Source organism: Papaver somniferum, chromosome 7, assembly GCF_003573695.1.
Source record: "Papaver somniferum cultivar HN1 chromosome 7, ASM357369v1, whole genome shotgun sequence".
NCBI classification, from domain to species: domain Eukaryota; kingdom Viridiplantae; phylum Streptophyta; class Magnoliopsida; order Ranunculales; family Papaveraceae; genus Papaver; species Papaver somniferum.
In genome coordinates this window covers 74,831,687-74,903,775 of record NC_039364.1, presented here as the reverse complement: position 1 = coordinate 74,903,775, position 72,089 = coordinate 74,831,687, and the positions used below count along the sequence as shown (strand labels likewise).

At 37.6% G+C, this 72,089-nt stretch overlaps 1 protein-coding gene and 1 long non-coding RNA gene across 6 annotated transcripts in view; both read left to right on the top strand.

Annotated features, from left to right (window-relative positions):
* The window catches only part of LOC113297655, a 5,404-nt gene extending 5,200 nt beyond the window's left edge, over nt 1-204 (top strand). For all 5 annotated transcript variants that reach the window (XR_003333575.1, XR_003333574.1, XR_003333577.1 and 2 more), the window contains one exon: nt 1-204. This exon is cut by the window's left edge and continues 542 nt beyond it. This is a non-coding gene — a long non-coding RNA (uncharacterized LOC113297655).
* Nucleotides 205-25,211: 25,007 nt separating this feature from the next.
* Nucleotides 25,212-52,825, top strand: LOC113294774 (granule-bound starch synthase 1, chloroplastic/amyloplastic-like). Its single transcript, XM_026543151.1, has 12 exons — nt 25,212-25,306; nt 29,496-29,512; nt 29,650-29,740; nt 39,716-39,795; nt 39,899-39,999; nt 40,087-40,196; nt 40,310-40,553; nt 40,638-40,814; nt 40,899-41,090; nt 41,324-41,410; nt 52,330-52,458; nt 52,694-52,825. The coding sequence occupies exons 1-12, from the start codon at nt 25,212-25,214 to the stop codon at nt 52,808-52,810; spliced, it is 1,440 nt and encodes a 479-aa protein (XP_026398936.1). The 3' UTR covers nt 52,811-52,825.
* The last annotated feature ends 19,264 nt before the right edge of the window (nt 52,826-72,089 follow it).

The following is a 72,089-nucleotide window of genomic DNA, read 5'->3' as shown; positions in this document are numbered from 1 at the left end:
TGAAGTCTGTCTATAAGAAGGGGTTAAACAACATTTATGATGTTGGCCTCCTGATTGTTGGTATCATCCTGATCGTTTTTGTCCTTTTTCTCCATCAAGGAAGTCAGGCTCAATGGTTTGTCGACGGGCAAACACCATTTCATGCAAAACTGACGTGTACTTTATAACGAGGAAAACATAAATTGAATCCACGTATTCATTCACAAAGTGAAAATTTTGTTTTCTTTTATGAAGTTATTAACAAAAGTGAAAACATAAATTGACTCTACATATGAAGTTATTAACAAAAGCAGAATCTCGACCTTATAAAAGCTTTACCCCAGTGTAGGATCTAATTAGGCAAGAGACCCAAGACCATGACACTAGAAACGTCAAACTGCAAAGAAAAAAAAAAGACTAAACTTGATTGTGTTTATGTGAAGATGTTAATCACTTTATGGTCTCCTTTGTTTTTGTTCATGTTTAACTTAATTTCCTTATTAAAAAAACAACTGACCTTAAATAATTTCAGGGGCAGTCCCCGCTAATTTGATCGGACCAACGGTACAGTGGGCCACACGCGCCGACTAACTTATACGCTCAACCTTGAGATTTCTACCAAATCACAACTAATACGCTCAACCTTTAGATTTCAACCAATACACAACTATTTTAATACAGAGATTATACTGGACCCTAGATTTTCTAATCCACGGCAGGGGACGTAAGCCTACGACTAATTTGATAGGTCAACAAAACTCCCGGAGCGCAGTCCCCAACTAAGCACTAAGTCGTTCCTAACGATCCCGACTATTATGACCAGGCTAACTAAACACGATATTAGGACCTGGCTATTTAAATATTAGTTCGGTTAGTCTTGAATAACTTACATGTTAGGCTAAAATACTGTGGGAGGATATGGAGTGGCCGACCAAACAATATAAAAAAAATCGAAAGAGGTTGAGCCCGGTCGTAGACGGCTAACTATCCATTGGCAACTACCCCTAATGACTCGACTACATAAACACAAGGGTCTGCTCTTAATAACCAAATAAACACTATATTATTATGACCAAACTAACCAAATATTACAACTATTTTTACGGCCTCGGCTACTACTTGACTAACGAAATACACTTTTATTATCCGAAGAACTAAACATTCTATTATTATCTGTCGAACTAAACATTAGGTCTGTTCCTGATGGTCGGAATGTAGGCCACGCCTATTATGGCCCGACTAACGAAACATCGGGGTCTCAAGTCCCGATTAAATTACAGGCTCAATCTCCCTCGCCGTAAGCTGAACAAGTATGATATCGTAAAAGAATCTTTCATAATAGCAGCAGTTAGACCGAGCTCATTGTATCCCTTTAATCCGTGATGTGCACTCCCGTGGGCGCCACACTTATTATATGCTTTAAAAGTTGACTTTTTCCACCACCACAATTGCTCATCAAACAAATATGGTCGCAATTGCGTTGCAATAAAAATAAAAGTCCAACGAATAGTAGCATGATATGCCAGACGATTAATCCAAGAATTCGTCGGTCCTTCGAGTAAGGATCAACCAAACAATGAGATTGTGAATATTATTTGAGTTAAGATCAAGGAAAACCTTAGCTTCGCCCGACTAATTATCCTAATATAATTATATTTCCTATTATAATTTAATTTACGCTATATGTTAACATAATTTAACAAATTAGGGCTAATTTTACAAAAAGTGAACGCCCTAAGTAACTTTTAGGTTTGATGTTTGACACTTCTAATCTAATCAGTTTTGTTAATGGCTAAAATTTTGTGGAAGAATACTGATCAGCCGACCAAACAACAACAAAAAAAAATGAAAAAGGTTGAGATGCCACGGCTAATTTGACCGAAACCAACAAAACACTAGGAATTGCTTAAGTGATCTACAACCCCGGCTAATTTGACACGACAAACAAAACACTACGCCTGCATGTTCTGGCTAACTTGTAGGCTCGATGCCGTGATTTCAACCTAACCACAACTAATTTTAATGTGGCGACCACGATTGACAATAGATTTTTTAATCCACGGCCAAACCACCGGGTTCGACTAATTTGACGCGACCAACAAAACTATAACCCAACTTTTTTTAAAGTAAATTGATTCAACTTTTGGTATTAGTATATCAATCATTATAAGCAAATAATATTTACTAAACATTTGGTATCGGTATACCAATCGTTTTAAGCAAATAATATTTACTAAACAAATTTCATATTAAAAAATGGTTAAAAATTAACGAAGTAACAAAAAGAGATTAGACAAGGGTGTTCCTTTATATACCCCCTAAAAACACTAACGATATCCCTAACAGTTAGTTAAGTTAGTTATAATCTGGTTAATGTAAAAATATTTTAATTGTTTGAAATATTTTTTTTTAACGATACCACTTAATTTTCCAAAATTCGTGAAGACAAGAAAAAGAATTTCCCATGCCCAGCCCATAGATGGAGCTCTATTTGGCAATCAAACTTCTGTCCCGGCTCTCTTTATGTCAAGATGGAATCTGCTTATTAAGTGGTGATTTTTCTGTTGGACCAGACAACAACATTAAGCATTAAGTGGTGATTGTATCCAAAACTAACTCTTTTCATCGATGATGGTATTGGCAAAAACATTAATCTTAAAACAACATTCAGTATATGGAGAAGTCAAATGTATTAGCTCCTACCAAACAATAAATTACCCTCTTATTCTGCTCATTGCTCACAACGCCATAGTAATTGATAAATCTATACAAATACAAAAAATCTCTTTACGGCATATTCCTTTGTATTTCTCCTCTCTCTTAGGAGGTTTTCCAAACAGGTGAAGAACAGGCTAATGGTTTTCGTTTGTTGAAACCCTTATTCTTCTTTTATAACTCAAGTTTCACATGCAATTACGAATTCCATGAACAAAACCATGTTCCTTATTCAATTTAAACTCTAATTCATTTCTTAATCTCTCATCATTCATTCACAATCAAGGAAGCAAGTTCACATTCATGGAAGAAAAACCCCATCCTCTTTACGGACTTCTCGGCATCAAATCTCAGAATTTCTCTCTATATAAACTTGAATCCAGAAATAATCCAACTCATAAGCCATCACAAAATCTTAAAATATCTCTTCAATCTTCTCTTAAAATATCACAGGTGAGCATAAAAGTTTTTTTTGATGATTTGTTATGTGAAAAGAAATCAAAGTTCTAGATATTAAGGGGGTTTTAATGAAGTTAGATTTGGTGTGGTTGATGACGATGTATCTCTCGAAAATACTCCAAGAACCCTAACAGAGAGTTGAGAAGATTGTGAATAGAACGTGTTTCTGTTTCAGTATCAGCCTTTATAAATCGTGCAATATATCGTTGATTTATTGGGGGTACAAATATTTTTTTTTGATGGGGTATGAAGATTAGCTCAGGGGGTAGGCAGATAATGGGGTACCATTAGTATTTTTAGGGGGTATATAAAGGAACACCTTTAGACAAAGTGGGATAATTAAGTCGTTACAGCTCTAGCTTGAAGTAATACTCTGTAGTTGTTTCTTTTTAATTTACATGTTCTATCGGAGTCTTTGATTTTCGTGCTATAACGAAAATTAAGCAAAAAAATACCTTAATTGTTTAAACACTTGCAAAAACTTAGTCTTGGGTTGCAATTGATTATTTTTTTATATTTTTGTTCAATTAAACTTAGTTTGTTACTGTTAAGGAAATGGGAAAAAAAATCAATGGATATCCATGGCTCTCCTAAGTCTGACTTACTAGGTCTAGGTGTTTTTTCCAAACATACTTATCAATTTGGTTTCTTGGCGTGATCTATCTTTGCATATTTTTTAGATATCTACGTGTTTATCAAAAAATTTGTAAGCAAAACATATATCCGCAGGTAAACGAGTGATTTCCAGTATCATGCAGTTTTTGAAAAATTTAGTTATGTTATTTACATTCCATTTTTGGCGTTTTGGTATCACTTTATAATTAACTGTATCTATGATTTGGGTTATTCACGATTGATTTTTCGCATGGTTGATTTTCCCCGACATAGCAATAAAATGCATTTTTAATTGTCCAATGTACTGCAATTTTGTGTAGATGAAAATTTCAATGTGGTTTTGAAATGTGGTTCTATTTTAACTTGGGTGTTGCCTAATCATTCATCAAATGTAATTCTCTTTATTAACAAAGCATAATGTTATTATTCATCAGTGAAACAGGTCCTAAACTACCTAGGCAGGCTAAGCAATACCGTTGACTAGGCGTAACCTGTGTGAGTAAATTTTAGGACATGAAGCACAATGATGCGTGCATGTATGTATTGATGATGTGTGTATGTGTTCAAATAAACTTAATACAAGACAGAAATGTTAAAACTGAAAACCAGTGTGAGGCTCTGACATTAATAATACTGGGCATCAAAGTGTATAAACGTGAATCTAAAATAAAATGGTTTATTTTATGGAAATTGAGAATCCCTAGGTTTCACAAATTCATTATCATAGTGTCTAAACATACACAAAAAAAAAAACGCACCAAGTTTCACTATTGCCCCCAGCTCAGCACATTTTCAACAAAGAATAAATCATATTAACAATTAATTACCAAATTGTAGATCCTATCATCATCGTAGGTGTTGGTGATTCCATCGTTATTATATATACAAACATGCCACGCTACCACCAAATGAAATAGCAGGTGACAGACCTTCGCAAAGCTAATTAGGTAGCTAACGCTTCGTAAATCGTTTTAGATGTTGGACGATTTTTATTTTCTACAATGAAAATTTACGTGATGATTTTTCTGCATGCAAGTTAATAGTTCATTTTCAATTCTATATATTATTTGTTTTTGGTAAATGATCAATCTGATACAGTCATCATCCATTCACATCAACTATCAAAATATTGTCATTTGGAAAAACGCCATATTTTAGTTGTTAGAGGACTTAATCCCTAATGCGGTAAGGTAAATGCATCTTGATATATATATATATATATATATATATATTTGTAGTTATAGAAGTTAATTTTTTTCGGTGCGTCTGATAGAGGATAATGATACAGATGTGTTTCACATAAGTTTGAATTTCCCCGGGAAGTCCAATATTAAAGATGTAAATTGTTGATTAACAAACACATAAATTCGAGAATGTTGGAGAATTATGTGGAAATAATTTTTTTAAAAGTTATCGAATTCAAGATGCTTAGAAACTTATACTCCACAAAGGTTGAAGCAACAAAGGTTAGTACTGAGATGTTGTTTGAGGCAGAAACTATAGCAGTACTACTGATGGGAATTTCAAAACAGATCATAACAAATATTAACTTCATCAATTGAAACATGACGGAGCAGTTGAGAACCTTGGAAATGAGTTGTTCAAAACTAGATAACACGGTCCGATCAAAATTGAGCTCTCACTTTGAAGGTTAAATGAAAGATTCTAAAATTGAGCTAAGAATCGCGACGGCTTCCTTCAAAAAAATTAATAAAATCTCCTTTATTAAGTGATGAAATCACAGTAAGTTGAGGATCCATGGAAAAGTATATCTGAATGGGATAATGCTGTAGAAAATGTAGAAGTTACGCATAAGCTATCGAAGATTTAATTTGAAATTAATGAAGAGTTTGGTTTATTTTCTCAATATATAATATGGAAAAAAAAAACATGCTAGAGAAACAACTGAACAAATATTGCAATTAATTACAACATGCAAGAGATTGCATTAAAGCAAGTCACAAGAAGCATCTTAAGTTAAATTCTAAAATCAGAAAATATTTAGGATCTGAAGTCGAATGCTCTGCATCCTTAAAGTAGGCTTGAAATATCGAAGTTATTATGTTATTGGAAACTAATATGAAATTTATGAAAATCATGCAATTTTGGCGGATAAGATAGAATGACTATAAATATCCTAGAATCCAAATGTTGATTATAAGATGAGAGAACATAAGTTATTAGTACAGAAATAAAACTAATTATTGAATAGATATATATTATTGGCAAGGTTAATGTCAAGGGAAAAATGAAGGTTATGACCAACTGTTAGGTTTTGGGGCATAAATATGAATACTTATAAGCCACTTCCATAAATAAATGCACACTGAATAGCCACAAAACAAATTATACAGAAAACAGACTTGGTATTAACTCGGTTTCATCAAGAAATATCGAGGAAATAGATATTTAATATGCTCCGACTATATCCAAATATATGAAATGGCTTAGACAATGGAATTATCATTCAGTTAACATTAACCTATTTTGAGTTTCTAATATTTTTCTTAAGTTTATATTGATGGACATCGAAGCCAAATTGAGTGCAAAAGTTCTTGATAGTTTTTCCCAGTGGTCTAAAACATTTAAAGTAGAATGAAATCCTATTCCTTGAATTCGATTGTACTTTATTATTTGATCTTACTGCCTTTTTATATTAAAGCAATAGTAAAGGGGTGCTCGGATCTTAGTGAGAAAGTTAGGCATAATAAAAAACAAGGCACAAGTGATTAAACGCATTTCGCAATTTCTATTTTAGAAGGTGAATGGACACCTGTTCCAGGAAATATGATATTACACATGAATGATCAGACATGTGTAACCCATAGAGATTGAATTTCGCGAGCAATTTATTAAAAAATGAAAATCTTTTTGTATTATTCTTATCATGTGTTTAACTGGATTCTCTTCGTCGATTAATTTCAATAATATGCGTGCAAATGTGAGGAAAATATTGATGGAAATATCAGAACCTGAAATCAGGTATAAAACATCTAATCAAGATGCAATGAATTTATACAATATAAAAATAATAAGTAAACCATAATTACGCGATGGGAATACGTTGCAAGATAAATTATAGACAAAATGTTGAAAAATTGAGGACATGTAAGTCGCGCTTATAGTAACATCGACAGTGGTAGAAATTTAATGCTAAATTATGGCATAATTTTTTAATTTTTTTTGGCTATTTTATCATTTCAGCGAGTGTACTAATATTGAATTTTCAATCTTCCACAAAGGACACAAAAATATTTGTAGTCTTTGACATTCCGGAAATCAAAGACACGAGAAAGGATGCAACGTACTCTAAAAGGATTTTTTTTAAGATCCATGAATAACATAAATAATTGATATAATTGATTTATCATGCTAGTTGTTGGTGTACCATGAACAATATCATTGTTATAAAAAGGTATGGTGTTTGTCTCCATGATGACAAAAACTATCAGACGGACGACGTTTAATATAGACCCGATCCGAAGGTCGGGAAGCTCCGGATGGAGTAGTTATTAAACGGCTGAAAAGGACTCCCGTACATGAGAAACTCGTGGTGTTTACCATAAAAGGGTATCCTGCCAATTTTATGGTCGAAAACTTTAAATACCTATCGAAGTCTTTTTTTATTTACAAATTAAACATTCAAAGAGCAGGAACTAATCTAAATCCTTTCGTTTTGTTCATTAAATATGCCATCAAATCATGATTTTCTCAACCTTAACGGTATAGCTTGAACAACTCAGATGAAAAGTCGTTCGAGAGAGAGATTTGAAGAAAAAAAACGGTACACATATTACCAAGGTATGATCACTTTTATTCATGTGTTATAGATCAATTTGGAATATTTGTTTTCTTGCTTTTTTGGCCTCATACTTAATCAGGGTCTGTTTAGAGTAAGAACATCAACAAATTAGCTTTGCCGCGAATCATTATTAGTATTATGCAGAGGAATTGCAGAGGATCATTATTATCCTCTTAGTTTATGTAAAGTAAGTTGCATACTTTTTGATTTTCCAGCGATCCAGATCGGAATCATAATTTGTACGCTGGGATAAGGTACTCCAAAAGAAGGAAATTGGACAACAACTCACTGAATGTGATGGCCATCACCGAGCGACGATAATATGTGAAATACCAAGTTCAAATATTATATGGCACATTTGAAGTGAAATTTTTGGGATGAATAACTTAATTGAAGTGAAATGGTGTTCACATGTAATTGTAAGATCAAAACATGCACCAGTACCGATCAAGATATTTATATATTATTTATTAAAAACTGGCGGATTAAGTTTCTTAGTATAAGCAAGAGTTTAACCTTAAAAGTGTATGATTACTATGGGATGGGAATAATAATACTTTATGAGAGTAGTTATCGGGGTTTTCACTCGGTGATAATATGATGGACTCCAAACGCATATAGGTTGATTCACTTATACGAAAGATATAGAATTGGAAATCTACACCAATGCTCAACAAATTTTACTAGCAGATAACTGCAATAAACTAAAAAATAATAATTGTAGGATAACCAAACAAAGAATGTGCCACAAATATATCTTCCAATTAGAGATTATCAAGATATTATCTGGATATAAGAGTTCTGTCCTGCTACACATATATCATCTCGATCATCAATTACAAGACTACAATAGATGAAAAGATTACTTAGCGGTCAAGAATTATTGAAATGCTAACTTCCTAGGTATGATTCTATTGTTTCTGTATAAAAATTGATGTTTATTTTAATTAGGAAATACAACATCATTATCCGCAAACACCATTCAAACCCATTAATAGTTTGGGTCATGTGATGAGTTATTAATTATGTTGAATCAACTATATAATAGACAAGAACAAGAGAGAGTTTGGATATAAAATTAAAACGATATGCATGCCACAATTACACTCTAAGAAGATGTTGCAAGAAAAATTACATGTATAATTTGAGAGGTGAAAACAACTACATCGTTCTGACATTAATAGTGATGGAGAATTTCAGTGGTCACCCATGACACACAACTTTTTTAAAATTATATATTAGCTATTTGTTCAACTTAATTCGTAAATTGGTTGTTTTTCAACTGTACTAGGATGGATAATCTATCTTCTACCAAGAAATAAAAACATATGCTTAACAAAAATGACGAGTTGTGTTGTCAGTTTTTTGTGTGTATATATGTAATAAATAAAACCCTCAATAATGAAGAAAAATGGTAATTCAACAAATTATTATAAGAAAATGGTATACTTTCATATGAATGGAGTTTAAATTCATGCGATTGTGATGCCACCACATTTCCAATACCACCGAGAAAGGAAATAACTTGCCGAACTTTTAAATAAATATACATGAGCTTACAAACCAGTACAAAGAGATAATGTGATTGTATTGAACACCATTCACTCATCCAAAAATCCCTGAAGTTGAAAACAAGAATATTACGAGATAAAGGTTCATCTTCTCACGAATATAGGATCTCATGACAAGAATTGGAGATTTAAAAAAATAAAAAATAAAAAAGGTAATTACAACATAATTGTATCTAAATAAACGTCGGAAATACCTAGATAAGAATCATATTATTGATATTTTATAATATTTTCAACGGAGATGTCAAGCTAAACATCATGTGTCGGATATCGATGACTACGTGACGCTTTACACTAAACAGAGGTTGAGCCGGGGCCTTACCTAGTTAAAATAAAATGAAATTAAACAACAAATTTACTATTATAACTTTCTTCCTACACCTCCATACCCATTCCCAAGACCGGAAACATCAAAATTTCCTTCGATCCAATCAACACAGCAAAATTTCCAAAATTCATATAACCGCAAAAAATCCACCCCAATGAAAATAGAATTCAAACCCAATGGAATTGATGTCTTCTGAAAACATGATATTGTACCCCCAAATCCATGAGATCTCTTCTACAACCTGACTTCTCAGCTTCAATATCTTGTTCCAGATTCACACCCACGCCACGTTCTTACTCATCTTCATCACCGATTCCGACCACCATTTGATTCACCTAACATCTACCACCAGTACTATCTTCCTCCATCGCCAACTGCAGCTCTTTTCTCTAGAAGTGTTGTGCATCCTACTTTGAGTGTTCAATACTGGAAGTTATTTCATAAACAATGTTGTGCTTCCGATGATAATGTTATGAAGAAGACAGGTAGGGAGATGCATTCTATGTGTCGTTTATGCAAAGATGATTGCGAGGATGTTAGTCATATCACTTGGCATTGCAAACTTGCTAAGAGGATTTGGAATTGGGCAGCGGCTATTTTTAGACTTCAGCCAAATGAAGATCTCGTGGCATCTTACAAGGTGGCAAAGGGCCGGAGTAGAATGATAAAAGACCTTTGGCTTGTTGCTAATCTGGCAATAGTCACGGAGTTATGGAAGTTGCGTAACAAAGCTTATTTTGAGAACATGCGGGTTCGTTGGATGGAATTTAAAGGTAGAGTTCATCAGGTAATTCGTGATAACTCTATTAGAATGAAGGGCCATATGCATAATACTTTGGATGATTTGCGTATTGTTAATTTCTTTAGAGTGAAGCATAGATCTTGCGATCACTCTGATCCAATTGAAGTTACTTGGTCGCCACCAAATCCTGGTGAACTTATGATCTGTTGTGATGGTGCATCTCTTGGCAACCCGGGCCAAGCTGGTTCTGGTGTTGTTTTCCGTGATTACAACTCGTCAGTCTTGGGTGTTTTATGCGTTGGCCTGGGTTGGCAGACTAACTTCTATGCTGAAGTTTGTGCGGTTATCTACGGTGCTGTTGTTGCTCAAAGATGGAATGTGAAGAACTTGTGTATCAGATCAGACTCGATGAGTTGCATATTTTCTCTTCAAAAAGGAGAGTTACCGTGGCAACTAATGCAGAGATGGCGAATAGCGAAGTCTTTTTACAACAATATTAGCTATGTTCATAGCTTCAGAGAGGGTAATTTTTCAGCAGATGTCTCGGTCAAACAAGCATGTTTGTTGGCTGAGGATCATTATGAGTTTTATGAGGGTAGGCCAGGTTTTATTCAATCTGTTGAATGGACTGGAGAGGTTTACTATCGTTTTTAGGTTTTTTTAGCGTGCGGCCTTTTGGCTTAGCGCTAAATTAGCCTGATCCCTGTACAGTTTCGCTTTTTTATTCTATTTTTTTGACCGAGTAAAAAAAAAACAGTATTATCTTCCTCCAACCGATTCTACCAAATTTCTCTAATTCCGTGCTGATTTTTGACACAAAACCCCTAATTTTCACCAATTTTGCCCTAACTCAGAAGAACCCTAAATTCCTTTCATCTTCTTCCTATCAAATGATGAAAGTCGCAATACAAAATTTTGGACAACTCAAATACGATTTCACCAATTGCAATACCCAATTACAAATCTATATTTCAATTTCAAAAATAAATAAAACCCACAAATTTCTTACCCTAAAAATGAGATTGATGCTCAAACAGAAAACCAGAGATCCCAAAATCAAATCCATACCAAATTTAGCGAATTCGACACCTAATCAAACCCCGAAACAACCAATACCAAATAAAAAAAATTAGAATCAAGGAGACAGAGAGGAAATTACAAATCATGAAACACCCACTTTTGCATCACTTCTCCAAATCAATTTATGCACAAAGCCCATCAACAGATTCTTGTTCTTCACCGACTGCTTTATCTCACTTGCCAACAGTAGTAGCATATTTTTTGTGTTCTTCATAGTAAGGTTCTAAATTTATGAGAAGGAGGAGGCAAATAGGGTATTAATTCTTCTTTTAGCTCAGTCTAAGGCAGATTGATTCTTGATTGAATAAACCCTAAAAATTGGCTAAAAAGAATCCCCAAGTTACACAGGAGCAACTCATGATAAAGCACCAGCGAAGAAGAATAAGAAGTGGACTAAAGATGAATAGACAGAAGAAGAGAACCAAGCTTTGTACGCTGGAGTAATGAATACTTGATCCATACCATAGGCTTAATGATGTTATTAAAGCCGTCAGATTTTAGATTCACATCAGGGGTACGATTGTAAACATAATATTTTTATTTTATTAAATTTATAAAGTTTTATTAAAGTGTGGTCAGAAACAGTCAACGTAGGTCAACGTCCAGTCCAGGTACCAAGCCCTAACGTTGGACAAATGTTAGACCAAAACCTAGTGTTGGTCCAAACCTAAGTACTAAACACCAATTATCCCTAATAATTAACCGAAGTTAGACATATTAACACTTATCACTTAGCCATATTCATTTAACACTTCTAGATCAAATATGATGATCAATCAATCATGATAGATAATCAAATGAATCTAAATGTGTTTCAAGAGAGTTGTTCAAATGTTCATCATCTCATAGAAATATATATATATGAACCATCTGAAACAAAATCAGTTTGGTTTGTAATTATACAAAATACTAATACAAGAACCAATTCACGAACATAATGCCACAGTTTGTAAAATTAGTTCACATACCTTATTCCATTAAAGTTCCAGGGACTTTAGTTCGCAAACTGAGTTCGCAAACGAACCTGAGTTTATGAGTATGAAAATTAGACTTTACCAGTTTTAGAACTTGACCACTGTGTTCGCCAACTAGTACGCGAACAACAGTTTCGGACTTTGGCTTCGTCTAGCAATTCACAAACAAGGTACGCAAACAACAGCTCTGGACCTTTTCACAGGTTCACAAACATAGTTCGCAAACAAGAGTTCCGGACTTGAACTAGACTTCCACAGTGCGCATAAAAATTATACATACTGTGATATATCCAGGTATTGGTAGTCGTTCTAAACCTCTCATTTAATCATTGAAACATCCTTAGAAGACAACAATGGTAATCTTACACATACCACTATCTTCAAGTAACTTTCAAGTGATTAATCGATCAATACGAAACTTCCCAAGTTAACATCAAATGTCTGTCTCACACAAATCATGTAAGATGTTCAAGGTATTTCACATGATCATCTTTGACTTAATATTTAGTTTCTAACAAATAAATCGTCTCAAACTAAACTTGTCAAGTATACGATGAACTTAGCTAAAGTTAAAAGCTTCCAACACATATTTCAAGAAATAGATAAACGAGATAAAATTGGCTCTAAATATCAAATGTGTATCATGTAAAAGTCTATATAGCTATACGACTTAGTCTTTTTAGAAATAGAATAGAATAGACTTCTGAATGATAGATAAGTTTCAGTCTCCACATACCTTTTGTTGATGAAGTTCCTCCAAGCTCTTCAGTAGATCTTCTTCTTTAATTGGTGAACGCCGTGAAGTCTAATGCTCAACTACACACTTCTATCCTAATCTGAGACATAGCTATAAGTAGACTAGAAATCAAGTATATACTTTTGATCAACTAAACTTGAAAAACAAGCTTGAGATAGCAATGCTTGCGAGTTCGACCAAGCAGTGCTCTAACAGTTTTGTTCAATCCTTTACTTGAGATTGAAGTTGGCCAACTTCTATTCATTAAAAAAAAAAGGAAATTGACGTGATGTTAGGGATTAGTTGGTTTCACTCATCACGTATGAATTATTTGCATTTTGTTCTGTTTGATGCTCGTCATATTGTGGGTGATGCTGCTATCGAGCTGGACGAACTTGCAGATTATTGATTATAAAAATGTAAGTGTTAGACCAACTGATCGACGTCTGCATAATCAGTGATGCAAATGTAGTTTTAGATTATTTGAATTTAAATAATAACCAATTAAGTTGGTTTAACAATTCTATTTTAGATGATTGTAAGTCACTTATGGATTCCTTTAGTTCTATCAGATTTGAATTTCTAAATAGAAGTTTTACACAGTTGGCAGATGTAGCAGCCAAATACTGTAGAACTTCTAGGATCAATGGTGAATGGTTCGTTCTTAAGCCAAACTTTCTCACTGAACAATTGTAATTCTTTTTCGTCTTAATGAAGTTAATTTTTCTAGCAAAAAAAAAGAAAAAAGATTACATTGTTGTTTTGAATATGATAAAATACTACAAGTTAATTATGATGATCTTAAATATGATAAAATGCTACAAGTATTATAAACGACAGTTTATTATATAGATGTACACTTTAAAGGAACCCTATTACTTGGGAACCAAGTATGTAAACTCTATAAATAAAGTCCTAACCTTTGTATTTTACACACTAATGAATATAATTTCTTTCTCTTGTCTTCCCCTATATTTTGTGTCTCCTTCTCTATTTTCTAGTTTCACAACACGTTATCACACACATTGTTCCGCCAATACAAGCAAAAGAACATCTACTACGATCTATATCTAACTCTTTATTTTGGTTTGATTTGATATTTTGTTCTCTTGTTTATTAAAGGGATTCTAACTAAGTTTTTGTTTGCTTATTCTAGGTATATACCGTGAACTAATCTTGACAAAAGCGCTACAGTGCCTTACTGGATCACTTGAATCCTTGTTGTATCACATATGAATTAAAGTGGTAACAATCGCTTAAGGGTTGTGTACCTAACGCAACAATAGAAAATGGACAGCTCTGTAAGCCACCAACGTGTTGAACGGTGATGGTTTACTTACACACAAGTGCTTTATTTGGATTTAGGTGCTAGCATTTTATGTGCTTAACGCGCATGAAGGTAAATAAATTTTCTTTATTCTAATTTATTTTTCTTACATGGTATTCCCCCCCTTTAAAGTATGGGTTAAATAATTATGGTCATAATATTATTTTTGGTGGTCAACTTTGCAAATAAGTTTGATTTCCCTCTTCTCTAATATTTTTCATATAGAGAAAGAAAATAAAATCAATGGAAAGATGGTTTACAGTATCTGTTTATTTAATGAAACTGTAATCACCAAAAATTGGTATTACCGCCATTTAATCGCTTTTACGGTAACCAATTACGTGCATGGTTGAAAAACCTCCGGTCGGTTAATATTGGTATCTCTGTCCGTTGGACAATGATCATGTGATTCGTATTTGGTTTCTATTCTTTACAGAAATCATTCTTTTACCACAAAATGGATTTTCCATAGCAAACGACATTTTTTTTCCCAGTCGTTGTACGATTTTGGAATATCGTTTTATCAATCGGTATTAGTTTTTTCCAATGAGATGTAAAATTGGCATTCTAAGTATTTAAAGCCAATTTTAGTTTTTGATTTCTATTCCTCCGGAGAAATCTTTATCAACCAAAAAGTATTTCTTTTTTTCTTTATTTTCTCCAAAAGTGCAAACAAAGAGGAATTGCTACATTCTTAAGGGATATTGAGCATTTTTTTTTCCTCATGGTAAATCTCCAAAATTTGAAACCGTTCCACTTGTAGTTGGAATAGGGCCTGACACTGAAGATCAATGGGTGCGCATCCAGGTTGATTATATTATTTGTCCTTGTAGTGACCAAATTGATCTTGAAATTAATTTCTTTTCATAAAGAAGTGTCCATAATTTTTATTTGTATATCTTTTTGGAGTTTATTGCATATTTTATATGTTTTTGGTTAGTAATCATAAAAATCCATGATTGATGGTAAATATGAATGTCTATTACGACTACATTTTTTTGATGTCGAAAGACATATTTCATAAGGAGTATATGTCCGCGATTTAATCGGATAATACTCTATGAACTTGTTTTCGTATATGAGATGATTATATTTCCGCCATAATCAGGGGGAGACTATACATTACCAGACGTTTGTCTCCCATTTTGATCAAATCAAAAAGGGTTGTCTACTAGGCGTGAAAATATCTCATATAGCTTTTATATAAGCATGTGTCGTTTGAAAAAGCAAACTCAATCACATCTAGCAAGCAAGTAGCATTTTTATATAGGCTACAGATAGCTCCAACAGAGACTATCATAATACGATTCACATTCTCAAATTTGATATCTCCTCATTTGAATAGTAGGAGATTATCTTGCCCGTGGGCGCTGGTACCAATAAATTATGAATTTTTCAAAGTATGCATACACTGAAAGTTGTGTGAGATCGTGATAAGCTAATATGATTGTCGAATATTCATTTATCATAGCGACTAAAATAATAAATGATGGTGGTTATTAACCCTTTTGCAGAGGAATATCGACATATGTGATTGATTGGCATACAATCCAAATTAGATTGGATTAATTTCTCAATTAACGCAATTTTGGATCCAAGATTTAACACCTTAAAATTTCCAAACCTGTTACTTAAAGGATGGTGTACTCATAATACGTTATAAGAGAAAAATGTTCCTTTTTAGGACGATTTAAGGGTTTTTATTTTTGCTCAAACCCTAGGATTGATTCAATAAATTTTTGTTCTCTATGTATAATGATTTTGGCCTGGTAGTCCTTGAAGGACTCATATTGCATTTACACAAAAAAATGTGCTTAGGAACATATTCAAATTTGTAATCCTTGTAGGATTCAAATTATATTCAGACAGCCACCTGATTCGATTGTGTTAGGTTTTAACAATCCTTTATGTGTTTTTAGAAATTTGGTACAAAACAAAAAATCTGGATTAATTAGTTGATGATATCAACTTTATAGGTCTCTTGAGGAGTCCTTAAAAACACAAAAATCCACACTTTAGCAGCATAAATTCTATTTTTCATTTATTTCTTGAAATCTGCAGTTTGAATATTATGCTTGCTTAAACCTTGTCTATCATGTAGACTATAGTTATGATTTTGGTGCTTATTTTCTATAATACTCATCTTGTTGAGTTAGTATCCATAAATCATTGTCAAAAGTTGTACTGTTTTTCCCTTCGTTTCAGGTTTTGTCCCATGTGGTTTTTCTGACAAGGTTTTAACGAGGTAACATCCCATTGACATCTGATTTTCATTTAAAATGTTGATATAGTGCTCTTTTTCCTTCGTCCATATTTTTTCCCTTTGGGTTTTACTGGCAAGGTTTTAGTTAGGTAATTTAATTCAACATGGTGGTCATCCAAGGGGGAGTTGTATCAATTTTATTTGTTTAGTGGATTCCCACCATTAACATTTTGTTAGACCAAATCAACATAACAATCTCTTGAAAATTTGGACACCATTCTAATCCATATAAGGTATGACCACAAATTCAGTTTTCTTAACTTATGGTAATTTATCTACATCTTGGCTTTATGTTGAAGAAACTACATCAACAACTTTTGCAAATCATCTCGGGAATCTAGCAATCCATGACACAAGTTCTCAATGTGTTGAAGAAGAATGTAGACTCCGCTAAAGTATTAATCGAATACATTACCGCTTGTGTAACACAAAGGAAGACTTCATCAACTATCCGACGTATTCATGAAAGCATAATCGTCTTTCGTATTCAATAAATTCATTCTTCAAAATTAGAAAGTCTCGACTCAAAGATTTGCACGCCAAGATTTGACTGAAGTATTTATCAGGGGGAGAGCCATCATCAAATTAAGGTGCATTTACTGGACTATATCGCGTTGTACTCTTTTTCCTTCGTCAAGGTTTTGTCCCAATGGGTTTTCCTTGTCAAGGTTTTAACAAGGAAACATTTACGTGTCCTACACTCTTTCTGGTCTTTCTATGCTTATGCAATTTCAGGTTTTTCTCTTTTGAGTTTTCCTGGTACGTATGTAATTAGCTTAGATACAGTGGTCATCTAGGGGGTGTGTTATAAACGGCAGTTTATTATATAGATGTGCACTTTAAAGGAACCCTATTACTTGGGAACCAAGTATGTAAATTCTATAAATAGAGTCATAACCTTTGTATTTTACACACTAATGAATAGAATTTCTCTCTCTTGTCTTCCCCTCTATTTTGTGTCTCCTTCTCTATTTTCTAGTTTCACAACAACAAGTTAATTATGATGATGCATATTTTTTCCTGGCTTGATTGGGCTATAATCAAATTAATTGGGGTATACCCAATAAGACAAAATCAGGTCATTATGAAGTAAAGCCAAGCCACCCCTTAACCTAGAATTTTTTAAATGGCTAAAATTCCCCCCACAATGATTAACTCTAATTTAACTAAAATGATTAGATTAATTAAATTAGTTAGATTAGTTAGTGGATTTAGTTATAAGTTGGGTTTTAGAAATCATTTAGAGAGGGAAGTAGAATGAAGTACTAGAGGAAGTTTTGGGCCGGGGAAGTTAGGATTTTCGAGAAATTTGTGATATGAGTGATTCAAATCCTGATTTTGAAGTGGGGGAGCCTTCTAACTTTCCTCCTACAGATGAGTATTTGTATGATGATCTACTAGATCATGATCAAATGGATTACATGCATGACCCTCACTTTTATTTTCCTCAAACTCATGATGGGTATGGAAGTGATGAATGTATTAAGCCAAAAGAAGAATCCAATGACCAAGAAGAAGAGAATGAAGATGCAAGTAATCAGGTAGACAACCTACGTAGTGAAGATTGTGATTTTTCCATGCAAATGATGGATTTTGGTTTTGTTTTTTCATTTTTGCTGCACAGGGTCGGCAGGGTCGACGATTGTCGATCATGCCGGCCCAACATGCCGGCGTGGTTGTTAATTGAACAACGTGCCGACTTTTCATGAGCAGTAATCGTGTCGGCAAGGTTGAAAATTTTAACCATGCCGACCTCCATTTTTTTGGGACACAGGAGTCGTTACTGAAAATGCTTACGCCGGCATCTTCAAGTTTTAAAAACTTTCCGACTGTTGTATGGTCGGCAATGTTAAATTTTTCTTACGTGCCGGCTGTTTCTAGTCGGCAATATTTTATATATCGACCTTGCCGACCTTGGTAATACAAAATAACTTGAAAATGCTTAAGCCGACATCTTCAAGTTTTCCAACCATGCCGTCTTTTCTCATGTCGGCAATGTTGGTTTTTTCTTACGTGCCGGCTCTTTATAGCCCGCAGTGTTTTATATGGCGACCTTGCCGACGATGGTAATACATATCAACTAACTTTTGATGTTTTGTAGATTATTGCATTGGTACCGATGGCGGATCATCCTCAAGCTCAGAAAATTAGGGGTCCCGATACTTCCGAACATTATGCTAATGATTTGGAATGGAAGGAAAAAGACGACGCGGCAAATTGCATTATTGAGAAAGCAAAAGAGAAGATGTGCGTTCTAGTGAAAAACACCCAACAAAAATATACGCGGTTTGAAATGGTATGCGAGTGTTATGGGTCTCCGGAAGAAAGTCACAAGAGAAAGGGTTATGTGTATGATAAGAAGACGACTAGGGTATATAAGACCAAGTCAAAGAAGTGTGGATGCCCATTCAAGATTATTTTTGGGAGGAACAAAGACACCGAAAACATGTGGAGAATGAGTAGATTTGATGTTGGTTGGCATAACCATAAAGATCCGGAAACTCTTGTTGGGCATTGCCAAGTTACCAAGTTGAAAGCGCACGAGTTCGAACAAGTAAGAACAAGTTGGGGAATTAAACCAAGCAAGCTCCTTCATAAGTTTAAGAGGGACGACCCGGATAACCTCTCTTCATTGTCTACAATTTATGTGGCCAAGGAAATCATTAAAAGAATTGAATGGGATGGGAGAAAGGTGATGGAAGAATCAAAACCGTTAGTACACAAATAGAACTACACGGTGAGACACCATGATTCATCGGAGGGGAAGGTGGATCGTATTTTTCTTGCGCATCCCGATATGATTCAATTGGCGCGTTGCTTTCACCAAGTTTTGTTCATGGATTGTACTTATAAGAAGAATAGGTACAACATGACTTTGTTTAAAATTGTTGGACAAACCTCGGATAAGCAATCGTTCACGGTGGCATGGTGTTTTATGGATAGTGAGAAGGATGATATCTATATTTGGGCATTGGAAACTTTGAAGCTTCTCTACCACGAAGACGAGACTCCCGAGGTTATAGTCACCGACAATGAGCAAGCAATAATGAGCGCCGTGAGGATAGTATTTCCCAATGCACAAAATTTCCTTTGCACTTGGCATATACAATTCAATCTTAGAAAGAATTGTAGAAGTCATATCCAAAAACCGATGGCAAAGAAAGGAACTAAGCGTGCAAAAGAGGAAGATGAACATCTTAGCAAACTAACTAAAGAGGAGCGAGAGAAGGAGAAAGAGAAAGAAGACGAAGAATGAAAAGAAGATGAGATTAAGTTTGGGTTATTCATGAAAGCGTGGGACAAGGTGGTTTGGTCGATGAGTGTTGCAAGATATGAGATAAACTTGAAGGATTTCGAGGATGATTGGGGGAATAATTACCCCAAAGTAGTGAAACATTGCAAGAAACAATGGTTGAGGCCACACAAAGAGAGGTTTGTGTATGCTTTTACTTACGACTATAAACATTTCAAACTTGAATCCACAAATATGGTAGATCAAGCTCATGGGAGACTAAAAGGTCTACTTTTCACGAGTCAAAATGGGCTTGTGATGGTGCAACATGCTATCCATGAGTACACTAATAATGATATCGACAAGATCAAAAAACAATTCCAAGAAAGTAGCTTACGTAAGTTGAAGGAGTTTAAGGAGGATGATTGGTTGCTTGTTGGTATACATAGAAACGTCTCGCATTGGGCAATACGTTTTATGATGAAATATCTCGCTTTGTTTAAAAAGTATAATAAGCATAACGACCCCGAGCACTCCTTGTAAGTGTAGGATAATGAAGTCTATCGTACTTTCATGTCGTCATATGCTTGGTAGGTATAAAACTCACATTCCTCTTGATGATATTGATCCTTATTGGAAGCAATTATCTTTCAAACCGGCTCCAATAGAATATCCCGGTGAAGAGTTTGGCGACAGGGAACTTGGGAGAATAATCCTTGAAAAGTACCCCAAGTTGAATAGGTTGGACAAACAAACTATCAAGCACAAGTTGATGCCGATTGTTTACCCTTTTTTGGAAGAACTTCAAGAACCAGAGAAACAAGATCCTAATGGTAGACCATCTACCAAAAAGACGAGGGCGGAAGAAAGAGAACAAATCAAAGAGTATTTGAGTAGAAATTGTGATCAATCCGAAAGGGATCAAATTAAAGAGTTTTTTAGTACAAAGTGCGATCAATCCGAGAGGGAACAAATCAAAGAGCATTTGAGTACAAAGTGTGATCCATCCAGACATGTTTATATCGAGGCGCAATACAAGGAGGAGCCCGCTAAAAAGAAAAGAGGTCGTCCAAAGAAGGATTCAACTACACCAACGGTTTCAAACTTGAATCCAAATAGCACTCCACTTCTTGAGAGTCAAGCAAGTGTGGAATTTGTTGGAAAGAAAAGGGGTCGTCCAAAGAAGGATTCAACGACACCAACGGTCTCTAACTTGAATCCAAATGGCACTCTACCTCTTGAGAGTCAAGCAAGCAAAGGAGATGTTGCGAAGAAAAGAGGTCGTCCAACGAAGGTAGTACAACCGGTGTTGCAAAAGTATCACGTACAACTCTCTCCAATTATTCAAGAGTTCGTTATTAGTACCGACGACGTCCCAAAAGATGGGAATTGTGGGTTTCACGTTATCTCGCAATAATTGGGACACCTAAATGGAGCGGTCGAGGAGAATCTCACTCAATGGCAATACATAAGAAAGAAGATGGCCGCCCGACTAGAAAACGACAAGGAGTTTCATATCTCATGATGCTAGAAGGTTCCATCGAGGACAAAGAAACAACTTTCAAAGGTTTGATAACTAGTGTTAAAGGCCCGGAGGGAAATGCACCGGTCAAATGGGACCATTGGTTGAGAATGTCGGAGTGTGGCCATCTATTGGCGGATACGTGGAATTGCGTGGTACATTTTTTTAGTGAGGGACTATCTATAGCATTTGCACCGAAACATGCGGTTTGCATGGAGCAACTCAAGCATAGAAGAATTGTCATGGCTTTGGTAGATAAAAACCATTTTATTGGTCTACAACTCAACAAGGAATGTCCATTACCTCCTCTTTGTATGTTTAGTTTTTGGGAGAAGTTCACAAACAACAATAGCAAGGAATGGATGAAAATTTATGAGGACAACATGGCCCTTTGGAATGTTATAGATGAGTCTAGGGAATGTCCCATAGATTTGGCTAAAGGAGGTTCAATAGATTTGAATGAACTCCCTCCAATAGATTTGAGTGATGATTAATTATAGATTTTGTGTAGTGTAATTTGGAGTACTAAACAAGACATTCGTACTTTTTGGAGTACTTTTGTAATCGCATGCGTGTTTTGTGTAATGTACTTTGGAGTGCTACAAATGAATGAAATGGATGTGGTTTTTTTGGTGTATACTCATTTGGCCGGCATTGTCTTTGTTACAGTACCCTGCCGACCATACCAGGGTCGGCAGTGTTTCCTTTCGTCAGACTGCCGGCGTTTCTGCATGACAACACAGGAAAAACCCTGACTGGGACCGTCGGCAAGGTCCTGGTTTTGCCAGGTTTCCGTCTGTTAGTACGTCGTCATTGTTTATTAAGACAACCATGCCGGATGATAAATCCCTCAAAAAAGTTGTTCCTGGATGTTATTCTATGTAAGGCCGGCAATGTGTATTAGGATAACCATGCCGACAGTATAACCATCGGCAAGCTTTTAATTTAAGATAATGCCGACTGTTCAGCTGTCGGCAAGCTTTTAGTTTAGGACAATGCCGACCATACATCGGATACAAACCTTAATTAAAGCATACAAACGTTAAAAACTTAACCCTAACACACATGGGACATAGATAGTATCTTTTTCCGGTATACAATTTCTTAGGAGAGGTAATTAGCTTTATCTTATTGTCGCAACATGGATCTGTGCATGGTAGAAGATTTATTTTAGCAACTTCATCTTCATGCGGATCTAGGCGCTCATCTATCCAATAGAAAAACCCACAACAAGTGCATTTTGAAGCATACGGCAGATATACATCTCCTACTGCAGCTTTCATGAGAAATAAGAATCCCTTACAACCTTCAATAGTGCATTTGCTTTCTTCAAAGGGACAATCGTTTGCAAAATGACCACTTAGTGTACAAAGACTACAAATATTTGGTGGTGAAACTTCCATTCTTTATGCAAGGTTGAAGATGAAGTTGGGAATGCTTTTATAATAACAACACACCTAATATCTTGATTTTGAAATTTCTAGCCGTTGAGCATTCAATGGGTTGTACTTTGTACCTAAAAAGTGCAACTAACATTTAGTCGGCAGGGTAGAGATTTCAAACCATGTCGGCCGCAGAAAAGCCTGGTACGGTCGGCACTGTATAATTTACACACCAAGTCGGCTGCAAAAAACTTGAAAATTTCTCTAAAACTGCATAAAAAGTCCAATAACTTCTAAAGCAACTGAAACTGAAAATTAACATAAGTTTGACAAGTCTAAAACCACAATCTAAGAGTTCAAAACATAATGTAATAGTTCAAACCACAATCTAAGATTCTAAAGCAATTGAAACATAATAAAATTTAAAAATTTCATGGATCCTTCTTGTTGTTGTTATCTTCCTCCCCATCACTAGCTTTTCCAATAGCATCAGCTTTTGCTTTTCCCTTCCTCTTCACTGGACCTATGTAGTCACCATCCTCATTGTAATAGGGGTTCACTCCAGAAAAGTCACATGCCCTGAAAAAATTCTTGGATCAACCTCCTCTTCTTCCTCCTCTGATGATATGCATTCTTCATAGTTGAGGGGATTGCTAGGACTGTTCATAAACCTTAGAAATTCTTCAGGATTTTTCTTACCCATCAAACATAACTTTCTAAACGGGCAATTCTCTTCAGTTTCATCTTTAGGATCTTCTAAATTGGGATAAATTGTGTCCAAAAATTTAAATAGATCTTCTGCATTGTTAACAAGACAAGGTAGATCTTCTTTTTTTTGCTCTAGGAACCTAAACAATGCACAAAAAAGAGATATAAAAACAGACAACACTGTTGAACATACGATATTGGTCGATTCATGATTTGAGTGATAACAGTTTTCTTCTCCCTTCCACTTTACCTGTATGGGGAAATGGTGATCAACTAATTACTGTTCTCCTTGTTTCTCAGAGAAAAATAATCAGTTCCTCACCACTTACCCATATACATAAAGCGGGAGAGAGATAAAAATTGTTACACATTTTCATATGGTTTTGGGCATCCACTGGCCGGCAAGGTCGATAAACTAAACCCATAACGTCGGCAGGGTTTTATCCATATACAGTGTCGACAACTATCACGCCGGCATGGTCCTATTTAAGAAAAATGCCGACTATTAACTTAGAAAATTAAGGTTTCTGTGGCCTAACGCCGGTAGGTTTCAGGTCTAAAACAATGCCGACCAGATGTAGGTCGGCATGGTTTGTTATTATACCCTGCCGGCCCTGGTTATTTATCCAACAGTTGTCATGGCTGTTATGAACAGCCGGCAGGTTATTCATCTTGATACCATGCCGTCTGCATAAAATAACCAATGGTCGGCATGTTGTTCAATTATCGACCTTGCCAGCCGAAAACCCAGAAAATCATAATTTTCGATTTCTAACCTAATATAACAAGCATACAACACATCAGAATAACGGGTTTGGGTTTAGAAGTCACTTACAGTCTTTTTTTCGCTTGTAGAGGTTTCTTTTCAACATCTTCAAGGATTGGATTCTTGGGTTTACTTGTTCCAACTTTTTCCTTACCTTTTCCCACTGATTTGGATCTTTTCATGTTACCTATTGAATCTCTCTTTCTACTGGATTGTTTAGAATCAGCCATTTCTTGTAGAAATCAAAATTGAAATTTTTGATTGATTTTAGGTTTTTGGAATGAAAGAGAAGAGGAGAGAGATTAGAGAAGATGGATTAGAGGAAGATTAATCAGTTTTTAGTTTTTAAGTTTAGGGTTTAGTTTTAGGTTAATTAGTGCAGGGGCATTAAAATAACTTTACCATGTTTTGGCCTTCCCTTAGTAAGGGCACATGTCCATTTAAATTTGGGTATACCCCAATTAGTTTGGGTATACCCCAATCAAGTCAGGTATTTTTTTACTGTTTCAGAACCCTGGTTCCTTTAATGACATAATGGACTCAGCTTTATATCATCAATACATTTTTTTTATCTCGATATCATACAGCTACCTAGAATAAAAGAATCGTTCCTTCATCTTTAAATTTTAATCATTTTTTGAGAGAAATAAAACTGATTTGTGGTTACTTATTAAATTGCAGAACAGTACTTTGGTCGAAGGCCCCAATCAACAAGGAACTTGAAAGCATCCAGAAGTATCCAATTTGTTACAGCATCATCCGGATTCAGAATAGTAGGTTCTATTAAATGAATTAATGGAGATGATAAGGCAAAGCATGGATGTCACATTGATCATATTGTTACCTAAGTTTAATGCTTTAGCAATGTTAAAATTATATTTAACTGCAAGAATTTTTTTAATAAAAGAATCAAATGCAATGCATGTTAAAATTATGGTAAGATCTAAAAAGTAATTAAATTAAAATTATATTTAACTGTAAAAAGGAAATCTATAAAAGAATCAAACGCAATGCAGAGAGCAACATTTGTCGTTAAAAGAACAATTATTGGAATTGAGATAGGATTTTCGTGGTACTACATGGCATGTCCAGTTTGCAAAGAAATGTATGTCTACATGAAAGGCGATCCATGGTGCAATAGATGTGTAGTAATAGTAAACGCACCAATTCCACGGTAACAAATTATTAAGTTATAAATATCCATTATTTCTTATTAAATTTTATAAAAGAATATTACTAAATTAACACATGCTTTGTAACAGTTACATTCTCCAACTTATAGTACATGACGGTAACGAAAGCGGTATATTCACATCAAGGGGATACACGACTGAAATGGTTATAGATAACAATATTATAGTATCAAAAATGATGGCATTGCCAACCGCAGATGTACACGTAACTGTAATGTTTATGATAAGCACAAATTTTTAGGAGAAAAACAGAATGAAAACTCTTAAAGAATAATTTTGTTTTGCAGAAAACTGGACAGACTGCATTGAAGAAATATTGACTGCAATAGGGAAATCAATGATCTTTAGGTTCATACTTGAAGAAAGAAACTACAGATATCTCACTTTAAAAGAAAATGACATATTTCATTGTGATAATGCTTTGGATAAAGCATATCTATTAAACAAAAACGAAAGGGTAATTATAACTCCTACGGAGAAAAACTCCACCTACTAAGAATGATCTGGTGAAAAAAAGAAAGCATGACACTATAGAAAACGACGATGACATGCCAACGTTGATCGAACTAGATGCACATGATGATGAAATGGACGAGATTATGGAAAGGGATCCTAACATGTCACCATTGGTCGAGATAGATGAAAAAATCAAAGAAGTGTTTTACTTATTAATAGAAATTATAGATAACTTGAGTATTTATTTTTAGACACACCGCTTTTGAAACATATTATTATTCTTCGATAGTATATTGTTTAAATTTTGTTAAACCACAAACAAATGTTTGTAATTTTAAACCAAATGGGTGCAAATTTTATAATTAACAGTGTCACCATGGCGTTCTTTCTTGGGGACCAGTGTCCATCTTGGATAAAGCCTATTAACCTGTATCAAGGAACTATGCTTAAGTAGTAGTTCAAACACCACTAACAAACATGTAATGATGATAAGGTGCTACTTAAAACTTGATTTAACATAATACTGTTACATTGGTCGACTTCTAAATCTCAACATAAATGAACTATATCTGCAGTAACACCGCATCCACACTTCTTGTGTTTCACATTTATTTTTATTTTCTTTTGAAAATTGCATTTTACGAATTTGCATATGATATACATACCTTCAAAAACGTCTACAAATAAAGTCGTTAGATACGACAATGTGTTAATAACGTTAATAAACAAAAGGTTGGACGAAAAAAAGTGTAATTTTGTTTAATTTGCAAAAAATTTAAAAGCATATAAAATTTAATTATTTAAAAATTAAAATTTATGGAGTAAATTTTTTTTTAATTATTTTAAAATTTGTCGATGAAATTAATACATAAATTTAGGTTTATAATATCAAATGTAAATTATCGAATCATTAGATACCTAAAGGGTATCACAATTCACTCTTTCCCTTTAGAAAATCAAACTAATCAAAAGCTATTCAAAAAAATTCTAACGTATTTAACCAGGGGATTGCGGCGAAGCCCTGCACACTAATTAGCTGATCCCACCGGGCCCGGTGCATAGCACGAGTTACATACTAGTACATTGATAATATCGGTTTCAATGAATAAATTTTTCATCAACATGCATCTAGCCTTTACAGACAAGCACAACGACAATTAGAGATGATAAAAATCCCTAATATATTTATGATATAAAATCAATGACTATATGGTAGGATATAAGATGGAAACCATATTTCAATTGCAAGACAAGAAAATATAAAAGATAAAAATGAAGGATAACATGAAAGATTTTCCGACATAATGAGATAGCAATCACAACGTTGGCTAATAAACCTCCTTGTATTTTAGAAATTTGAGATATGTATATGATTCTTGTTATTTTTTACTAAGATATTACAAATATTTGAAATTCTAGTTCTAATGATATATCACCGATGAAAACCGATATAATTTTTTGTATAGGTATACCGGAACCGGCAGATACGAGCGAGACCGATACACAATATTAACTACCTTGCTCATACCAAAGGTAAATCAATCGATTCTTGACCATAAATGAAGTTATTAAGAAACACATTGTTCCGCTATCTCGTTGCTTTATCTCAGGTTATGTATAACCTGAGTCTGTGCACCCCCTTAACATTCCGGCTATACTTATTGGACAATTTTTATACCGCAAAACCACTTTTATTTCCGAGTAAAATGTTTTCTCTCTCTTAGTACATCGTCTCCAAAGAAAAAATAAATAAAAGAAAACTCTTCATCGCCTATACTTGCATGTTTTCCAGTGAACCTCATCATCAACAACGACATGGCAACTCCATCACCATCAGCACATCTCTTTCTTCCATTGCTAACCAATATAGAGTTGTAATGTTGATTAATGAAACAACAAAGATGAAGCAAATCTCTTCCTAAGGAAATACTCTTTCCGAATCAGTATATATATAAGGTTTTCTATAAAGTAGTTCTTGCCAAAATGTTAGATTATCCGTTCATGATTTTAATTTGTCTACACAAATTTATGACAAAAACAGAAAACAAACCCTAATTTCTACATTGGAAGGTAATTTTGAGAAAGAAAGATCCCAGGATAATACTAATAGATGATTGGGAAAGAGAAGGAACAATTAGAGCGAGTATTTTGAGCCTGAAAATGAAATCCAATTTCAATCAGCGACATCTCCTTCTTTCCTGGTTAAACAGATTTATAGTATAGAATTTAAGGAATGTATTGACCTTAATGACGTGTTCATGCATCATCAAATATCAGGAAGATGAAGATGCGAATAGCAAATTAGCACTTATGATTTGACCGAAATATTTTTGAAATCAAAATTCTTAGATCTCTATTCTAGTCAAAATCTAAAATTAAGTCTAATCATTTATTTTAGGGGTTATTGTTTACAATTCTGAGTAGTTATCTTATTCTCTTGAATATTAGGTTGTTTAGAGGCGCTCCAATGGAATATGTGTGAAGAAAAAATCTTAATCCATGTGGGATCCATAACCATATTTATAAAATACAATTTCCGACTAATTGATGTGAATGTGATGTGGTAAAAAAAAATTTAGACATCCTCTAGGTGAACCTTTAGTTTTAGACATTCACTTAGAGGATGTCTTCGCATCCTAGTCACACTTTTATTAATAAAAATCATACAAAATTAAAAATGAAAAGGATTTTAACCAATTGTATGCCTACAAATATGAATCATCCACATTCACCATTGGAGAAGTTCTTAGAAATAATCTGTAAACCTCTCATATGATCTTCTATCATTATGAATATGTAAATCATCGGGGAAAATCAGCGTGAAAAAAACAGAAAAGTTAAGTTAAAAATAAGAAAGAAAGTTAAAAACAAGAAAGAAAAAAGAAGTGGTTTAGGCTGTCTCACTAACCAATAAGCATGGGCGGAATGTGCACCCCTATAGAGGGGTGTAGAAATTTGGACTTGTATAACCTGATCACAAGTACAATTATTAATTAATTAATAATATGAATTTCAGGTGATTTTCCTCTGTTATGGTTGAAAGCTGAACAAAGCTCTCTTCCTAGAGTTTCTGACCCCATCGGGATATATTTTAGCCAATAGGATCGTCCCGTTATTTCACACCACCAATATTTCCTCTGGGAACACCATCGTATTCCTGTTTTTCACACCACAAACATTACCACCGTATTCCAGTTTTTACACACCATAATTATTGCGTCTCTATCATCACACATAATTTTATGTCCGCAAATAAACGCTAATCACCGATGGTAACCGAAACGGTGGTAGGAGACGTGGTGTCAATGTCAATCCATGTCGAGGTATCAAGCACTATACAATCGATGCTTACGTATAAACATACAAAGTAGGGGAAAAAAATCCAGAAAAGCAGCATATTTTGTCTACTGAACAAGGTAATGTGGGGATTTTCTATTGTGGTAAACTGTGTGCATTCTATAAGTGCACATGAGCTTCCTACTGTAACGTGATTATTCTATGTATAGTTCACGATGAAAATAACAAGCTGCTGGTGCTGAGTAAACTGATTAAACTGTATAGTATGTTAATCAGAAAATTTGGTTTTGGTTTCTTTTCCTTCTTATTCTTTCTTATTAAAATTTGGTTATGGTTTTTGTTTTGCAGATATGATTGTGAAAAGGGTAAATAGCTAAATCTATTTTCAGGGTTTTCTTTTCCTCTTATATTAACAACAAAGATATTTTAGGTTGACCTCCTTCTTTTGTTTAATTTTTGTTATTCTGACTGTTTTGCTTTGCTTGGTACATGATTTGTGCAGCTGTTGATGGACTACAAGCCAACAAGTTTGATGATGTTACAAAGTCAAATCGAACCCGTCCAAAGAATTGTGCTCTTGAGGATGCAAGGAGGTGGGAGTAATATTATGTTATGTTTGAATTCTTCAATACTATTTTTATTTTCTTATTTTTGGAACAGTAATAAGTAATTTGATTTGATCTGGATTTGTTTGATTTTCAGCAAAACGTGGATAAAAATGTACAGAGGTTTTAGGGGTTGTTTGCGATGCATATTCAGAAGAATCTCATAGACAAAACTCTTCAGGTATATGGTTAATTTTACTTATTTGGGATCTTAATGTAGCTGCTTTGATCGTTTTTCTTTGGTCTTTAGTATGTCTGCAAATCTCATAAAAAACTCTTTAGATATATGACTAGTTTTAATTTTTTGAGGATCTTAATTTAGCTGCTTTGGTCTTTCTTCTTTGGTCTTTAATTAATATGTCTGCAAATCTCATAAACCAAAGTCTCCAGGTATATGATTAAGTTCAGTAACGATTTTGTAATACACGAAAACAATATCTTAAGAATTTATTGGTATATTACACACCTGTATACTAATTGTGAACACATAAATCTCGAAGCCATCCACGTGTTCACAAACAATATTCACATACATTCTAATTCTGAAATTGTACGTCGTATATGTAAAGGGGATGATTATATCGATTCATCGACTCTAAGCCTTCGGGCTTGTCATTGTCTAGTCGAATATTATCATGAATAATGTTCGTATAAAAGGGGTAAACAGAGAATCAAACATAAATGTAAAGCACATGACGTTCAATGCTGAATGTAAAATGCTGAAATATAAATGAGACAAAGATTTACGTGGTTCGTCACTAAGGCCTACATCCACGGGGTTGGTGTTTCACTATGTATTGAATGATTACAAAGATAGTCAAATGACTTTAGAGTACACATAGGTCTGCGGAAGTAGGGGGATCACTTACTCTTCCTATTTCTCTCTCCTATATTCTCCTATCTTTTCTCTGGATTGGTCGACCCCTTCTCTGTTAGTGGAGAGGGGTATTTATAGGGTTGGAACATGGGTCCTACTTCTGAGGTGTCGTTGTAATCTTATCTTCTTGTGCTTTGTGCCCATTACGCAGAGGTCTTCGGCATATGCTGCGGCCTAAGCTTGAATACGAAGGGTTATCCTCGCTTCTTCCACGAGCTGATTGACACGTGTATATCTCTTTGGTATTTAATGCGGGTATATGGATGTCTGCTCGTGTCAGACAAGTGTCTCTTTGTCTGGTCACATCTGTGTCAGTCAAACTTCCTCTCAGCCGTTGATCTGGGATCTTCCTCGGGATTGGGTGTATTAACACCCAAGGGGTATTATCTGGTGCTCCTCTAATCCATCATACCTATGTGATCCTCTGTCCCTGACCGTCAGATCTGCTGACCGGTGGCATCTTCTGATGAGATGCTTGTTATCTTGTTTTGCATGCCTTCCACGTGTCTCTTTCTGTACACGTGGTGGATGATGAAAGGTGTACGTACAATTTGCCCGTCTTCTTCTGACTTGGGCGTATTTTGCAATTTAGAAGAAGAAAGGTCGTCCTACACGTTTTATCTCTCCTGAAATAACTTCCCCTATAAATACGGGCACGTTTCCCACTTTGCATTAACTTTCCCCATAACTGCTACTTGGTACGAGGGACAATTATTGTCTTCTCTAGCTTTATAAATAGGAAAGAGAATATGAAAAAAACTTTTATCCTCTTCTTGTCAGTGTTCATCCTCTTCTTGTCAGTATTCATCCTTTCTTTGTTTTCTATTCTTGTTCTTTAGTCATTTATTATCGTCATTCTTGTGAGGAAGATAACAACATTCAATTTTCTGTCTCTTTCGCTCTCGACTGCTGTTGCCCCTGTATCACAGACAACTAGCTTTTGATATCTCCGATCCTCCTTTCTTCGACTGTGGTTGGTGCTTGTCGTCCTCTTCTATACATGTATGGGGTTTTTCATTAGCTGATCATCATTGATTTATCTATGTATCTACCCGTGTATTTCCTGCTGCTGTATTATTTGCTTTGTGATGAAGAAGACACATGTCGAAGCATATATGTTTGCCCCTGTTCTTTGTTACAAAGTCTGTGAGTCTGTATCTAAGTATTATCCCTGGAGTTTGATGGAGTATTTCTGGTTATTTTTAGTTATTAGGGTTTTTAATGTTTATCCGGATGAACCATCAATTATGGGTTTTTTGATCTTTAGTGATCTCCTCGTATTCTTCTCTAAACTGTTTTTGTGTTTCCTTGTAGATATATCTGATCGTCCGCGGGCTCCTTACCAAACCCCGCCGTCTAGTCCGCCAAGATCCCCTCCACGTCGAGATTCTGACAGATCTCCACTTGGGGAAGGTCCTTACAAGTCTTCGCAATCAGATCCTCGGGGTCATAGGGTTTCATCTTCCTCTGGTGCGAAGGTTGTGCCTACTAAGAAAGGGGATGTGCTGAAGGGTCCTTCTGGGTCTAGGTATGCTGTTAACCGCGCCCCTTCTCGTCCTCGTGAAGATTCTAGGAGTACGCAGGCTCCCCCTCGTGATGACTCTAGGAGTACGCGGGCTCCTCCTCCTCGTACTGAAATATTGGATATTCCGCCCCTTCGTTCTATGGCTCGTCCTTCAGTGCCTCCGCAGAAATCTTTGCCGCCTCCTCCCACGGTTTCTTTCAAAGGGAAGTACTCCAAGGGTACTATGTCGAGAGATGATCCGTCTAAAAATCTTCCTTCTAAAAGGAAAGCTTCGGAATTGAGTCCTACTTCTGATTCCGCAGACGAAGAAGAAACTGTCCCCGTGATACGCAACATTTCAGTTGGTAAGAAGAAGGTCACTTTCAAGCATATTGATCTTGAGATGTTCAAGGAAAAACATGAGCTTCAAGATTTTGAGGTTCGCTTCTATGCCCCTGACGATGATATCACTTACGAGCTCCTTGGTAAGTATCAGTTTGACGAGTTTCATCTATTGACTATGGTTGGAGCCTTCGAGACGGGTCTCATGTTGCCCCTATATAAGTCGGGTGACTCCTTTTATTATGACGTGCTGGCTAGTCGCGAAGGCTCTTCCACAAACACTCATAATCGTTCCGTGTCACAACTATCTGGGAATTATCTTCGTGCACTGAAGGAATGTTACCTGCGAAGCAAGGGAGAGACTATGATGACCTGCTATGTTCCAAATCCTGCTGAGAGAGAGTGGTACACTCCTCAGAATTTTAACAGTTCCTTTGGGGATTATGTCAACAGTAGAAACCGTAAGCCGTGGAGTGTTAGTCTTCGTAACATTGCTGCTCCTCGTGGTGAAATTCGTCTTTTGAGTGAGGTGAGTGATGCCAAGCTGAAGTATGTTCCTGGTACTGAGGGATATGCTAAACGGAAACTCTTTCCTGCTCGTGAAAGGATTAAGCGTGATCATGATTATGAATAGCATGCTACTATTATTGAGGTAGTTGGTCCTTGGGCTTATGGTTGGATTCCTGGTCCGCGCGGTTGGCGTCCTTCTGAAAACAGCAAGCCTCGTGAAACTCCTCCTGCTCGTTATGGAGATTTCTGTCCTTGGCGTCCGAATTTCGCGGGCATGAATTTTCCTTACGCTCTTGATGTCGTTTATGGAGATGAGGAGGAGGGTTCTGGTGCTACCCATCCACCGAAGAGTGCTGCTGCTTCCAAGGTATAGTTTCTTCTTATATTCTCTATTTTATTTGCCCCTTTCCTTGCTTGAAATAATTTTCATTTTTGAAGTGAGGGAAAAAATGAGCCTTTGTGGGGATGTGTACTGGTTTGTAGGTGTCGAAGAAGAAGAAACTTGGACCCAAACAATCTTCTACTGTGGCTACCGGTGAGGCTGAGGTTTATGAGGAGGTTATGAGTCCTGTAAACGAAGGGTATGCTGAGGATGAAGAAATTTCCGATGGAGAAGAGCGTACCGATACTTCTCATCCTGATGACGAAGGTGGTAATGGTGAAGAAGAAGTTTCCGCGGGTGGTGATGGTGAAGAAGAAATTGTCGCGGGTGGTGATAGTGAGTCTGATGGTAATATTACCGTTAGTCGTACTGGCGGGGGTGGATCTACCCCTGTTGGCGATAATATTGTTGGTGTGGGTAATCTGCCCGTTATTTCCCCTGAATTTTCTTTTGGTAGGATATATTCCGCGGGGGAATCCTTTGATGTGAATGCTGCCATGGGTCTTGCCGAAGACTTCTCATTGCTTTCCCAAATGATGATTGGGATGTGCTTGGGGATATTGGTAAAGAAGATGCCACCGGTCAGCAGGCTGAAAACGCAGGTGGTCATACTGAGGCTGGTGATGTCGAGAGTTGCGTGAGTGAGGGGAGAACAGCCAAAGGGAAGTCTGCGGTTGAATCTCCTTCAGAGGATTTCCCTTACTCGCTAATGCCTGAAGGAGAAGATGCCATTTTGGCTTGGCTTAAGAATAAAAATCTGATGTTCGTCCCCAACCCTGCCCCAGTGGTCCCTGGTCAGAAGAATTCTGACGCTTATACTCGTCAGATGATGCAAGTGTCTTCTGAAGCCCGCGTTGCTGAGATGTGAGAGAAGAATCTGAGAGCTTCAGAAGCTAACCTAGTGGTTGACCCTCCCTCCTATGTTGCTGATATGATGGCCATAGCTGATGGGTACCAATACGGTTTTCCCCAGCAGCGTGTCTTAGAGGTAAATCCTTGTACTGATTCCCTCATGATATACGAACATTGCATTCTTCGCGATATCTGATCCCTCGGGTATAATAATGTTTGTTGTTTGTGACATAGATGACGAGGAGCGAACATTGTAACCATGTTCTATACCAATTCTTTAAAGCAAAGTCTTTAAAGTTGGAGTCTAAGCTTCGTCATAGAGAAGAAGAACTATCTGCGACCGAGATGGAAATAAGTGAACTGAAGGGTCGCCTGAAGGAAAAGGAGCGGCTGGGTAATGCTGAGGAGAGTCTCTGTTCGGAACTTGCTATAGTCCGCAACGAATTGGAGCAAGCTCGTAGAAATGTATCGTCCCTCACAGGTTCGTATTTTTTATTGGTCTTTTACTCCTCGTGATTCCCTATTTTTACTTTGGTGTTCTGTCTGAGTCTCCCCACCCTATCTTCAGTGGGTGGAGTCCCTGAGATCATATGGCTTCGAAAAGAAAGGGAACGACAGAAATCCCGCATTGCAGAGTTGGTGGGTAAGTTGAAAAGAGAAGCCGTAAAGTGGAATGCTCGTGCTGATGAGCACAACGCCTTAGCAGCTGAGTGGCGTGAAAAACGAACACTGATGGTTGATATGCAAAATATGTTATGGACGCGTGACAACCTGCGGGATGCTCGAGGACATGCTTCGGACTTAGAGGCTAGAGTGCGTTTTTTGGAAGGAGAGTTACAACAGGCTCGTTCTTTCTTAGGCCCCGGGGTTAGGGATAGTATGCTGCATCTTACCGAGGAAAGAGATAATGCTAGGGCTGAGGTTGGTGCTCTTAGTAAAGACCTAGCAGCGTCTCGAGCTGATGTTGCTCGCCAAGTGGAATATGAAAGAGATCTTGAAGTGAATGTGTATCGACTCCATAAAAGGATGGGGGAGATGAATTACGAAGTCAACCATCTTCGTCACTTGGATTCAATGAAGCAGGTAGACTTAGACGCGAGTCAATTTTCTCTTACGAACCTTCAAACGGATTATAAGAAACTATCCGACGAATATGACTTTCTTGATGAGGCTCGGGACGTAGTTGTTAATGAGTATGAAGAGGCTTCGGCTAATGTCGAAGGTATAACCTCGTTTTATCGAGTGTGATTCTGTTATTTATTCGTTTTAACCCCTTGGTATTTCTTGTTTTCACCACTCGAGGGACAGCTTCACGCAGCAAATGATGAGCTTAAAAAAGCTCAATCTGCCTTAGTGCAGCAGGAAGGACAAGCCAACTATTTCAAAGGGTTGGCCGCGTCTCGTGAGGAAGCAGCAGAGATTTCCTCCAAAGAGGCGGAACGCCTATCTGCATTGTTGTCTCAGGCCAACCAGCGGACCGCTGTTATCACTTAGCAAAGGTTTAAGACCTCATGGATCGCATAATAAATTCCATGAGGTCTTAAACCTTTGCTTAGTGAGATATTACCGGAATTACTTGCTAGAGACAGTGAACTATGTCTTGAACTGCTAGCATTTGATGTAATTCGTGATAACAACCACAGGTGATATCTCCAAGATTGCTGCCAAGCTCGTGCCGTTTTGTCCAATTTGGCCCTGGACATATCCTGTTTCTCAGAATGCTCTAGAGAATCAAAACTCATATTCTCATAGGAAGCGGCCCACTTCCTCATTCAGATAGGTGAGTTTCCATAAAGAGTGTTACTGCTACACCCCACTTCAATCTTAAATTGAAACTATAGAACTCATTAAGACTTCTTAAAATTCATCCTTCACATGCAGTTACATTATCACGTCTACACCATAAGGAAGGGACAGAGAATAAAATTCTCTGATAGTGCTTACCTTTACCCACCACAAATTAGTTGTCTCATTCGAAACCTTGATCTTGGGATCTCCAGTCAGCAAGGTTGAGTATCCTTCATGGCAAGTTTAATTTATGAGCTTAAGCCCCTTCCCCCTCGATGCAATTCTAACTATCTCTTGGGATAAACCTTTCGTCAAAGATTGCGCGATATTCTCCTTGGACTTTATCCAATCAATGGAAATAACGTCGATTGAGATTAGTTATTTTCAGCTTTAGCTATTATATCTTGGCTAACACAATGTATAAATATAGCTGGCACAGGCCTATGCCAGAGAAGAATGTCTTCTAAAAAACATCTTAGGCACTCGGCCCCCTCTCGTGCTTTATCTAACTCAATACTCTCAGATTCCATAATGAATTGAGCAATATATGTTTGTTTGTAAATCTTCCAAAAACAAACCCTGATGCTAGAGTGAAACATATCCACTCGTAGACTTAGACTCCTCTGAGTCAACTATCCAGTTTACGTCACAAAGTCCCTGAAGGACAGCAAGATACCTTTGATAAATCAAATAAAAGGTAATAGAGTATTTTAGGTACCATAATACTCTACTCAGTGCATCTGAATGCTATTGCTCTGGACTAAAATTATATCTACTTAACTTACTCACAATATAGGCAATGTCTGGACTCTTACAGTTCATTAAATTCATCAGACATCCTATAACTCTTGAATATTCAAGTTAAGATACTCCATTACCCTTTTTTCTTAAGTCTACATGAATAATCGTACGGAGTACAAGCAGGCTTACAATCACACTGATTGTATCTCTTATGCACAAATTCAAAATAATGAGAATGACAAAGACTACATATGTTAGATTATTTTCTAATCCTCATCCCTAAGATTACATCAACAGGGCCTAAGTCTTTCAAGTCAACGTTCTCATTCAGCGCATGTTTTTAGTGGAATTAATCACATCTATGTTTGTATCAAGTATAAGCATATCATCAACATACAAGCATACAATCACACAGGTATCCTTAACAAGTTACTTGTAAATATACTTGTCAGATTCATTAACTTAAATCCACTACACATTATCATATGATCAAATTTTCCATGTCACTGTTTACGTGCTTATTTTATAAACCATACAAAATTTTGTTCAACTTACAAACTTTGTCATCATAACCTTTCACTACAAAGTCCTCAGGTTGGTCTATGTAAATTTCTTTATCTAATTCACGATTTTAGAAAAGTTGTCTTAACATCCATCTGATATATCTCTAATTTGTTTATGACAACAATAACAATTAGCATCTCAACGGAAGTAAATCTCGTCACATGTGAATAAGAATCAAGGAAATATACACCTTCTTTTAGTTTATAGCCTTAAGCTACCAACTTAGCCTAATATTTTTCTACAGTTCCATATACCTAATGTTTCCTCTTAAAGAATCATTTACATCTCATGGTCTTATTCTCTGTAGGTAAACTATAAACCTCCCAAGTCAGGTTCCGACGTACTGATTCCATTTCACTAAATGAAGCTTCTTACCAGAATGGGGTTTCAGTAGATATCAAGGCTTCTTTACAAGTCCAGGGCTTAGACTAAGCTAGGCATGTTATGAAGTCGGCTTCATAAGAAGTCTCAAGTCTAATTTTTTTACTTCTATTAGGATCAACCTTAACTTTATCTTCCTTTAAGATAAGTTCTGACTATTTGAAAATAAATCTAGGGGATCAACAACACATCTCTAATGAGGTACAGATTTAAGAATAAACATGTTCAAAGAACTCAACATCCCTAGATTATGTAATAGTATTCACAACAAAGTCAGAAAAAATCACACCAAAGTCTGAAAAATCAGAACACACAACCAAAAATCTATATGTAGAAGTATACTCAGCATACCTTATATGAAGACACAATCAACATTTTTGGTTTCTATCTACTTCTTTTAGGAAGACGAATGGCAAACTTAGTCAAACACCCCCACACTTCGACGCATTCATAAGAAGGTCATCTACCTATCCATAAATCATATGGAGTTTTATCTTATCCTTAAGGGTACTCTATTCAGGATATACTAGTTAACATGACTGCCTCCCCCCACAAGGCCGCAGGTAATCCTGAACTAATCAACATGACAATTATCATCTTCTTAAGGATACAGTTGTTATGTTCAAGGCTTCTAATTGGTTTTGAACTTCAAGTTTATACATCTTAAGGCTTCTAAGGCATCATCCTTATCCCTAAGCAAGTATACAAGACAGTACCTCGTATAATCATCTACGGAAGTTATAAACCATATTTTACCACAGTGATTTTGGGTTGAACTCATGTCATCTAGGCCTAACTGAATTAATTCTAAAGGCTTAGAATTACTTTGAACATTTGTGCTAAAAGGTTTTAAAGCATATTTGATTCTTCACAGATTTCACTTTTGTGTTCAAAGTTCAAACTAAATTTGGGTACGCAGCCTATGCTATCCAATTAAGCATTGACTTATAAGTTTACGGTTACAAGCTTACCACATAAAACAATAAATCACATAAAGAAAGCACAAGAATCAACTATGTTCACATCATCAGATTTTTCCGTTAAGCTTATATAGACCCAAAGTCCTACAACTCTTGCTTAAAAAATAACTGCCTTGTTACAACAAGTTTTCCAGATTCAATTAAGATCTTAAATCTTTTTCCATCTACAATAAAACAAGATACAAGATTCTTGCATATGCTTGGAACATGAAAACTTCACTCAATGTGAGAGTATTACAGATATGAGCTTCTGCTCGACCTTTTCCTTTTATGCAACCTCTATTGCAGATGAATTACTCAAAAAGAGTTTCTCGACATCCCCTATCCTCTGATAGGAGGTGAACAGGTCTCTGTTTCAACAAACATTCTTGGTGGCTCCAGAGTCCACCTTCTGGTCTCTCACATTGGTTGTTAAAATAACTTCCGACATCATGTGAATAAACTCGTTCTAATTTGTTTCAACTAAATTAGCATTAACTTTCTACTTATTAAGGTTTTATGTTGTCTACACTTTACTACCGTATGGCCCGGAATTTTACAAACATAACAATCACCCTTAATTAAAGTAACGCCGGATTCAGTTTTACGAAACATACCTTTCTTATGAAGACTACGGTTAGAGTTGTGTTTGACATTCCCGCCTTTGTCAGCTTTGGAAGATTTGTGTTCATCCACATGCGCCTGGTAGCCATGTTCCTTTTCAATTTCATGTCACAATCTTCGTTTATACTCTGACCACGGACACGGTAATTTCCCAATCACCTAATACACCACATCTCACAAACCTTAGTTCCGAAACGGAAGATAATATGAGTTTTGAAGATAATATCTAGATTTACAAACTTCGTTTGAACCACCATATCAAAAAACTCATGATTACCCCATAAAAAATACTTTAGTTAACAACAAAAGTTTGCCCGTCAGAATTTTTCAGGAACATTTGTCTGTTTTGTAAAATATCAAAAAAATACTTTTACAACTCCAAAAATTCTGAAATTTTACGTGAGTAACTATCAGGATGTCTACTACGTTGTCTCAAAAGGGTTCATCGAAATTCAGCAGCTCTAGAAGCCCCAAGAATTCTGAATCTCAACAGCAACAAATATTTCTCTGGAACATACGGTGAGGCCTATCTTTTATGTTCCCTGAAATAGAAGCTCTCTCTATTTTTGTAAAAAGTAATACTCTACATGCTGAAGTAAAATAATTGTAATTCTCCCTCCAGGAGAGGAGGTCGTGTTCATCGCTAATGATTGGCATACGGCCCTCCTACCATGCTACCTTAAAAGTATATACCAATCTAAAGGGATGTACGAAACTGCCAAGGTAAGTTAACCACAAGGTTCTAAGTATAAATATGAGATCAAGAATCCTGTCGTTCTTGACTGATGCCGAGTTTTGTAATTCTTCTAGGTTGCTTATTGCATCCACAACATTGCTTACCAAGGAAGATTTGCTTTTTCCGATTTTGCGCTTCTCAATCTTCCGGATTCATTTAGGAGTTCTTTTGACTTTATTGACGGGTATAAGTCCTTGAATTGTCTTCCTACGAAATTATTTTCAGGATTTTTCCGGGAAATCCTCATTAAGTGCAAATTTTCACTTTTCCTTTTCTCAAAAAGTTGCTATGTTACAGGTATGAGAAGCCTGTTAAAGGAAGGAAGATTAACTGGATGAAGGCTGGAATATTAGAGGCAGACAAGGTCGTAACTGTGAGTCCATACTATGCTGAAGAACTTGCTTCAGGCCCGGATAAAGGTGTGGAACTGGATAATATTATATGCAGAGCTGGCTGTCTGGGTATTATAAATGGAATGGATGTTCAGGAGTGGAACCCATTTACTGATAAATATATCGACGTCAAATATGATGCCTCAACTGTAAGAAACCATTTTACATAATTTTTATGCCTCCACCATCCAGTAGTATGCTTGTGCTGGATTTTAACACAGAAATTTCATCAGGTGAGCGAGGGGAAGGCTCGTCTGAAAGAAGCACTGCAGGCAGAAGTAGGGTTACCTGTTGACCGTAATATTCCTGTCATAGGTTTCATTGGCAGACTTGAGGAGCAAAAGGGTTCGGATATTTTGGCAGCAGCAATCCCTGAATTTATTGACGAAGAAGTGCAGATAATTGTCCTTGTGAGTATAGGACTAGCTATCAGAATTTCAATTCATAAATTTGTTTGGTAATTAACTGTTTAACTTATTGTGGATTTATCTCAGGGTACTGGCAAAAAGCCCATGGAAAAACAGTTGGAGCAGTTAGAGACTTTGTATCCTGAAAAAGCTAGAGGAGTGGCGAAGTTCAACGTTCCCTTGGCTCATATGATCATAGCTGGGGCTGATTTTATGATGATCCCAAGCAGATTTGAACCATGTGGACTCATCCAGTTACATGCTATGCGTTATGGAACGGTATAGCCCGATTCAACTCTCACTATATAGACCACCTCATATCTGCGAGAAAAAAAACTGACTTCATTGAAACAGAGAGACCCAGGACTCCTCCGCCTATGTTTTGGTCAGTTGGTCTTTGCTGTGGGAGCATCATTGGGATAGAAGTATATGGAAATAATACTATTAGTTTGTTTTAGCAAGTTTAGAAATTTGTTTAACAGGCCATGAACATATGAGAAAATTTGGTACAGGTGCCTATTGTTGCCTCGACGGGTGGATTAGTGGACACTGTCAAAGAAGGTTTCACGGGATTTCAAATGGGAGCTTTCAACGTCAAAGTAAGTTCGAAGCATATAGCCATATACCTGTGAGCACACAAACCACGAGGGGTCCGAACGCTCACAATCAATCATTATCATCTAAAGAGATTATGATGATGGTACCCTGGTGTTGATTCATTGGTTCAAAACCTTCGGGTTTATCATGGCCTCATCCAACAACTCCATGCGTGGCGTTTGTGCATGGGATATAAGTATTAAGGAAAACAAAACATATAAGTAAACATGCACGGAGCTAAATGAATGTAAAGTGCTGAAATGTAAATAAGACCAAGGTTTACGTGGTTCAGCACTAAGGCCTACATCCACGGGGTTTGTTGTTTTACTATGTTCTTCACGGTTACACGAATAGTTGAATGACTTTTGGGGTTTACATGTTTCTCTCCTCTAAGGGATTAACTTACCCTTACTATTTATCTCTCTCTCTCTCTCCTTCCCTTCCTGATATTTTCGATCCCCCTTCCTCTTGGTGGAGATTGGGTATTTATAAGGTTAGAACGTGGGACCCATCTCTGAAGACCGTTGGAACCTTATCTTCTTGTGTCCTTGCGTCCATCACACGGAGGTCTGCGTTTGCCCCTTGATCCCGCAGAGGCATCCTCGCTCGTTCCACAGGTTGGTCGACACGTACACTGCTCAGAGTGCTTAATGTGGGTAGTTGAGGGGTCTGCTCGTGTCAGACAAGTGTCTTCTGCCCCTGTCAGTCCGTGTCAGCTAACTTTTTCTCCACCGTTGATCTTAGCTCCTCTTTTGGGGATGAGATAAAGTAACTCCTCGGGGTTTATTCGGTGTTTCGTGACGCATCATGTTTTGATGTTTTGGCCTGCATGCTTTCCACGTACCTTTTTATATACACGTGTCTGATAGTGAGATATATGTGTACACAATTTGCCCCTTTTCTTCGGGCTTGAATGACTAATGGGTGCCTTGAAGAAAAACTATCGTCGCATATTCTTCTCACTCCTAATAACTTCTCCTAGATACTTGGGCACGTTTTTTATTCGTGTATTAACTTCTTATTTAACGGGCACGTTTCCCATTCCTCCCTTAATCTCCTTCTCTTTCTTTCGGGTATTTTAAGGATAGAAAGAAAATTTAATTTCATTCTTCCTAAACACTCTCTCAGTTTTCATTCTTTTTTTCAGCCTTTAAATTTTCTGTCTGTCTTCATTGAACCTGTGACCTTAAATTCTCTGTCAGTCTTCATTGCACCTGTGATCTTAAATTTTCTGTCAGTCTTCATTGCACCTGTGATCTTAAATTCTCTCCACCTTAGCATTAACCACGCCCGCTTCTCCTGTTTGTTTCTTCTACTGCTGTTTTTGCCGGTAAGTTTTTCTTTTCTTTATTTCCACCGTTTTATGCTGTGTTGATTTGTGAATTCTCTGCTACTGTTGTTCCTTGTTTGTGATGAAGAACTTCTTCTGATGCTTGCATACTAGTTTGCCCCTGTTCTTCATCTTAAATTAAGGAAGCCATTACTTCGAGGGTGAAATTTTGAGCATGTATACTAATTTTAGGGTTGCTACGTTATCGTGGTTGTATTGCTATGGATGTGTTTTTTGATTTTTGGTAATGTTTTTTGATTGTGTGTAACTTGTTCTTGATTTTATTCTTTCCGCAGCCATGTCTGACCGTCCGCGGCCTACTTATCAGACTCCTGATTCTGGGTTATCGAGATCTCCTCCGCGTCGAGAGTCTCAAGATGATGTTCGTCGGAGTCGAGTTTCTTCTGGAGCGAAAGCCTCGTCCTCTAGGGAAGAGATTCCTCCGATAATTCCGTCTGGTTCTCGAAGAGTCTTTGATCGCTCAGTGGCTCGTCCTCCTGATGATACTAGGAGTACGCAGGCTCCGCCTCGCGCTGTTGCTTTTGACATTCCTCCTCTACGTTCGTTAGTGCCCGAGCATCATCTACGGTCTTCTCCAACTTTTAAAGGGAAGAATACGAAGGGTGTAGCTCCTAGGGTTGAATCTTCAAAGAATCCCCCCGTGAAGAGAAAAGCTTCGGAAGCGTTCGTTAGTTAATCCGGCCCCGCCGAGGAGGATGAGGCTGCTCCCTTAATACGCAATGTCTCTGTTAGCAGGAAAAAAGTAACCTTCAAGCATATCGATATTGAAATATTCAAGGAAAAGCATGAGCTTCAAGCCTTCGGGGTTCGTTTCTATGCCCCTGAGGATGATATTACTTATGAGCTTATCTCCAAGTATGAGTTCGATGAATTTCATTTGTTAACGACGGTTGGGGCATTCGAAGCTGGTCTCATGCTGCCGTTGTACAAATCAGGTGATTCCTTCTACTACGACATGCTCGCTAGTCGTGAGGGTTCTTCCACTAATACTCACAGCCGTTCCGTATCCCAACTATCGGGGAATTATCTCCGCGCCCTGAAGGAATGCTATCTGCGGAGTAAGGGGGAAACGTCGATGACTTGTTACGTCCCAAATCCCATGGAGAAGGAATGGTATACTCCTGAGAATTTCAATAACTCCTTCGGTAATTACGCCAATAGTAGGAATCGCAAGCCGTGGAGTGTCAGCCTTCGGAATCTCCCTGCTCCTCGAGGCGAGATTCGTCTGTTAAATGAGGTCAGCGATGCCAAGCTGAAGTATGTTCCTGGCACGGAGGCGTCCAGTCGTCGGAAACTCTTCCCCGCGCGAGAGAGGATCAAGCGCGATCATGACTACGAGTGGCACGCCACCGTTATCGAGATAGTTGGTCCGTGGGCTTATGGTTGGATTCCTGGTCTCCGCGGTTGGCGGCCTACCGAGAATAGTAAGCCGCGCGAGTCTCCTCCTGTTCGCTATGGAGATTTCTGCCCCTGGCGTCTGAACTTTGTGGGCATGAATTTTCCTTATGCCCTGGACGTCGTAGAGGGAGACGAGGAGGATGGTTCCGGTGCTATACTCCCACCGAAGAATATCTCAGCTGCTCAGGTACGCAGATTCTAGCTGCGCTTCTTTTTTAGAACTTCCATCAGACGGGAAAAATAATTCTTTTTGTGGTGTTGGTTTCAGGTATTGAAGAAGAAAAAGATTAGGCCGAAGCAGTCTTCTACTACGGTGATGGGCGAGGTTGAAGCCCAAGAAGAAGTTACTAGTCCAGTGAACGAAGAGTTTGCTGAGGACGAGATTACAGATGGGGAGGAACGTACTGGTACCTCCCCTATCAATGTCGAAGAAGAGGTCTTCGCTGGTCACGCTGGTGATGAAGGAAGGAACAAAGCTGTGGTGGCTGATGACGTTGTCATCGGGGATGTTTCCGTGCCTGCTGGTGATGTCGCGGATACCCTTCCCACTTCTCAATAATTTTCTTTTGATCGGATGTATTCCACAGGGGATTTCTTTGACGAAGCCCTCGATTTTCCCGAGGACTTCTCTTTACTTTCCCCCAATGATGATTGGGATGTTCTTGGTGGTGATGGTAATGGGGATGCTACTGTAGAAGATGTTGGTGCGGAGGAGCCTGCTGTGCATGTAGGCGCGGAGGAGCATGCCAACATTCGTGCTGAGGGGGTCGTGTCAGAGAAAGGAAAATCTGTCGTTGATGCGCCTGCCGATAGTCTTCCCCAGTCGCCGACGTCTGAGGGTGAGGACGCCATCATGGATTGGTTTAAGGAAAAGAATCTTCTGTTTGTCTCTCATCCGGCTCCTGTTGTTGCTGGGGAAAAGGAATCAACCGCGTATACCCGTCGCATGATGGAGATGTCTTCTAAGGCGCAGGTGTCTGAAGCCTGGGGAAAAAGGTTGACTGTTCCCGAAGCTACCCTCGTGTCGGAGCCTCCTACTTCCGTTGCCGATATGATGGCTATCGCCGATGGGTATCAATATGGCTTTCCGCAGCATCGTGTGCTGGAGGTAAATTTTCGTACATACTTCTACGTAACGATCAGACGCTTCGGTGAAATAATGTTTTGTCATCTTGATGTGTAGATGATGAGGAGCGAGCATTGTAACCACGTGCTGTATCAGTTCTTCAAAGCGAAATCTCTGAAGCTCGAGTCTAAGCTTCGTCACCGAGAAAAGGAATTATCTGCGGCTGAGGTGGAAATAGAAGAGCTGAAGAAAAGCCTTAAGGAGAAAGAAAAGCTGGGTGAAGCAGAGGCTGATCTTCGTTCAGAACTTGTTGCAGTGCGCGCTGAGTTAGAGCAAACTCGTAGCCAAGTTTCCACTTTCACAGGTTTGGTTCTTTCGCCGTATGTCGTCATTCTTTTATCTCTTAGTTGTTCTGTCTGAGTCTCCCCACCCTATCTCCAGTGGGTGGCGTCCCCGAGCTGATATGGCTTCGAAACGAAAGAGTTCGGCAAAAATCTCGTATTAGAGATTTGGTTGAGAAAATTAAGAGTGAAGCTAAGAAATGGGATGCTCGGGCTGAGGTATGGCGCGCGCGGCATGTTCAGATGGTCGACATGCAAAATCTGTACAACCATGATCGTGCTTTATTTAATGGCACACTGCTGTGGACCCGTGATAATCTGCGGGAAGCCCGTGAGCGCACTTCCTTGTTGGAATCTAGGATTCAGCTGTTGGAAGAAGAATTACAGACGGCTCGATCCATTCCTCTTTCAGGGGTCCAGGATAATATGCTCTGTCTTGCCAGAGAAAGAGATGATGCTCGTGCTGAAGTCTACGCTCTCAGCAATGCTCTTTCCGCGTCTCGTGCCGACGTAGCTCGTCATGCTGAGTCTGAGAGGAATCTAGAAGTGTGCATGTACAGACTCAGCAAAGGGGTCTCAGAGATAAATAAAGAGGTCGACCACCTTCGTCATATGGACTCGATGAAGCAGGTAGAATTAGATGCCTGTCAATTTACTCTCACCAACCTTCAACTAGACTATAAGAAATTATCCGCGGAATATGATCATCTTGATGAAGCGCGAGATGCGGTTGTTAATGAGTATGAAGAGGCTTCGGCTTGTGTCGAAGGTATAATCCCATTTCATCGAGTGTGACCTTGTTTTTTTTCTACGCTAACTCCGTGGTGTTGTCTTTTTCAGAGCTCGAGGGACGCCTTCGCGTCACAAATGAAAAACTTGAAAAGGCTCAATCTTCCTTAGCGCAACAGGAAGAACAGACCAATCACTTCAAGAATTTAGCAGCAACCCGCGAGGAGGCCGTTGGTGCTGCTTCTAGAGAAGTGAATCGGCTATCTTCGTTATTATCCCAAGCCCAACAGCGGACAACAGTTATTAAACACAAGGCTCGTTGTCAATTGGCTGAGGAGACGAACAAGATGCTGGAGAGGATAGAACTTGGCCTAAGGAATGAACATGGTCTCGTGAAGAACTATCCTCGTCGTCCCGTTCCTTCTGCCTTGCCCAGCTCCTCGGGCCCTTCTTCTGGTGGGAGCGTCCCGTCAAGTCTTCGGAATAATCCTGCCGATGGGGCCGCCACTTAGGTAGAGATCGCAGCGTTTTGTAGGATCCGCGGCATCATTATACTTTTTGTAATCATGTAACAAGGATATTTTTTGCTGATGATCCTGTAAAAGGAATATTTTTTGATTGTGTATCCTTGACTTTGGCCTTTCACTTCTTGTAATCACCCTTTATGAAATGAATCCTCTTCTTGATATACCTACAATGTTGTTTTGTTTTTATTTTAAGTATTTGTGAAAAATCAAAACAAAAGTTTTTAAGTGTTTTTGAGTGCGATACTGAAGGAAGGTACCTTCGTGATCGTCTTGAGACCTGTCACCCCGCTGGCGAATCCTGGGCCAGAGGATTCCCAGACGGTGGGGGCCGGGGCAACGTTCTAGGATATGGGATTAAAATATTTACGCACCCATTCCGTCGACCCGTTGCCTTAAGATTGGTTGGGTATCTCTTTCTGCTGGGTGCCTTCCCCCTGGTCCTACACTTATGGACACTGATGGGGGAGCCCTGAGAGATTGTAGATTAACTACTTTCCCCAATATTGTAGGTAGATTCCACTGACTTGATAATTTGAAAGCTTGTTTGATTGATAAGTTGAGGTCTGCAATTCCTCTTCCAGAGATAGAAACATGTGGAGCGGTCAGGCTCCCTTCTTCTTCTGGTACACTCCAAGCAGATTCAAATCTGCGTTGCTTCTATGGGAAGTATGGTTTGAGCCATTTAGCATTCCAAGGATGCCGGAGGACCTCGCCTTTTAGATTACGAAGGTAGTAGGAACCGTTACCCGCAATGTCGTGGATCATAAAAGGTCCTCCCCATGTAGGTGCTAACTTTCCCCATTTCTTTTCTTGCTGATACCGTGGGATTGTTCTCAACACATACTGTCCCTCTACAAAATTCCGTAGCTTTACCTTTTTGTTGTACTCCCTTGCTAGTCTTCGTTGATAATTTTCCATCTTTTGCAATGCTACTTCCCTTCTTCCTTCCAAGTCGTCCAACCTTTCTAACATCATATCTGTTGTGAGGTTTTTCTCCCAAGCTTCGGTCTTCGTGGTTGGCATGAGGATTTCCGTAGGTATGACTGCTTCAGCTCCATAAGTTAGAAGAAACGGGGATTCCCCGGTAGCGGATCTTCGTGTTGTCCTGTATGCCCATAAGACATTGTGCAGTTGTTCGCACCATCTTCCCTTATGCTCGTCTAATTGTTTTTTGAGTATAAGGGCGAGGGTCTTGTTGGTAGCTTCCGCTTGTCCGTTGCTTTGAGGGTATGGGGGTGGACTTGTTCTTTCTTATTTTGAAGTGTCGAAGAGCATGTCTATATTTTTTCCCTGTAATTGCTTGCCGTTATCAGATACAATTTCAGCAGGTATACCAAATCTGCAAATGATGTTCTGGAATATGAAAGTGAACACATCCGCGTCTCTGATCCTGGCCAAGGCCTTAGCCTCCACCCATTTACTGAAGTAGTCCGTGGCTACTATCAAAAATCGTCTCTTCCCTGATCCTTCGATGAAAGGCCCGACGATGTCTACGCCCCATTTTTCAAATGGCCACGGGCTATCGACAGAGTTTAACATTGTTGCCGGCGCGTGGATTTTTTTCGCGAAGCGCTGACATTCTTCACATTGTCGGGACATCCTCGCGGCATCTTGTATCATTGTCGGCCAGTAATATCCTTGCGTTTTTTCTTTGTCAGCTAGTGATCTCATGCCGCTATGATTCCCCGCGTCACCATAATGGATATCATTTAGAATTCGATGCCCCTCTTTCCGGGACAAGCAGCGTAGTAATGGTCCAAGGAAGGACTTCCTATACAGGACCCCCTCCCGAAGATCATATCTTCCCACTTTGGAGAGCATCTTCCTATCTTGTTTCCGATCCGCAGGTAAGCTTCCTTTTTCGAGAAAGGCATGTATTGTCACCCTCCAGTCATCTTCGTTGCTGAAGTCTTCGTCTTGATTTGCTCTTGACAGGATGTCCTCTTCATCAAAGTCATTATGGATGTCTTCTCCTACCTGGTCTTCGATATTTTCTTCCATCACATCTTGATTGGTAGCGAAGGAGAATTGAGATGCAATCGAAGGCTCGTATACCCTTGCTATTTTAATACCTTCGGCATTTTTATCCCTCAGCATGGATGATATATATGCTAGGGCATCCGCGTGCCTGAGGTCCCTTCTGCATAAGTGCCGGAACTTAATGTTCGGGATTTGTGATGCCAATGTTTGGACCAAGGCCATGTAAGCTGAAAGAGTGTCATCGTACACATTATACTCGAGCCCAATTTGTCGTATGACAAGCTGCGAATCACTTGTCAGCCTTACATCGGTTACCCCCATCTCTATTATTATACGTAGGGCATGTACGACAGCTTCGTATTCAACAATGTTGTTGGTATCCTCTTTGAATTCCAATCTAAGTGCCTGTATAATCCTTTCTCCAGTTGGGGTGATAATGACAATACCTATTCCTGCTCCTTCCTTATTTTTAGATCCGTCGACAAAGACTTCCCATTGTCTATGACTCGCAGGTTCGAGGATATCCATTGGATCCTTGATTTCTTCCTCGGCTTCTGGTATTCCCTTAATCTCTTCGTCGTTGTCAAGGGGGAGGTCTGCTAAGAAATCTGCCAGCACTTGGGACTTCTGAGAATGTTGAATTTCATGAATGATGTTGAATTGGTCCAGATGGGTGTTTCATTTGGCTATTCGGCCCACTTTTCAAGTCGAGCGTGCTTCTCGATAATTATTCGGAGATCTCCTTCTGTCTTGGGCACGCTCCCGTGAATTTCAACAAATAGGGGACTCATTCGGTCTAAGCCCCATTTGTAGCAGTTGATGCTTACCACTGGGTCCACGCTCCCTATGGCTTGGCAGATCTTATGCCATCTGTTTGTGTACTCCCTCGTGGTTTCCTTGTAGCCAATTGCTAGTGAAAAGATCTTATCCATCCCGGTGTTTACAGTCTTGTTGTACATGTATGTTCTTAAGAATTTCTCTGCGAGTTGGTCGTATGAGTGGATGGAGTTTGGTGGCAGATTATCAAACCATGATAACGCCGATCCCTTCAAGCTTGACGGGAAGTATCTACAGAGTACGGCGTCGTTCTGACCCCATCTAGCTAAGACACGGTTGTAGTACCGAACATGTGCAGTAGGGTCGCTGGATCCATCATAGCATTCGAACTTCGGGACAGGGCATTTCAGTGGAATATGGGTGTTGGCCAAGCGATGCGTTAAGGGCGTGGAGTTAGCTTCTCTCATTACCTCTTCTAACCTTCCCCCACCTTGTTTATTTTTTAATTGCCTGATCTCTGCCATCATCTCATCTCGTAGTTCCTCCATTGCGCGTTGGTGCTCTAAATTCTTCAGCTCATTACCGTCTGACTCTCCATCGTCATAATCCGGGTCGGATACGCTACGTCTCCTTGTCGCGTCTTCATTAGCCGCTAGGACGACTCTACAGTCTTGGTTTGGCTCTGGTGCTTTGGAGCTTGCTTCATCAAGTTGTTGGCTGGTCTTCGTGCTTAGAGAAATCCGCCCCTTTAAATCTTGATTTTCTCTGGCCAACAGAGCTACAGCTTCTGCGTAAACCTGCTGGTTCTTCCTCAGTTCCTCAAGCTCAGCCATTAGTCGGTGTGATTGGTTGGACCCCTGATTGGGAGTCCCAGCGCGTGCCGCTACAGCCGTGGTGCCTCCCTCCTCCATGGTCTGTACTAAAGGTGGCAGGGGTTCAGCTTCGGTTGCTGGTGTTTCCAAATTGGAGTGAGCGCCCCTCTGCGGTGCCAGAGCCGCCGGTATGGTTTGATTCTGATTATTTGTTAGCGGCATTCCAAAGGTTAGAAGGTGCGCGGGTTGGAATGTTCTGGATTCATCCACCCTTTCTCTTGGTTGATTAAGTTGACTCATGGCGAAGGTATTGCTAGCCTCCGCAGCCTTCGGGACTACCGCAGCCTCCCCGTACTTTATCGTTGCTGCTCTGAGAGCCGCCGCTGCAACTGAATTAGCGTTCATGGGTGAAGTGATTTCTGCAGTATCTTGCCTTCGATTGGTCATTTTAGCTTTATCTCCTTTCTGCTTGCTTCGGGTGATGATCGGGGTTGTCCTGGGTGTTTCTTTTGACAAAGCTTTGGATTTTCCTGCTTCCTGCGTCTTTTCCATCACGTGCCCTTTTGTTGATAATGAAATCTCGCGTAAACTTGCCTTATTTACTCACAACACGTTCTCTCTGCATAAGTTATTTCAAACAACAGAAACGGGAATATCCACGTGAAGCGGGTTAGTTGGCGAAATACAATTTTTCGAGAGGGAGTTAATACCCGCAGGCTATAAAATACGGGTTAGAGTTTTATTAAAGGAGATCCTTAGTATAAAAACTACGAAAATTGTAAATCCGATGGATTAGAACAATAACCCGCTTAGAACAATAACTCTTATCGAAGACCAAAGGTGGGTTTTTGAACATAATACAGTTAACGAATGATCTATACGGTCCGAGCTGATAAAATCAGAGCAATCATATGCCAAAATAAAATGAAATCACAGGACAAGATAAATCTTTTACCGGGACGAAGTCCCTGTTTCTAGCGCCAAATTGTGAGCACACAAACCACGAGGGGGTCCGAACGCTCACAATCAATCATTATCATCTAAAGAGATTATGATGATGGTACCCTGGTGTTGATTCATTGGCTCAAAACCTTCGGGTTTATCATGGCCTCATCCAACAACTCCATGCGTGGCGTTTGTGCATGGGATATAAGTATTAAGGAAAACAAAACATATAAGTAAACATGCACGGAGCTAAATGAATGTAAAGTGCTGAAATGTAAATAAGACCAAGGTTTACGTGGTTCAGCACTAAGGCCTACATCCACGGGGTTTGTTGTTTTACTATGTTCTTCACGGTTACACGAATAGTTGAATGACTTTTGGGGTTTACATGTTTCTCTCCTCTAAGGGATTAACTTACCCTTACTATTTCTCTCTCTCTCTCTCCTTCCCTTCCTGATATTTTCGATCCCCCTTCCTCTTGGTGGAGATTGGGTATTTATAAGGATAGAACGTGGGACCCATCTCTGAAGACCGTTGGAACCTTATCTTCTTGTGTCCTTGCGTCCATCACGCGGAGGTCTGCGTTTGCCCCTTGATCCCGCAGAGGCATCCTCGCTCGTTCCACAGGTTGGTCGACACGTACACTGCTCAGAGTGTTTAATGTGGGTAGTTGAGGGGTCTGCTCGTGTCAGACAAGTGTCTTCTGCCCCTGTCAGTCCGTGTCAGCTAACTTTCTCTCCACCGTTGATCTTAGCTCTTCTTTTGGGGATGAGATAAAGTAACTCCTCGGGGTTTATTCGGTGTTTCGTGACGCATCATGTTTTGATGTTTTGGCCTGCATGCTTTCCACGTACCTTTTTATATACACGTGTCTGATAGTGAGATATATGTGTACACAATAACCTTGTCCTGGAAATCCAATTTGATATTACAAACGCATATAAGTATGCATATATGTATTCTTTCTGAAACTAACATCTATATGGTCACGTTAGTGCGAGGCAATTGACCCATTAGACGTGACAGCAATCGCCACAACCACCAAAAAGGCCCTTGAAACCTATGGAACTCCAGCTTTAACAGAAATGATCCAGAACTGCATGGCTCAAGACCTCTCTTGGAAGGTGAGTAATTCTTGTAGGTATATGAAGGTAGCCCACGATCAATATGATTGGCATTCTGGATAGTTTCCAAAATAAAACTACAAATGCTTTGCCCCAGATACCAATGAAACGGTTCACTTGCGCAGGCTATAGTTGGGTGCAAAAATAGCTAGTCGTGTCTGCTAGTGATGATGTTTCTATGAGTGTATCTACTAATGACTTCTATACTTTCTGTTCTTGCCTTTGTGGTACACAGGGACCTGCCAAGAATTGGGAGGACATGTTGCTGAGCTTGGAAGTTGCAGGTAGTGAACCAGGAATTGAGGGCGATGAAATCGCTCCTCTTGCTAAAGAAAATGTTGCCACTCCTTGAGTGACAGAACGACTCCAGTGCAACTTAGAAGAGCTATTTCACAATCTAACCCAGGCGATTCCATTGCTGCACTGACAAGGCTGACAAGGCTCTGATTACTTCGATCATATCTAAGATTTGATAAAATTTATCCACTGCGAGTTGCATAGTGACTCAGTGGAAGAGTTCATGATGTGCATATGAAGTGGCTTTACTGGAAAAGAGATACTGCTACTCATTTTCCTTTTCTTCTTTTCTTTTGATTTAAGCCATCTACGGCACTCTCAATGTCCAATGCGGATGCCAAAAGCGTAGGCTAGCTAGCTCTAGATCTTGTATCTGGTCAAGCAGATCTTTACATAAATAAATAAAAACGACTTTTTCACCTTCTGCTTCAGTTGCTTCAGTTAAATTTAAAGCCTGAAGTGTTGTGAGCATCCACCGATAATACCAATGAAATAAGAGCTAATCCATTTACCATGGAGAATCGCACAAATTTACCACGTACTAGAACATGTGGAGATTTTATGAATTAGCACAAATTTACCACGTACTAGAACGCGCGGAGAATAAGTAACTGAAGAAGCCGTGAGATGTGATGGAAAAAAATGAAGATAACTTTCTCTATTCCGTGTTCTCTTTTCTTTGTGAGTATCTGACACAAGATTTGTTGTGTTTCTAGAGAGAGGGTTTTGAAGGTATTAGCCAACTTGGTGAATACCCAAGAAACTACTTCAAGATCACCAACCATAAGGCATCAACTAGATAATCAAAGACAGACAAGTTAAGTGCATTTTCCCCTATGGCACCATCGTATAACCTCCACTAACACGGGGTTAGTCAATTGAGAATTGTAAACATATTGAGAAAGTTTTTATATAAGAGATTTTGAGAAACTCTCTGTGAGTTTATTGATCTTGGAGGATGCTCTGAGTGATTTTCAAGAAATCTCAGAAAATTATAGAGAGAAAATATACGGAAGTTCCACCTTACATACATCAAACGAGAAATATTTTCTTATGCAACAATCATTTTATAAACTAAAATATAGTTTTTTATGAAAAGCTACAAGTTTATACTAGGATATGACTCGTGTCGTAACGGCACGGGGCTATCAGTTGTTTTTGTGTTGGTTAGATATTTTTTTTCTTGTGAGACTACCAAGAGCTGAGGGTGGGAACTCTGGGGGAGCTGTAATATTTCTCAAACTGAATTCGAAGCTTTGATCAATACTATTAACATCAACCGGATCGGTTTCTTGTTAAATGGCGATTAGGATGTCCACATGAATGTACACTGGCATATATACAGCAGAATGTGTTTTTTTGGTGATTAAGATATCCAATGTAAGTGTGTACACTGGGATCTGCGCACGTTTTCATTTATGCTAATTGAGATAACCATCCATTCATAGGTGTTGAAAATAATACCAAGAAACTTGAAAACCTAATGTCCCAAGAGGGAACATGATCGAATTTTAGATAGTGGTAAATAGAGTTGTCGTTCACTCGAACTTGATGAAATTGAATTTTAGATTTAAATTATAAAACTATCAAATATATACAACATAATAACAATGCTTCGAGAGGTACTAGGACTAGGATTCCACCAAACATTCAAATTCATGTGATTCACCTATTTATTCTAAACCATTAGAGCTCATTCAATAAGAATTTTGACTCTATTTCTTTGCCTAAGATAGATTCTTAAAATATTAATTGTAAATCTTAAGCATGGCATATCAAAAGAATTAATCTTAAGCATAAATCATCAAACGAAATGACAATTAATTAAGAAAAATCTTTTTCTAATTTTAATTTAATGCAAATAGTCATATAAATAATTAAATAAATTTACCACATGACGAATTTTGGTTTCCTCCGTCGTCCCAGAGAAAGGTTTAGCTCCACATAGTGAAAAACACGCTCAAAATATATTTTTACAGCTCAAATGGTGTTTACAAAGAAGAAAAGGGAGGAAAATAATATAAACCAGAAGTTTGCAACGCTTAACGGTCGTTACAACTCACTGTTACAACTGTTGCGAAGAACTATTGTTATATGATGTCGCAGAAGAGCTGTCTTTTGTGGGATGAATATGTGACGGTCAAGAACGACAGTTCTTATTGGTTTATTGTTCTTCAGCTTCTCCTTTTGTGTAGCAGCAGAGAAATCTGCTCTGCAACTTCTTATTCTTCTTTGTAGCCTCTCCCTGATGTATTTTCAAATGGTTGTAGAGATAGTGGTAAACAGGGTCTTTTCAGACTTGTGAAGAAAACAGTTTTTAGATTTAAATTTAAACAGGCAAATAAAAAGAGTTGTTCAAAGTTATAGAGAAAAACACCAAGACTAGGATTCCACCAATGACCATTTTAATAGTAAACTCTAAATAGTTCTTATGCAATTTTATCTTTAAAATCAATTCTAATATTTGCCTCAAATAAGTTTTTGAAGTAATAATTGTAATTAAAAAGTATAAAACATTAAAAGTTACTAAAACCCAGCATGCTTCATCAAGTCAATTCACAATTACTCAATAAAAACTATTAATTCAATTTTAATTCGTGCAAATAATCAAATAATAATATTGCAAATAAATGTAAAAAATTAGAATTATACCAATAAATTTTGTGCCAATGGCTTCCTCCGTCGTCTCGGCTAATGGGTTTAGCTCCTCATCCCAAAAACACACTCACAAGATAAATTCATGGCTAAAATAGGTGTTTTTATTGATGATTATATGATGAAATAGGAATTAGCAACGCTGCAGAAGTGTTACAGCGTCACTGTTACAAATGGTGTAAGTGCTGAGAAGAAACGATAGAACTAAAGTGCTGTAAATAGCGACACAGGGTGTAAGCTGCTGGAAAGAACGATACAAGCCTTGTGCTGTAAACAGCGACACAGCGTGTTCTGGTTTCAAGACTGATGAAGAACGACTACCTTAGCAGGTCTGTTCTTCCTCTTCTTCTTCCTCCTTGAACAGCAGCAGCAGCAGCAGCAACAATCAATGGTATCTTCCTCGTTTCGGCTCTGAACTCTCTCCTATTTGTCTCTAAACTTTTCTAACCCCTCTTATGACTCGAACCAACACTTATATAGCTACCAAACCCCCAAATATCTCGAGTGAATCCGACTTCTTCTTTTTCTCTCTTCTCTGCGCTGTTGAGAAAATATCTCTCTCTGATCTCCCTGTACGCGTTTGTTAGCTATATATTTTCCACCAAACTCTTATCAAGACTAGAACAGGACCAAGTAAAAGTCTAACTAGCGTGAAACTCTCCCTGAATCCTTTACCCATTCTCTGTACATATCGGGAAGATACGTATCTCTGTACCAACTCTGTTTATCCAGCCCGGATTATCCAGCCCATTTCGATTGATAAAAACGCATGTACCAACTCTGTTTAGTCCATTAACATCCAGCCCAAACGAATTTGGTGATCGAATCTGTCCCAAAGGGCCCCAAAATTCCAACCCTGTTTGCTGTTCGTGAAGCATTTCATTTCCCGCCAAAATTTTCTTTTGAATTTGAGAAGATGACCTCCCCTTATCTGTGGCTGGTCTCCCTTTAGCAGCTGCCTGGATATAGGTCACCCCTTAGTAATTAGGTTACCCCTTATCCAAAGTGAGAGTCCGTATAGTAATTTTCTCCCACGAGCGCAAAAACCACTTTTTTAGCCAATTTCGCCGCAAAAGCTTATTTCTCCAGAAATACCTACAGGGACATAAAAAGCCATAATAAGTACAAAAAATGGGTACTAACACAATATACAATTGAGCTATATTAGACACATAAATGCGTCTATCAAATACCCCCAAACTTATTATTTGCTAGTCCCGAGCAAATCAAAACTACAAAATAAAATCCTAACTCACTGTCGCAGGCATCGTCGATTGCATTTAGCGTATGCAATAAGCCTTTAAACCCCTAGGTGGCCCTAGTGGCCGAGTTATAGTCTCGGGATGGCTTACCAGAGATATACCCACAAAACCTGTACTCCAGACCTTAGCTATCTACGCAGAACCTTGGAAGGCACTAAAGAATCTCCTTGGTTGGCATACTTATTGACTACAGGAAGAAGTACCCTGATGCGAAATTCCAATTGGTGTACACGAGTTTGCACTCAAGCATACTAAAATTCATATAAAGTGATAGAGCTCTACTCAGATAGTTGCACTATGGACATCATATTCGGAGTCAAAACTAATCACATGGATAGATCAAGAAGATGGATATAGAAAAACATGTATGGTTTTGATGTTTACTAAGCGAACGGCGTTTCCCATATCTGTCTGAAGGCCTCCGCCAAAATGAACCTATCCTAATGGATTGAGATACTAGTCTGACTAATATCAACACACTGGCATATACAAGGGTACCAGTGGTCGATAATCTAACTCTAGGTCAACACAACTGGCATATACAAGGGTACCAGTGGTCGACTTTATTGAATTTATTCCTTTTGGTCAAATGGTCTGGTCTCAATTTTTTTTTTTTTTTTGTGGTAACTACCATTTTTTTTTCATCTTTTTTTTTTTTCATCTCTTTTTTTTTTCAACTTTTTTTTTTTTCATGGTATCTCAATCACTCTAATTCAACCTAGCATTGGTAACAACTTGAATCGTGGGCCCCACCTATCACTTAGAGAAACATAGTTTAAAACAAATAAAATAAAAATAGAAGTGAAAAGGACTCAACGAGATATGGTGAAACTATCATGTTATTCTAACACCTGAGCTCTGTGCTTTTATGAATAGACTCTTTAGATGTTTCCATCTAATCAGATTGGTTCCTCAAACTCCTACAATCAAAATGCTTCCATCCACTTAGATTAGTTAGTGCAATCCTCAATAGGCATAAATTTCTAGGCTCTGGAGTTTTTATTATTGCAAAAAGGTGACAAAAAGTGTTTCTTCCCCACCCCCAAACTTAAATCTTACATTGTCCTCAATGTTAAAGATGAAATTAAAAGCATGAACAAGGAGAAACTATTACCACTGGAGGGAAAAGAATAAGGAAGGATATTACCGTATCACATGAACGCGGGTGCCTCCCAGTAAATGCTAAATTTATAGTCATTAGCTAGACATCAAATACCTCAAAAAGAATTTTCACCTTCCAAAGTCGTATACCAATAGTCGAAACAATTGTGGGTCCATAAGACCAAATAGAACTGCCACTAATAGGAGACAAATGGTCAAGATCAGAAAAATGAGCAGAAAGAGCACAACTTGATCTAAAGTTTCTCGCAAGACAACTGGATTTATCTGGAGTGCCCAATTGGGCTTCATATGAGTGTCTCGGCAAACAGATTCATCCGAAAAACGGGCCTTTAACATATGGATTTTTTCCTGGACTTTATCAGGCGGATCAGGTTGTGGAGTCTGAATACACTCAAGTGATACCTCAAATGCACTAGGATTGAGTCCCAAGTTAGGGACTTCTATTGTGGATAATTGACAATCTCTACCCCCAAATTTAGGGTAATCACTATTCTCCGTAAGACCTTTAACTATGGCTTGAATTTCCGGATCCGGAGAGTATTTAAAATACTCTAGAGCTTCTTCTAGTTCACTACCCCCAAACTTAGAGTTTTGGGTGTCTCTAGATAAACTAGTCACAATATTCCTAATTTCTAGACCATCCGGTTCCTGAAAAAGGTCAATTGCTTTCTCTGGTATAATCAGGTGGTTCATCCTCTAAATTCTTTTGAGGTATACTAGCTATAGGACTTATATGTTTCATATCCTCTATGGTCATCCCTAGAGTTTCCTTATTTTGTTGAAGCACGGTTACTGGCCTAATCTATGATCACTATCCAAATTGGAAGTTAGGCAAAATCTCAGATGGGCCTACAATGCATAATTGGGGTCCAACTTAGGAGGATCGTAGGCTCTTCGAAATAAGGGCTTAAGGTAGATTCGGTAGCTAGTAATGGTTCAAACCTAGATTTCCATCTATCGGTATCTAACATAGGAATAGAATCCAACAGAGCATTACTTGTTCAATGTTGCTATCATCGTCAAATCCATGCTAAAACGGGCTAGACAACTCTCTAATGGATCTTCTGATTCGGTGTTGGTACAGACTTCGGAACTAAGGTTCTTATCATGTTGACCTCTTCAATGCACGTGTCATCTAGCTCAGAATGTAGCTTATTGACATTAAAAATATTCAACTCAATCATATTACCAAAAGATAGATTCATAATACCATTCGACAGTTTACGATCGCATTAGACGTGGCTAAAACGGGCGACCTAAATCACTGGTATTTGGTTCTGGATCAGGGACAGGTTGGGTATCTAGGATAATAAAATCCACTGGATAAATAAACTTTTCAACCTCTATGAGAAACATCCTCTATCACACCAAGAGGAACTTTAACGGACCTATCAGCTAACTGAAGTGTTATCTGGGTAGGTTTCATCTCACCAAGTCCTAGCTTGAGGTACACATGGTATGGCATAAGTTCACACTGGCTCCTAAGTCAAGCAACGCTTTCTCAACACGGTACTTACCTATTGTACAAGCAATGGTAGGGGACCCTGGGTCTTTATACTTAGGAGTAGTGGTATTCTGAATAATAGAACTCACATGACTAGCTATGAAGGCTTCTTCTGGACACTGAGCTTACGCTTTCGCGTACACAAGTCCTTAAGGAACTTGGCATAAGAGGGAATCTGCCTAATTGCATCTAATAATGGAAGGTTGATATTAACCTGCTTAAAAACCTCCAATATATCATTAAAGTTGGACTCCCTCTTAGTCGGAACTAGCAGCTGGGGAAACGGGGCTCTGGGAACAAAGCCGGGCTTAACAGGACCATCATTGGTCTATTTGGAGACTCTATCAGTCTCCCTTCATTTTCTGGCTCAGCAGGGTGAACTACAGCATGTTCACTATCAGGCATGGCGACCTTGTTGTCAACTTTCTTTCCACTTCTTAGGGTTGTGACAGCATTCACATGATTGTACGATTCCTCCTTTGGGGTTAGGATCAGTATGACTAGGGACCTTCCTTTCTCTCTCATTGATAAACTTAGCTATTTGGCCGACTTGAAACTCTAATTTAGCAAAAGACTGGGGCACTATTCTAAAATTATGTTTGGTTTCCTCTTGAAAATTACCCTGGCTTTTACTAACATTTCCTGGCTTTGTGATAGCATCTCTTCCTTAATATACTAAGGGTTTCCTCTAAGCTAGCTATTATATCTCAGATGGGTTCTGGGCTGACCTGAAGAGTTCTTAGTATAACAAAAACCTGGGGGAGGCTGAGAATTACTAGACTGGACTGATTCTGGCCCTTAGACCAAGAGAAATTAGGATGGTTTCTCCAACCAGGGTTGTAGGTTTCTGAGTATGGGTCAAACTTCTGACGGTTCTCAAACCTAGAGTTGTTATAGACAGCATGGGCTTGTTCTTCACTAACTTGACCTTCCCAAAATGAATTTCGGGCTCTATTCCACAACTAGAGACTTGAGAGGCTCTATTAGGTTCAACAAGGGACCTATTTTTAGACTGAACCATTTCTAAAGCTTCTAACCTTCTGGACAAAGCAGCAAACTTAGCATCTGAAGCAAAACTCGTATCTACCATATTGGTGCTACTTCTATTGACCAAGAGTCTTTTAGGGGGTTCAACACAAGATTCCCACTGTTGGTATTTTTCAGCGATAGCTCCTAAGAAGGTAAAAGCATCATCAGCATTTTTACTAGTGAACTCACCAGCGCACATAGACTCAACCATGGCTTTGGTCGAATAGTCTAAACCATCATAAATAATCTGTACAAGTTTCATATTATCAAATCCATGGTGAGGACACTGAGATAGGAGATCATTGAATCGCTCTAAAAACCTATAAAGAGACTCTCCCTCTTGTTGCACACTAGCACTAATTTTCTGCCTAACAGCTGCAGTTTTATGCTTAGGGTAGAATTTCACATAGAAGGCAGCGATAAGTTCCTGCCATGTTTCTATGGATTCAGACGGTAGGTTGTTCAGCCAGGTCTTGGCTTTGTCTCTCAAAGAAAAGGGAAACATCTTAAGTTTCAAGACTTCATCGGTAAGGTCCTTTATCCTAATTGTCCCACAGATTTCCTCAAAGTCCCTAATATGAAAATAAGGGTTCTCATCATCTTTTCCTAAGAATATAGGGATCATCAGAAGAATACTAGGTTTTATCTCAAAATTAGCCGTAGTGGCTGGCAATTTAATGCATGAAGCTCGGTTGGTCCTAGTTGGGAACATGTAATCTTTCAAAGTTGCCATCGCTGGCACAACAGAAGTACTAGGGGTACTATCCTCACAAAGAGACAGATTCTCAAAACAGAAGTTTCCAAAAACAGGGCTCTCAAAAGAAGAATCTTCGAGCTCCCTGCTTAAATCAGAAGAACTACTAGGTTTTTCTCTAATCAATCGACCTAGAGTATCTCTTTTCCAAGCCCTATTAACAAAATCGGGCGTACACTAAAAAGAATTCAAAAAGAAATAAAAATCCTAACAAGAAGGTTCTAGCAATCACACAGCAGGCTGACTCGACTTTACCACAGCAAACCTAAAGATTTCTAGCAAACAACAAGCATGATGGCTCCACTTAGATTGTTTCTAGACCAGCTTCTAATCCTTCGAAAGGGAATTCGTTACAATTTAAGCAAACCCCTCTGGAATCAATCCGAGTTTAAGCAAGTTGAATCGAGGCGAGGGAAGCTCAGTGGAGCTTTGATACCCAAAACCTCACCGATCCAATGCGGCGCAGTCACGCATTCAACTCGCAGAAACCGTCAAGAACTTCGAGGTGTGCTTAAAAGAGTAACCAATATTTTTCGAATGATTGTCCTGTTAAGCTCGATACCCTATAGGTCTCTTTCTAGTCCAAATTTTAGGCTTAGGTTCGCTTTAGGTTTCGTTTTCCTAAGGCGGGCAAGAAGGGAGCGGTGATGAAATCCGAACCCTTATCTGATATGGTCCAGTCCTTGCCCTTTACTAGGAATTTAAAAACAGTCCATATTCAAGTCCTCAGCATATATTCACCTTAAGGAGTCCAGTAACCCGCTTGCAGGAGATTCGCGGGTGTTTAGAATTTTACTTCCCGTACCAGACGGGCGATGAACCCGAGGGGCCGAGGTGATATTGTAATCACCGTCCTTCCCTGCACACAATTTGTATTTAAGGGTACCCTTCCGTAGGGTAAAAAAAATTAATGTCCCAAAATTAATGTCCAAAGTCCATAAAAAAAATACAAAAGAAAAGAAAAGAAAGTCTAAAAAAAATTACAAAAATAAAAATGTCTCTCTTTTTTTTTTCTCTCTTTTTATCAAAAAAAATAAATAAAATTCTTCTTCTTTTGCTCCTTTTGTTTTGCCTTTTACTCCAAGTCTTTAAATGTCCACCAAAAACTTTGGCAAAAATTTCTTTCGCTCCAACTTCAAGAATCTGAAAGAAAAAGACAAAAAAAACAGAAACGTAAAGAAGAACAAATAAATCTAAAAAATGCTAACTAAACACAGGTCCCCGGCAGCGGCGCCAAAAATTTGATGTATTTTCAAATGGTTGTAGAGATAGTGGTAAACAGGGTCTTTTCAGACTTGTGAAGAAAACAGTTTTTAGATTTAAATTTAAACAGGCAAATAAAAAGAGTTGTTCAAAGTTATAGAGAAAAACACCAAGACTAGGATTCTACCAATGACCATTTTAATAGTAAACTCTAAATAGTTCTTATGCAATTTTATCTTTAAAATCAATTCTAATATTTGCCTCAAATAAGTTTTTGAAGTAATAATTGTAATTAAAAAGTATAAAACATCAAAAGTTACTAAAACCCAGCATGCTTCATCAAGTCAATTCACAATTACTCAATACAAACTATTAATTCAATTTTAATTCGTGCAAATAATCAAATAATAATATTGCAAATAAATGTAAAAATTAGAATTATACCAATAAATTTTGTGCCAATGGCTTCCTCCGTCGTCTCGGCTAATGGGTTTAGCTCCTCATCCCAAAAACACACTCACAAGATAAATTCATCGCTAAAATAGGTGTTTTTATTGATGATTATATGATGAAATAGGAATTAGCAACGCTGCAGAAGTGTTACAGCGTCACTGTTACAAATGGTATAAGTGCTGAGAAGAAACGATAGAACTAAAGTGCTGTAAATAGCGACACAGGGTGTAAGCGCTGGAAAGAACGATACAAGCCTTGTGCTGTAAACAGCGCCACAGCGTGTTCTGGTTTTAAGACTGATGAAGAACGACTGCCTTAGCAGGTCTGTTCTTCCTCTTCTTCTTCCTCCTTGAACAGCAGCAGCAGCAGCAACAATCAATGGTATCTTCCTCGTTTCGGCTCTGAACTCTCTCCTATTTGTCTCTAAACTTTTCTAACCCCTCTTATGACTCGAACCAACACTTATATAGCTACCAAACCCCCAAAAATCTCGAGTGAATCCGACTTCTTCTTTTTCTCTCTTCTCTGCGCTGTTGAGAAAATATCTCTTTCTGATCTCCCTGTACGCGTTTGTTAGCTATATATTTGCCACCAAACTCTTATCAAGACTAGAACAGGACCAAGTAAAAGTCTAACTAGCGTGAAACTCTCCCTGAATCCTTTACCCATTCTCTGTACATATCGGGAAGATACGTATCTCTGTACCAACTCTGTTTATCCAGCCCGGATTATCCAGCCCATTTCGATTGATAAAAACGCATGTACCAACTCTGTTTAGTCCATTAACATCCAGCCCAAACGAATTTGGTGATCGAATCTGTCCCAAAGGGCCCCAAAATTCCAACCCTGTTTGCTGTTCGTGAAGCATTTCATTTCCCGCCAAAATTTTCTTTTGAATTTGAGAAGATGACCTCCCCTTATCTGTGGCTGGTCTCCCTTTAGCAGCTGCCTGGATATAGGTCACTCCTTAGTAATTAGGTTACCCCTTATCCAAAGTGAGAGTCCGTATAGTAATTTTCTCCCACGAGCGCAAAAACCACTTTTTTAGCCAATTTCGCCGCAAAAGCTTATTTCTCCAGAAATACCTACAGGGACATAAAAAGCCATAATAAGTACAAAAAATGGGTACTAACACAATATACAATTGAGCTATATTAGACACATAAATGCGTCTATCACTCCCCACTCTCTATATCCTTCGAAGACATCTCAGCACCTTATTTATACTCGACAGACCCCTTGAATCTTCAAAATATCTTGTCATTAATTCATTATTCTTCACGAGTATCATTTCCTTCTTTATATTCTTCACGCGTCTGTTGTGTTTGAAACTTTCCAAAATCAATGAATACACGGCTCAGATGAGTTTACAAACGCTGCAGACACACGCCATCTCCCAAAATATCTCAACCAACTCGTGATAGAGGGAGAAAACCCGAGAACACCCCACCTCTGTTTTTCTCTCCACATAATTTCTGTTCCTTCTTTTAACGAAACAAAAGCTATAATATTTCCTTTTATATCGTAACAGGTCATTACCAATCCAATTCAGCCAAAAAAATCTCGCTGAAAATCTCCACAAATCTTCACAGATGAAAACCGGGTTTTCATTCCCCTGTTTAACTTCGAGTTCATGTTGTGGCCCTTTTTCTTCTATTCTAATGGACTTACCTGTCCTTTTAGAGTAAAACAGGCCTAAATCGATCCACTGGAGTGATTGAATCTCTCCAGAAATCTCTCGAATTACAAACAGCAACTTCGCAGGTGATGCAAATTCAAACCTGCACTTTCCCGCCCTTTTTAAGTGTTGAAGATGGATTGCCCCTATCCATTTATTGGCTGCGAATAGAAGAGGGTGTCTTGGGGTGCAAATAGCAGTTAGTGTGCCCCTTAGTAATTGAGTGCCCCTTATCCAAAGCAGGGGTCCGTTTAGCAAATGTCCTCCGAGATGCCACTAACAACTTTTCGAGCCGAATTTTCCAAAAATGTTTATTTGCCAAAAATACCTACAAACAGATTTATTAGTGATAAAATGAGTCCCAGCTAATGTATTTATGGGTGAAAAATGAAAATGCGTCTTGCTTTCGTGCTTATCAGAACACGTAGAAATTCAAGGTTTGAATAAAAGTAACTTGTAGATTGCATTCCAAATTACAAATGACGTTCAGTCATCATTTAAATAGATTGTCAGTTTGTGCTAAAATAAAATTAGTAATTTTTTTTTTCGAAATTCAAAAAGTTGAATCTGAGTTGGGAATCCTTCTTTCGTATCCTTAAAAAGTGTTATATTTACATTAATTTTTGGAACCACTAACAGTTTTAAAATACGAATATTGACTTTGTGCTTGTATCAATGTATAATTGGCATGGTTACACATTAGTAATACTTGAACTCATGGTTAAAAAAATTAATCGCTTGGGTTAATATATAATTTACGGCTAGTCATTTTACGGCCACTAAATGTCATCATTCCCTACAATATTCTAGGTTTGAGAGACATTATAATGTAATATGAAAACCTCTTGACAAAGAATGATAACTATACATTTATTGTTTAAACTAACATATGAAAAACGCCCAGCTTACAGCGTCACACAAAAAATAAAAAAATACCTACAGCATTCCCTTGGATATTAGTGATACGAAGCGTCCTTGAATCTTTCTTAGTGGTGAAAAATGACGTGCGTGATGATATTGCATATATCGTATTCCAAATATGCTTTTCCTTGCAAATTAATAATACAATCTTATTGTCTTAACTAAGTAGTGAAAGACTCCCATTAAATAAAATTGCATATCCAAACAAAAAAAATTTCCCCCTCTAATATGATACATGTATAAGAGAGTTGCTCTTTATCAGCATATGCATTTGAGACCTGGAAGTAAATAAGAGACCCAGTCTAAATATAAATGGTATGAAAACTTGCAAATGGAACTGATATTACACCTTAACCTAAGAGTACATAAGGAACCTAAAACATCCATAATTTTATAATTTGCTAGCATAAAATGAACATGACAATACAATTGAATATTAAAATATTTTTTAAATCAACTTCTATAAAGTGTAAGATATTTGTACCGACTTTGGTTACTTGGTATCTTCAATAAAATAAAAGAAGCTCAAGTATTAGATGATATCCACATAGTAAAAGATAGGTAATGGATCAAGTATTAGTCATGGTATCTTTAGATGAAAAATGTAGATGAGTTCCTATGCACTAAGCTCTCTTACACCAAGATAATCTTTAAAAAAAACTCGACAACTTAGTTATCGCAATCACATATGTGCATATGAACCACATCTTCTAGCAAAAATTAGACTTGTACCTTTCTGGAATACCAAAACTTCTTCATTTGCATCAATGATAAAATGCATGCAATGAAAATTTGTGTAGTTCCGACACATATAGATATAATGACACATCCGACAGAAAAAAAATTGTATTATTGTATTGCTCCCTAAACTGCTTTCTTCATTGCTTAAAAATAATCTCTTGAAATCAGAAAATGAAAGATTATAGGTGAGTTTGAATAAGCCAGTTCCGCGTTGGTTGTTTTGAGGCTTATTAAATTTCAGTACTAACAAGATGGTTGACTATGTATAAAGAATTTAAGATGATCTTTTACGAGAATACCTATTTTTAGATGTCAACTACATATAACCATTATTTGACTATGCATGAAGAATTTAAGATAAAAAAAATATTCACTTTATAAACCATCAAAAGGTATAAATATGAAGAAATGTAATTTCAAGTTTCACATGATACAAAAAATATGAAGAATAACACACATAATCGAGAAACTTTAAACCATTTGATACGAACATGTACATGACTCTAATCCAACAAAGAGTGTGATCTCTCTAACATCAGTAGAAATACAGTTAAAAAATTCTATATACCGACCCAAGTTAAGTGCATAACAATAGAACCATCGTTTTCTTCGGCATTTATTTTCACTCCATGTAAATCCCCTGATTTTGGCCCGAAGAAGTCAAAGTCTAATTGGACAATTTCCTGACCTGAGAAAGAAAAAAATTTAGTGTAAAAAAATATAAATTAAATGGTATGGTATTAAAAAGAACCTAACATAAGAATAAAAATGAATAGATAGCAATCATATTTGATCAATATCTTTTGACTGCAAATGAAAAAAAAATTGAGATAACAAAATACAATATTAATAAAAAGTAACAAAGAGAAATTAAACTGCATAAATGACACAAACATTAGGCGCGAGGCACCCTTAATCCATTGATGTTAAACAAAAAATTAAAGAGAAAAGCTAACAAAAATTATCTCAATCATGCAAATCAACAGAGAATCATACCTTGAGAATAGAGTTGTGCAAAGGATGAAAAGCTAACAAAAATTAAAGAGAAAAGCAAACAAAAATTATCATGAGAAATTAAAATGCATAAATGATACAAATATTAGGCGCGAGGCACCATGAATTCATTGATGTTAAATAAAAAATTAAGAGAAAAACTAACAAAAATTATCTTGAGAAATTAAACTGCATAAATGACACAAATATTAGGCGCGAGGCACCATGAATCCATTGATGTTAAACAAAAAATTAAAGAGAAAAGCTAAGAAAAATTATCTCGATCAAGCAAAATAATAGAGAAGTGCGAGGCACCCTTAATCCATTGATGTTAAACAAAAAATTAAAGAGAAAAACTAACAAAAATTATCTCAATCAAGCAAAACAACAGAGAATCATACCTTGAGAATAGAGTTGTGCAAAGGATGAAAAGCTAACAAAAATTAAAGAAAAAAGCTAACAAAATTATCTAGAGAAATTAAACTGCATAAATGACACAAATATTAGGCGCGTGGCACCATGAATCCATTGATGTTAAACAAAAAATTAAAGAAAAAAGCTAACAAAAATTATCTCAATCAAGCAAAATAACAGAGAATCATACCTTGGAAATAGAGTTGTGCAAAGGATGAAAATCTAACAAAAATTAATAAACATTAAAGAGAAAAGCTAACAAAAATTATCTCAATCAACCAAAACAAAAGAAAATCATACCTTGAGAATAAAGTTGTGCAAAGGATGAGTAGAGTTGTTAATTTAGAATAAAAGAAACGATTTTAGTGTGACACAAAGAAAGAGATAGAGAAAGTAGAGAGATAAGAAGAATTCCTATTAATGTGCGTGTAGAAAAGGGAGAATACAACCTCTATTTATATAGGCTAGACACAAGGACATCCCGGTAATAAGTGGAATTTACCCTAGATATTATTAGCATAAATAAACGTTTATAACACTCCCCCTGATGACCATTGTGTCTAAGTCACAAAAATATATCAGGAAAATCAAGAGAGAAAAAACCTGAAATGTGTGAGACTCAGAAGAACAGTGTTGGACACATATGCTGCCTCATTAAAACCTTGACAAGTAAACCCAGTGGGACAAACCTTGACGAAGGAAATAGCACAGCGCGTTTAAATCCTAATGATGCTCTCCCTGATGGATACTTCAGCGAAATCTTGGCCTACAAATCTTTAAGTCGACGCATTCCAATCTTGTAAACTAATTTCTTGAATGTATAAGTTGGTAACGCCTAAGTGAAGAGGTCTTCTAGATTGTGATTTGAACGTACTTGTTGGATATCAATTTCACCAGCATTTTGTAGATCATGTGAGAAAAAGAACTTCGGACTGATGTTCTTTATTCGATCACCTTTGATGAATCCTTCCTTTAGTTGTGCAACACAAGCAGTATTGTCTTCGTATAATATTGTTGGTGAATATTTAGTTGAAGGAAGTCCACATGATTCTTGAATATGATGTATTACTGAACTTAACCAGACGCTCTCACGACTTGCTTCATGCATTTCTATTAGTTCATAATGATTTGTAGATGTAGTTGAAATTGTTTGCTTCACTGACCGCCAAAATATAGTTGTATCCCCATAAGTAAACAAATACCCAGTTTGTGATCGTCCTTTGTGTGGATTTGAAAAATAACATGTATCTGCGTACCCAATTAGTTTTAATTTATATTCATAAGGGTAAAATAGACCTAAATCAATAGTGCCACTAAGATAACGTAATAAGTGCTTGATTTCATTCAGTGTCTTCGAGTTGGAGCAGAACTGTATCTAGCTAACAGATTAACTGAAAATGCAATATCTGGCCTTGTGCAATTTGCAAGATACATAAGAGCACCAATTGCACTTAGATATGGCACTTCCGGACCAATAAGTTCTTCACCATCTTATTTAGGTCGAAATGGGTCTTTATTCACATCAAGTGATCTCAAAACCATGGGGGAACTCAGTGGATGTGCTTTGTCCATATAAAATCGTTTTAAGATTTTTTCTGTGTAAGTAGATTGATGGAAAAATATCCCATTTGAGACATGCTTAATTTGTAAACCAAGAAAATACTTAGTTTTACCAAGATCTTTCATCTCAAATTCCTTCTGCAAGTAAGCAGCAGTTTCACTGAGTTCTTTTAGAGTTCCAACAAGATTTAGATCATCAACGTATACTGCAATAATAGCAAAACAAGAATTGGATTTCTCTTTCAGTAAATATTCACTAAGGCGATTATATCACATTCTTCCAGATTGCTTTAGTCCATATAGAGATCTTTGAAGTTTTATTGAGTATACACTACGATCTTTGGACTTGTTTGCTTCAGGCATACGAAATCCCTCGGGAAGTTTCATATAAATGTCATTATCAAGTGACCCATAAATATAAGTTGTAACTATATCCATAAGACGCATTTCAAGCTTCTCTGAAGCTTCCAAACTAATAAGAAATTGGAATATGATGGCATCCATCACTTGAGAATAAGTTTCTTGATAATCAATACCTGGTCTTTGTGAAAAACCTTGTGCAACAAGTCGATCTTTATATCTCACAATTTCATTTTTCTCGTTACGTTTTCGGACGAATACCCATTTGCATCCGACAGATTTTACATTTTCAGGAGTTACAACAACATGACCAAGGACTCCACATTTTACTAATGAGTTGTACTCTGCTTGGATTGCAACCTTCCACTTAGGCCAATCTTTTCTACGACGACATTCTTCGATAGATTGTGGTTCAGGATCATCAATATTTTCAATGATATCCAAAGCAACTGTAAAAGCAAATTTACTATCATGAATAATTGTATTCCTATCCCAGTTTTGTCTTGTACCAACATAGTTTATAGAGATCTCATTGTTTTGAGGTACATGTGCCTTTTCAGGTGCAACTTGTGTATTAATATTTGATTGATCAATCAATGTTTCAGAGAGAATGGCTTTTCCCGGAATGCCAAATATTGATCTCTTTTTTCGCGGAACTAAATCCTTTGCACCAAGAGGTCTTCCACACTTTAAGCGTATCGTTGAATGATTATCATGATGTCCTTATGGGATACTTACTCTCGGAGGAGTATTTGTAGCAGGTATATGTGATTTTGTTACCTTACTTGTATCAGTAAATGCATCAGGCATTTGGTTTGCAATATTTTGCAAATGTATGATTCTTTGAACCTCAAGTTCACATTTTTTTGTACGAGGATCAAAGTGGGCTAGTGATGGTGTATTCCATGAAATTTCACGGCGTTCCTCAAGTTTTGGCTTATCTCCCCATAACGACGGGAAATTTGATTGGTCAAATTGGCAATAAGCAAATCTTGCTGTAAAAACATCTCCTGTTTGAGGTTCTAAATACCGAATGATAGATGGAGAGTCATAGCCAACATATATGCCGAGTCTATGTTGAGGACCCATTTTCGCTCTCTGTGGTGGAGAAATGGGAACATACACAGCACAACCAAAAGTTCGAAGATGAGATATATTTGGTTGATGCCCATATACGAGTTTTACAGGTGAGTATTTTTTATAGCTGGTTGGTCTTATACGGACCAATGCTACATCATGTAATATTGCATGACCCCATGCTGAAAATTGCAAGTTAGACCTTAAGATTAATGGTCTGACAATCAATTGTAAGCGCTTAATAAATGATTCCGCTAAGCCATTTTGAGTATGCACGTGAGCAATGGAGTGTTCGACATCAATGCCAATTGACATGCAATAATCATTAAATATTTTAGAGGTAAATTCATCAGTATTACCAAGAAGAACAGTTTTAATAGGAAAATCTGGAAACTGAGCTCGTAGCTTAATAATTTGTGCAAGAAGTCTTGCAAATGCAACAGTACGAGTCGAAAGTAAGCAAACATGTGACCATCGTGTTAAAGCGTCAATAAGAACCATAAAATAGTGAAATGGTACACACGAAGGGTGAATTGGTCCACATATATCACCTTGAATTCATTGCAGAAAATTAGGTGATTCGATGCCAACTTTCATCAATGATGGTCTAATAATCAATTTTCCTTGATAACAAGCGATACATGGACAATCATTAAACGATAAGACATTTAGTCTATTTAGAGGATGTCCATATGAGTTTTCAATAACTCGACGCATCATAGTTGATCCCGGATGACCCAAACGGTCATGCCAAAGTTTAAAAACACCGGGATCGGAAGTCTTAGGATGACTCACAAGATGTGATTCAATTAGCATACTGTGATATAATACAGAAGATAGAGATTTAATCTTTTCTAGGACTTGTTTCTTACCTGAGACAATGGCAGTAATGCATAGATACTCTTTGTTAGCGTCGTTTGTTGTCTCAATATGATACCCATTAAGACGAATGTCTTTAAAACTCAACAAGTTGCAGTTAGATCTTGTTGAAAATAAGGCATCTTGGACATGGATTTTTGTACCATTAGGGAGCATTATCGATGCTTTTCCATGTCCCTCAACAAGATTAGAAGTCCCTGAAATTGTAGTAACATTGGTCATAGCTAACGTTAAATGGGAGAAAAACCTTTTGTTTGTGTGTGTTGTTGCACTGTCAACAAGACATATATCTTCATCACTTGTTTTCGGCTTTCTATTAGCAATATCCATATCCCTTTAGAAAAATAAAGAGAATAATATAAGTTATGGAGAATAAATACTAAGAAAATATTTCATTACTAAAGAGAATTTCAATAACTAATACATTAAAATCAACTGCCTGAAAGAAAAACAATCTCTAAAAAAAATATGGCAAAACATTGTCACTTATTCAAACCAAAATACTACTCAATCTAGAAGAACTGATTATAAAACAAATAAACTAAGACTAGATTTTGTGCCCGTGCTACGCCCGGGTGGCTTCGCAAAATTGGTTCACCAATTCAATCTACAACTACAAATAGAATGGCATAGTTATGCACCAACTACAAATACAATGTTTCACTGCCTCTTTCTTTGAACCATATTTTTGATTTGGCAAAGCTCGGCTTCGCCTCGCCCCGTCTCGAG

Excerpts from the sequence above, each read along its gene's own strand:
- LOC113294774 (XM_026543151.1), top strand. The coding sequence starts at position 25,212 with ATGCAGAGAGCAACATTTGTCGTTAAAAGAACAATTATTGGAATTGAG. Across the intron at positions 39,796-39,898 it reads ATATTTCTCTGGAACATACG|GAGAGGAGGTCGTGTTCATC; the intron begins GTGAGGCCTATC and ends TTCTCCCTCCAG. Across the intron at positions 40,554-40,637 it reads TCAAATATGATGCCTCAACT|GTGAGCGAGGGGAAGGCTCG; the intron begins GTAAGAAACCAT and ends AAATTTCATCAG.